Consider the following 72,089-nt stretch of genomic DNA (forward strand, 5'->3'; position numbering starts at 1 on the left):
CAATGTCTTAGTTTTAAATGTATAGGTTTTTCACCTCCTTTATTAAATTTATTGCTATTTTCTATTTTTCAGTGTTGTTGTAATTGGGATAGATTTCTTTTATCTCTTTCAAAGAGTTCATTATTAGTGTATAGAAACACAGCTGATTTTTGTTTTTTGATCTTGTATCCTGAAACTTTATACACACACACCCACACACCCCCCCCCCCCACACACACACATGACATATACTTGTTCCTTTCCTATTTGGATGCCTTTATTTCTTTTTCCTTTCTAATTGCTCTGGATAGGATTTCTAGTACTATATTGAACAGTAGTAATGATAGTAGGCACTCTTGTCTTGTTCTTGATCTTAAGAGAAGCTTTCAATCTTTCACCATTGAGTATGATGTTTGCTGTGGGTTTGTCATTTATGACCTTTATTAGATTGTGGTACATTAATTCCTTCTATACACAAATTGCTGAGATTTTAGCTTGAAAGGATGCTGTCTTTTGTCAAATGGTTTTTGAGATGGTCATATGACTTATCAGTCATTTTATTAATGTGTATCATATTTATTGAACGTGTATGTTGAACCACCCTTTCATCTCAGTGATAAATCCTTGATCTTGGTGTACAATCGCTTTTTTGTACTGTTGTATTTGGTGGGCTAGTGTTTTGTTAGAATTTTTGTACCTATATTCATCAGAGACATTGGCCAGTAGTTTTTGTTTTGTTTTATGTTCTTGTGGTGTACTTCTATGATTTTGGTATCAGGGTAATGCTGGTTTTGTAAAATGGATTTGGAATGTAACTTCCTCTTGAGATTTTTAGAAGAGTTTGAGAAGTGGTGTCAATTCTTTTTTATCTATTTGAATTCCAGTATAGTTAACATATCATGTTATATTAGTTTCAGGTGTACAGTATAGTGATTCAACAGTTCTGTCCATTTGATTACTCAGTGCTCATCATGATAAGTATATTCATAATTCCCTTCATTTATTTCATCCATCCCCCCACTCATCTCCCGTCTGTTAACCATTAGTTTGTTCCATATAGTTAAGAGTCTGTTTCTTTTTTTTTCACTTTTTTTTGTTCATTTGTTTTGTTTCTTAAATTCCACATAAGAATGGAATCATATGGTATTTGTATTTCTCTGACTTTTTTCACTTAGTGTTATACCCTGTAGGTACATTAATGTTGCAATGGCAAGATTTCATTATTTTTTATGACTGAGTAATATTGCATTAAAAAAAAATACCACATCTTCTTTATCCACCCAACTATGGACACAGATTACTACCATATCTTGGATATTATAAATAATGCTGCAATAACCATAATGGTGCATATATCTTTTTGAATTAATGTTTTTGTATTATTTGTGTAAATACTCATTAATGGAATTAATGAAATGCATTGTAGTTCTATTTTTAGTTTTTGAGGAACCTTTATACTGTTTTCCACAATGGTTGCACCAGTTTTCATTCCCACCCATAGTGCAAGATGGTTGTTTTTTCTCCACATCCTTGCCCACATTTGTTGTTCTTGTTTTTTTTAAGCTATTCTTAAGTGTGAGGGGATATCTCATTGCAATGCTGGTTTGCATTTTCCTGATGATGAGTGATTTTGAACATCTTTTCATTCGTCTGTTGCCCATCTGTATGTCTTCTTTGCAGAAATGTCTTTTCATATCTTGTGCCCATTTTTTAACTGGGCTATTTGTGGGGGTTTATGTACTGAGTAGGAGTTCTTTATATATTTTGATACTAACCCTTTATCAGATATGTCATTTGCAAATATCTTCTCCCATTCAATAGGTTTTCCTTCCCAGATCTTTTCTTTCTAGTTTCATAATGTTGTGTTCAGAAAAGATAAATGGCATAAATTCAGTCCTTTTTAATTTTTTAAGAATTTTTTTGTAGCCTAATTTGTATTCTATTCTGGAGAATGTTCCATGTACATTTGAAGAGAATATATACTCTGCTGTTTTAGGCTGGGATGCTCTGAATATATTTCTTAGATCCATTTGGTCCAATGTGTCATTAAAAGCTAATGTTTCCTTGTTGATTTTCTGCCTGGATGATTTATCCATTGATGTAAGTGGGCTATTAAAATCCCCTCCTATTATTGTGTTACTATCCACTACTTCATTTATGTGTGTTCCTAGCCTTAAGTATTTGCGTGCTTTCATGTTGGGTGCATGAATATTTACAATTGTTATATCTTCTTGTTGGATTGTTCCCCTTATGATTATTTAGTGTCCCTCTATGTCTCTTGTTACAGTCTTTGTTTTAAAGTCTATTTTGTCTGGTATAAGCATTGCTATCGCAGCTAGTCACTTCCATTTGTTTGACAAATGGTTTTCCATCCCTTCGCTTTCAATCTGCATGTATCCTTAGGTTTGAAATGAGTCTCTTAGGCAGCATATAGATGGGGTTGTTTTTTTATCCTTTCCACCACCCTATGTCTTTTAATTAGATCAGTTAGTCCATTTACATTTAACATGGTTATTGATAGATATGTACTTATTGCTATTTTGTTACTCATTTTATGATTGTTTTTGCAATTATTCTCTGTTCCTTTATTCTCTTGCTCTCTTACACTTCACTGGCTTTCTTTAGTGATATACTTGGATTCCTTTCTCTTTATTTTTTTGCATATCTATTATTGGTTTTTGATGTGTGGTTACCATTAGATTCATATATAACATCTTATGAGTATAGCAGTCTATATTAAGTTGATAATTGCTTAACTTTGTACACTTCTTTACTCCTTCTCTCCCACATTTGAAGTATTTGGTGTCATACTTTACATCCTTTGATTTTGTGAATCCCTTGGCTTATTTTTACAGATACACTTATTTTTACTGCTTTTGTACTTTCTACTTTTCCTACTCTTACTTATGGTCTTTGCACTCAAAGAGTCCTCTTTGATATTTCTTGTAGGGTTGGTTCAGTTGTGATTAATTCCCTTTAATTTTTGTTTGTCTGGGAAACTATTTCTCTTTCTATTCTAAATGATAGCTTTGCTGGACAAAGTATATTCTTGGTTGCATTTTTTTTCTTTCAGAACTTTGAAAATGCCATGAGACTCCTTTCTGACCTGCAAAATTTCTGCCAAAATCAACTAATAGCCTTATGGAATTTCCCTGTATGTAGCTTCTTTCTCTTGTTGCTTTTAAAATGATCTCTTTATCATCATATCTTGCCAGTTAATTACTGTGTGGCTTGGCATGGACCTCCTTGGGTTGATTTTGTTGGGGACTGTGGATGCTGGATCTGGATGTCTGTTTCTTTCACCAAATTTGGAAATTTTTCAGCTATTATTTCTTCAAATAAGTTTTCTGCCCCTTTCTCTCTCTTTTTCTAGGATCTCTACAATGTGAACATTATTATGCTTGATTGTGTCATTGAATTCCTTTAGTCTGTTTTCATTTATTATTATTATTTTTTCTCTCTCCTCTTCAGCTTGATTGCTTCCCATTACCTGTCCTCCAGGTAACTGATCCATTCTTCTGCTTCTTCTAGTCTACTACTTATTCCCCCTAGTATATTTTTAATTTCACTTATTGAGTTATCCATCTCTGATTTATTTTTTATGTTTTCTCTCTGTTTGTTGAGAGTCTCACAGGGGTCCTTCTCTCTTTCTTAAGTGCAGTGAGTATCTTTATGACCATTACTTTAAATTGTCTATCAGACATATTACTTATATCCATTTCACTTAGGACTCTTTCTGTGATTTTGTCTTGTTCTTTCATTTGGGAAATATTCCTCTGCCTCCTCATTTTGTCTAACTCTCTGTATCTGTTTCTATATGTTAGGAAAGACAGTTTCATCTCCTGCTGTTGAAAGTAGTGGCCTTATGAATAAGAGTTCCTGTTGTGGCCTGCAATGCATTGTCCCCTATTCACCAGAACCTGGTGCTTCTGGAGTGTTCCTATGTGAGTTGCATGTGACCTGCTATTGTGATTGTGTCACTTTTGCCTTCAGTCCAATTGTCTACTGTGATTCTTTTTGCCTGTTGTAGGCAGGGTTTGGTCCCTGTGCTGTTAGTGGGCTGCCTTGGGCTTCAATTGAGTCAGACTAGGCATTTGCCAGAGATGCAGTAACTTAGAACTGCAGTGCACTTCCCTTGTGTTGTCCCCCGAGAAGCTTTCATTAGTGCGTGAGGCCTAATGTCAGACCCTATATCTGCCTCGAGTCCAGTGCTGGGGCCACAGTTAGACTGGTGTGTGGTTATCTCTCTCTCTTTCTCTCCCTCCCTCCCTCTCCCCCCATCTTCCTGTCCATGGGGCAGGAGTCAGTTTGGAGTGGTCCTGGTGCCTGTCAAGGATACTTGCAAATTGCTGGGTTTGTGACACTGCTTTGAATGGGGTCTCGCCAAAGGCATATTGGAAGGGGCAGGTCCACAGGAGAATGCAGAGTGGGACACATGATGCCAGCAAGGTCCATACTGATTGGCTTTGTGAGGAGACATGCAGGCTTGGGAAAACTCCTACCAAGGCCAACAGGGTTGGAGGGGGCAGATCTGCAGAAGAGAGCTGGGCAGGGAGGGGCATGCTGTTAGCAAGCTAGGTGGAGAGTGTTGGCACTGTGCTGGTTCCTGCAAGTGTCCATGTATCTAGGCTAGGGGGTAGGGGAAGTAAATGGTGCCAGCCCACTCTTTGGTTCTTGAAGTCTCACAAAGATCCTTGCCCCTCCAATTCATGCTCTGAGATTAGTAAATAAATATTTCTATATACCCCAGGTGTTTTTCAAACCACTGCTTCTGTGCGATATCTCTGTGGGTCTGTTTGTTGTGCTGTCTCTTTAAGCATGGACCCCATCCTCCTGGCTGTCCTAGAGCAAGAGGGTCCAAGAAAACCTGGACTCTCTGGTTTTCAAAGTCATATGTTCTGGGGATTCATCTTCCCTGTGTGGGTCCTCTTTGCCTGGGGTTCCCAGTGTGGGAGTCTGGTCCTTTCCCCACTCTCCATGCCTGCCAGATGATCCCTCCTGCAGACAGTCCAATGGGTCATTTTGGTGCCCAGACTTACTGCTGCCCTTTCTACCCTCTTCTGTGAGGCCTCTTTTTCACATTTAGCTGTGGAGAGTCTATTCTGCCAATCTTCAGGTCATTTTACCCTTGGTTATTTTTACCCTGATGTGAGTGTTATCTAGTTGCATCCATAGGATGAGGTGAGCTTAATATCTTTCTACTCCACCATCTTCCCTAGAAGTCTATCAATTCCTCTTTAATATTTGGCACTATTTACCATTGAAACTATCTCGTCCTGGGCTTTTCTCTGTTGGAACTTGTTTGGTTGCTGATGTAGTCTCTTCATTTGTTATTGGTATATTCAGGTTTGCCATTTCTTCATGATTCAGTGTTGATAAGTTGTAGTTTTTCCAGGAATTTATCCATTTCTTCTAAGTTACCCAATTTGTTGGCATATAATTAATCATAGTAATCTCTTATGATTCTTTTATATTCCTGTTGTACCATTTATAATTTCTCCCCTTTTATTTTAGACTTTATTTATTTGAGTCTTCTCTCTCTTTTTCTTAGTCTAGCTAAGGATTTATCAATTTTCTTTATCTTTTTAAAAAACACCTTTTAGTTTTGTTGATCATTTCTATTGTGTTTCTGTTGTCTATTTCACTTGTATCTGCTTTGATTGTTATTTCCTCCTTCTGTTGAGCTTAGATTACTCTTTTTTCTAGTTCCTTGAAGTATAAAATTATGTTTATTTGAGATCTTCCTTTTTTTATTAAGATTCTTTAATGTTTATTTTTAAAAGAGAGAGAGAGAGAGACATGGTGTGAGCAGGGGAGGGGCAGAGAGAGAGGGAGACACGGAATCTGAAGCAGGCTCCAGACTCTGAGCTGTCAGCACAGAGCCCGACGCAGGCCTCAAACTCATGAACTGCAAGATCATGACCTGAGCTGAAGTCAGACGCTTAACTGATTAAGCCACCCAGGTACCCCTTTCTTCCTTCTTAATGAATGCCTTTATCACTATAAACTTACCTCTTAGAAGTGCTTTTGCTGCTTCCCATAAGTTTTAATATGTTGCATTAACATTTTTCACATGTTTTAAGATATTTTTATTTCCCATTGGTTTTTGACCCATTTGGTTTGACCCATTAGTTTTTCAGGAGTGTGTTATTTAATTTCCAGACATTTATGAATTTTCTTTGACCCATTGGTTTTTCAGGAGTGTGTTATTTAATTTCCAGACATTTATGAATTTTCCACTTTTCTTCCTGTTATTCATTTCTAGTTTCATGTCATTATGGTTGGAGAAGATGCTATTATTTCAATTTTCTTACATGTTTTAAGGCTTGTTTTGCGATTTAACGTGCTCTGGAGCATGTTCTGTGTGTGCTTGAGAAGAATTGTATTCTGCTAGTGTTGGGTGGAATAATCTTGTAAATATTTTCCATGATATTTGAAAGTATTCATCAATGGAACCATTTGGGCCTGGAATTTTTTAGATGGCTTTAAGCTAAAGATTCAATAGCATTAATATGCTTGACATTGTTAAAATTTACTGTATTTAATGGTTGTAGTTTGGGTGTACTCTGCACTTCAATTTTTTTTATTCATTGTCTGAAAGTTAAAATGTAATCAAGTGGTTCATAATATTCTCTTATTAATCATTTAATGTGTGTAGGATTTGTAGTTATACACTTTAAATTTTTCTATTATCCTTAATATCTGGGGTTTCCTTTTCTTTTTTAGTACTGTTAGAGTTTATCCATTTTGATTTTTTTTCCCCAAAGAACCAAACTGTTTTGCATGTCTGTCTGCTAATTTGTGTATTTGTGCTTTCATCCTAATTTTTATTCTTTAGTTTCTTAGGATTTAATAGTCTATGACTTTAAAGTTTAGATGCTTGACTTTCGACCTAACCTTTTTTATTATATGAATTTACAGTAAAATTCCCCTTAAAGCACTACTTCAGTTGCATTCCAGAAGGTTTGCTATACCATGCTTTTTATTAACATTCAGATGACAGTATTTTCTTCTATTAGGATTTTTCCCTTAGCCTATAAGATTTTTAAGTGCCAAATGTATATTCTACAAACGTTTGGATATATTCTGGTTAACTTTATGTTATTGATTTCCAACTTATTTTCACAGCGGTCTAAGAACATACAATCTATGGTTTTAATCCTTAAGACTTGTATTTTGGACCAGAATAGTGCCTATTTTGGTAAATGTGCTATGTGTTCTTGCAAAAGAATGTGCATTCCGGGGTTATTGCCCAAGTATGATTTTACTTTTTACGTATGTCAATTAAAGTTAGTTACTCATGCTAAGATCTCTAAAATCTTACTGATATTTTTTTTATCTGTCTTCTTGGTTACCTAGAGTTGTGTGTTAAAATCTGAAGTGATTATAACTTGTCTATCCTGCTAACTTTTATGTATTTTGAAATTATAGGCTGTATACAAATTTGGGATTATTTCTTGCTGATTAATTGACCCTTGTATCGTTAAGAAATATCTATTTATTTTTGCTAAGTCTTGTATTTTATTTCTTTTCCATCCTCTTATTTCAAGGGTGAAATTCTTGTGTTCAAGGATGTGTCCTTATGTTTAAAGTGTGTAACTTAAACAGCATTTGCCTTGTCTTTTTAAAAAAATGGAGTCTCGGGGCGCCTGGGTGGCTCAGTCGGTTAAGCGGCGACTTCGGCTCAGGTCATGATCTCACGGTCCGTGGGTTCGAGCCCCATGTCGGGCTCTGTGCTCACAGCTCAGAGCCTGGAGCCTGTTTCAGATTCTGTGTCTCCCTCTCTCTGACCCTCCCCTGTTCATGCTCTGTCTCTCCCTGTCTCAAAAATAAAAACGTTAAAAAAAATTAAAAAAAAATAAATAAAACAAAATGGAGTCTCAAAATGTTTACTTTTAATTGGACTATTTAATCTTTTTATATTTAATGTAATTACCAATTTAATTCAGTTTATCATTTTGCTGATTTTTATATTTCCATCTGTTCTTTATTCCTTTTTTTTTTTGCTTTTGCGTTAAGCAGCGATTTCTTAATATATATATTGAATATATTATACTTCATCTAAAATATTACTTAAGACTTCCTAAACAATGGAAAAAACAAGAACATTTTGATTTTATTTACTCACACATGCGTTTATTTTCTAATAGTTTACTTTTACATTTATTATAAGTCATACAATTGTTTTATGATTTTGAGCAGTCAACTTTCACCCAACATTTATATTTTCTTGTTCGCTTCAATTCTTCCTGATGTCCTGTGTTTCCTTCTGGGATAGTTTTCTTCAGCATAAAGAACTACTGTTATTATTTGTAGTGTGAGAATTATTATGGCAACAAATTCTTTCAGCTTTTTTTTCTGAAAAATCTTTATTTTTGCCTCCACTTATGAGGACCTTTTATTGTATACAAAGGTTTAGGTTGGTTAATTTTTCTTTTCTTTCTTCACTTTTTAAATATCTATTACTGGACTCAGTTATTTCAATTGAATAGTTGCTATAGCAGAGAGAGAGAGAGAGAGAGACAGAGGCAGGCGCAGAGAGGGAGGAGGGAGGGAAACAGAATCGTAAAAGCACACTCCAGGCTGTGAGCTGTAAGCACAGAGCCTGAAGCCAGGCTCAAACTCACAAACCATGAGATCCTTACCTGAGCCAAAGTCAATTGCTTAACTGACCAAGCCACCTAGGCACTCGGGCCTTATTCTTAAAAATCGTCTTTCTGATCACTGAAATGAAAGACAGTGTGTCTCCATTCAGGCTGGAAATACGGTGCTCCCTTTGATATGTCTGCCTATTCTTGAGCTTGCTAGCATTTATTTTCTACGAGACATTCTAGAATATTGCCCTATGTATCCATGGTTTATAAATCAATCAAGGACTTGATGTAAATTTTCCATAGATTTTTGAGCTTCTATTTTTCAGTTTCCTTCTTTTCAGAACTATTTTCCCCAAAATATGCTACTTTGACAACTTCAAACTCTAGCTGGCTCCTTGCCCAGAGACCTTCACTGTTTCCATGGATTTCTTTTCCTGTGACTTTTGTTAAGAAAAGGCCTCAAAGAATATGCTGGGAGTCAATTTGGAACTTGTAACCTTCCCTTTTGTCAAATATTATAGACTTTCCTTGAAAACTATCTAACTCAAGCAAATTTGTATATACTTGTTAAAAGTTTATAGTAATTTATGGTGGCAGTGAAAATCTGATGGTGGTTTCTGTTCCATGTGTACTACTCAAAAATTCCATCTTTGCCACTTAACACTTAGTGGCACTGTTTTACATTCAAACATTTAACTTGTATGAAGTCAATGAAAGTTAATTTGTTCTATTATAAATATGAGTTTTTTATACAAAAGCTCTTTCTTTTTTTATTTTTAATGTTTTTTTTTAATTTTTGTGAGAGAAAGAGCTCATAAGCAGGGGAGGGACAGAGAGAGAGGGAGACACAGAATCCAAAGCAGGCTCCAAGCTCTAGCCGTCAGCACCAGCTGTCAGCACAGAGCACAAGGTGGGCCTCAAACCCACATACCTTGAGATCATGCCCTGAGCTGAAGTCAGACACTTAACCAACCAACTGAGCTGCCCAGGTGCCCCTATACAATGTCTTTCTTATATACTACAATTATAAAAGTATGTATGTTTTCTGGTGTTTTGATCTACTTTTGAAGTCAATCACATTCATTGATCTAGGTTTTATCTATATGTAGTAAGATACGGAGTCAGAATTTAATTTTTCAACACTTTGTATTTAATCATTTATCTTTTCTCCACATTTTAATTGAATATAACCTTTATCAGAATCTGAACTCTCTGAAATTGAGTATTTATAGATAGTACTATATACTGTCTACTTGGTCAATTAATTGCAGCAGTTCCTATGACAGTTATAATTAATTTAGTTTAAATAGAATTTTAGTATATGATAGACCAAATTTTATCTCATTATTCTTTTTCAAAATACATGTCAAATCTTGAGAATTTATTTCAAACAAGATTTTAAAATATCTGTCAAGTTTCAAACACCTGTAACACCTATAACAATCCTCCCACAGTCTGACTGAGATTTGTCTAAATTGCACTGAATTTGTATATTGACTTGTAGTTAAATATTTACCCTTAGCACTAAGTAGTCAGTCCATTGAGGAACATGGTATGTCTCTCCTATTAATCAGGTTTTCTTTTATATACTAATGTAAAGATTTGTTATTTTTTTCATGATTCTCAGTTATCTTGCAAAGTTTATTTCTAGGTTATTTTGAATCTGTGTTGCTATTGAAAATGAAATAATTTCCCCACATTAATTTACAAATTATTGCATCCATAAAAGATAGACTGTATTTTCTACATATTTTATAACTAGCCAATTTATTGAATTGTCTTATATTTTAGTTAATTCTCTTGTTCATGGTATACATCATTTCTCCAGCCAGCAATTAAAATTTCTCTCTTGTAATATTCATACCATAAATTGTTTTTGTCTCATTTCATTTTTGTGGATTGGAAGTTATGACTATTGTATCAATTGCTTTTCCCAAATTATGTTGTCATAAAAATTACCTGTAAATATCAATGATTTATAACAACTTCCTTTTTCTTCCTTAATCATATTACTTGTTGACCCATGACTGGTTCTATATGTTACTTTCATTCTTGGATCTAGGACAAAAGAAAATAACTTTCTTCATTGCACAGGAAAAAGAGTTTTGGTGTATTTTCATAATTATTGTTAAAGTTTTCTTTAGAAATGGCACATTTAAATTTGCCTTACACTACATTGGGCAAATCAAGTCACATTGCCTAGTGTAACATCTGAAGACGTGGATATATAATCTTTTAGAGGAAGGCCATTGAATCACATGGAACAGTAACTCTGTTTACCATGGTGGCCATTCTTGTTTGTACTTGATTTTAATTAGAGTGCTTTTCATTTTACTATTGTATAATTTTTTAGCCAATTACTTCTGGTGGAGATTCTTTGCCAAGTAGAGAAATTTCCTTCTATTTCTGGCTTATTATAAATTTTATGAAGCGTGGACGCTCAATTTTATCTATTATTATTTCTGTATTTAGTTATATATTCCTGTATTTTTCTATCAATTAATGAATATAAAAAGTTATATATTCACATATGATACAGTATTGGATACCTCTTAAGGAAATAAACCCTACTTGATCATATTCTATTATTTGGAAATACTCTGCTTGAGATATGACTTAATATTAGATTTAAAATCTTTGGGGGGAAAATAAATAAAAATCTTTGCAGGCGCCTGGGCGGTTCATTTGGTTAAGCATCTGACCCTTGATTTTAGTTCAGGTCATTATCTCCTGGTTCGTGGGTTCAAGCCATGTATTGGGCTCTGCACTTATGGTGCGGAGCCTGCTTGGTATTCTCTCTCTTTCTCTGCCCTCTCCCCCTACCTTAAAAATAAATAAAAATTTTTAAAAATTAACAAAATAAAAATTTTGTCACTCAGGTTATTGTACCTGGGTCTCAAAACCTGGGGATCATTATTTACATTTTTGTTTATTCATAAAATGTTAATGCTATCATATGGAGCCATTAAAGAATATTATCAAAGCAGTTAACTGCATGAGGAATTTCTGTAAATGTCTTTCTTATTTAAAGAAATTTACTCATAGCTAAAGAATGCATATCTCAGTGTAGTGGTGAGCTTGGACTGGGGCAAACAAGTTAGAGTTAAGATGATGAAGAGTCTGAAACAAAAGAAGGGAGTCTTTAATATGGAGTCTTTAATATGTTTAAATACCTAGGCTCCTAACCTCTGTGTTGGTCTATATTCCTCAGACTTTTCTCTAAGCTTGGAACCAGGGCTCATTTACTGTCACAATTTTCCTTTATCGTCAGAGAGAATATTGCTTCTGATCACAGTTAAATAGCAAATTTATACCTGCCCAAATAATTTTGTTTCTATTTCTCTTGTTATTCCAAATGAAAATCCTTGAATTAAAGTAGGAAATGTATTAGAATTTGAAACAAATTCCAGCGTGCTAAGTAAGGAGGAGAATAGGAAATATGTTCAATGGGACTATTGTGTTATAAATTCCCTCTCTAGAGAGCCACTCCCCATAGATGATCTTCGCAGAAAGTAAAAAGGCTTAATATTTCGGATGTTCATTTAGTTCTGTGTAGATCATGAGACTATGATTCTCTTTTCAACTGTCAGGTTTCCTGTTGCTTTATTAGTTTATATAAATAACCAAGAGAACTGTAAGAGAGCAAGTCCAGAGAGATCCATGACTGATTTCATAATGTTCTTGCTCCTAAAACGGTCAGCAGTTCATAGGAATCACCACAATAATGCATGGAACACTGTTATATTTGGCTTTTCCAAGATCTGAGATTAGAGATTTCACTCTGATATAGAAGATGATGTTCATCCATATGGGTTTCTATGATACCCATCATGTGTCTTCAGGTAAGGTAAAGCTCATTATGGCTCCAATATTCTCTAGCTTTATATTATACCCCTTAATATATGAATTATGAACATAGTCCTTCTCCAGAATCAAAGCCAAGCATTCTTTTAGAGCTTATAAACAAATGTTACTTCAAAAATGCATTAGAACTTGTAAAGTAGTTTGCCAGTCTCCCTTTGCATAGCTCTATGTAGGAGCTGGGCCTATGTCAGGGAAAATTCCAGTAAGTGAATGTGAATACGTATTTCTTCAGTGAAACTTCAAGTGATATATTGCCTATCACCTGTTAATTTCTGTTATTTTTAGAGGATAGGAAATGAAATTTTATTCATACTTTGCAAAATTTGAGAAACAGCCTTTGTGAGCGCAGACATTTGACATGTGTTTATAAATGATACATACTTGACTTCAATGTCTATTAAGGTATCAACTGTAATCTTAATGAAGAACAGTATCACACAAGCACTGAGTGTGTTATAAAGGTCAATATTAGATTGATTTGAAGGGCAATATTATTAAGGAGCTTGGTTCCTTAATTTTCTTGGGAAAATATGGCACATTGTCAATGACTCTTTTGTATTCAGAGACAATATTAACATTACCCCCTTTTCTAACATGCTACTTGTCTTTTATTGATTTGTAGCATTTCTTTGTATAGTGGATGTTATTTATTTACTTGAAATTATTTTGGCATTTCTTTTTTCATTATTCATGGCATCCTTTGCTTTTCAGAACTTTTTTTTTTTTTTTTTTTTAGCCCACAGAACAGAACTTTTTAAAAATACCATTAAAATTATGTTAAGCCCTTCAAGATCTGTTTTTTCTAGCTTGGTTTAATGAAGTTTTCTAATTGGTAGCACAATATTCTATTAAACATTTCTATATTCTTTCTGTATTTTTAAGTACTGGCACTCACATTCCAGTCTTTAATTCATTCTGGAAAATATTTTTTTATATGTCAAAGATGAAGATTGTTTATGAGTAGCTTTTTATTTTAATTTAAATTCAAGTTAGATAACATATAGTGTAGTCTTGACTTCAGGAGTAGAACCCAGTGATTCATCTCTTACATATAACAGTGCTCATCCTGACAAGTGCCCTCCTTAATGCCCATCACCCATTGAACTCATCCCCCACCACCACCCCTCCAGCAACGCTCAGTTTGTTCTCTGTATTTAAGCATCCCGTATGGCTTGCCTCCCTCTCTGTTTTTACTTTTCCTTTCCTTCCCCTATGTTCATTTGTTGAGTTTCTCAAATTCCACATATGAGTGAAATCATATGATTATCTATGTTTCTCTAACTTATCTCACTTAGCATGATGCCCTCTAGTTCCAGATTGTTGCAAATGGCAAGATTTCATTCTTTTTCATTGCCAGGTAGTATTACACATATCACATCTTCTTTATCCATTCATCAGTTGATGGACATTTGGACTCTTTCCATAATTTGGCTATTGTCCTTAGCACTGCTATAACCATTGGGGTGCATGTGCCCATTCAAATCAGCATTTTTGTATCCTTTGGATAAATTCCTAGTAGTGCACTTGCTGGGTTATAGAGGAGTTCTATTTTTAATTTTTTGAGGAACCTCCATTCTGTTTTGCAGAGTGGTTGCACCAGTTTGCATTCCCACCAACAGTGCAAAAGGGATATGTGTATCATATACACATGCATACACATAATTGGTCCTATAGTTTACAGTTATTACTAAAATTTTCTCAGTCTAAAGTTATGTATGCTAAGTTTAGAAGACAACATTTAGGTGTTAATTCTTGTGTCAATATTAAAAACAGGGCAAGATACATTCTTAGGAAAGGTGATTCATTATTTATGATATTTGTATTTCCTCCTACTTCCTCACCAAATTTTAGTGAAAATACTCTTAATATTTAGATCCACATGGCTGCCATTAATTTTTTCCATTATATAGTCTAAGAATTGTTTTTGAAAAGAGCTCTATTTGGGATGAACCATGCTTTGCCTTTTCCTGATTTGCCATTTTTGCCCTCTCTAGGTTAGGGTGTAATGGCTAGGAACTGTCAGGTACTGATGCAGTTGCTGGAGTTCTTAGATTTGCGTCTACTCAATGTCTCAAGAATACTGTATCTCATATTCTCAACTAGAATTTTCATTATCCCACAAAGCCTATACTGAGTAACTCTCCCAGTATCCTACTTTTCCTTCTCTCAAGTTCTGGCAACACCATTTCTATGTATTTACCTATTCTGGACATCATATAAATGGGTGGCTCAGTGGGTTAAGCATCTGACTTTGGCTCACGTCATGATCTCACGGTTGGTGAGTTCAAGTCCCACATCAGGTGAGCTCGAGCCCCACATCACGTGAGTTCCAGCACTGCATCTAGTGAGCATGAGTCCTGCTTTGGGTGAGCATGAGCCCCGCTTCAGGCAAGCCCCCACTTCTTTCTTTGTCTCTCAAAAAATAAATTAATTTAATTTAAAAAAATCATACAATATGTCTGGCTCCTTTCACTTAGGATGATGTTTACAAGGTTCATTTATGTTATAGAGAATATCAGTACTTCATTCCTTTTTAGGGCTGAATAGCATTCCATCATTTGGATGTAAAACATTTGCTTTGTCCATTCAACAGTTGGACATTTAAATTGTTTCTGGTTTGTGGTATTGTTAGTAATGCTGCTGTAAGAGTCATCTTTTTTGAGAGAGAGACAGAGCGCGAGTGGGGAAAGGGCAGAGAGAGAGGGAGACACAGAATCAGAAGCAGGCTCCAGGCTCTGAGCTGTCAGCACAGAGCCTTGACGTGGGGCTCAAACCCACAAACCATGAGATCATGACCTGAGCCGAAGTCAGAGGCTTAACTGAGTGAGCCACCCAGGTGCCCCAACAGTCATGATCTTTATGTGAACCTGTTTTCACTTCCCTAGGGTATATCCCCATAGGTTGAATTGCTGGGTCATAAGTTAACTCTAAATTTAACATTTTGAGGAACTGTCAGACTATTTTCCAAAGAGGCTACATGTTGCGACCGGCAAAACAAACACCGAGATCAGGGTCCTGAGGGTAGGGGAATGTAAGAAAAAAAGAAGAGAAGCCAGTTTGGGAACAGGAGGGTCCCCTGGGCTGATGGCCCAAGTGACGGCTTTATTGTTGCTATACACAATCTTTTATATCAAGACTCTTATGGATCAGGTCATTCTAAGAATAAACAGGTTTCACATGATTGCTGCCAGCCAAAACATTTAGTTCTGTGTACCTTGTGAACTTTCTAAACGGCTCACAACAAGACCTTGTTGATAGATGGCTAGCAAAACACAGTTCCCATGTTTGTTTCTATTTGACCCCGGGGTAGAAAAAGGGGGGTAACATTACTGCCAACACCCACAGACCACAGGCTTCAGGAATTAGCTTTCTCAGCCTTGACAAGGCTTTCGTATGCCTTTGCAAGTGGGGGAATGGGAGGGGGAACCACCGGGTTGGCTGAGTCAACAGGGAGCCGTTGCTCGACCCGGTCTCAGCCTGGCACCGGGGTCCAGCCTCCCACAGCTACAACAGTTTTATATGACACTAGCAATGTGTGTAATGTAGATTTTAGCTTTCTATGTATTCTCACCAGTATTTGTTATTTTTACTTTTTTGACTTTAGTGATCCTGGTAGGTGTGAAGTGGTATGTACCTTTTTGTTTTAATTAGTGTTTTCCCTAATGATCTTGGTCATTTTTTATGTGCTTATTTTGGCCATCTGTTTGTCTTTAGAGAAATATATATTCAAATCCTCTGAACATTTTTAAATTGGGTTTTCTTTTTATTCTTGATTTGTAGAGGGTATTAATATATTTTGGATATAAGTCCCTATTCAGATATATAATTTAAAATTAATTTCTCCCAATCTGTAGGCTGTCTTTTTTACTTTTTTGAAAGTGTCTTTTGACGTTTTGACTTTTAAGTAAGTCCGGTTTATCTACTTTTTTCATCTGTCACTTGTGCTTTTGATATCAAACATAAGAAACCTTTGTCTAATCTATGGTCATAAAAATTACTCCTCTGGATATTTATAGTATTATTTTTCAATGCAGATTATTTTTATGACTTTTGAATTTATTTGGACATTTTAATAGGAAATTGTTAAGACTGAAATCATATGTGAGTCCTAAATAACTACTTTGAAGTAAAAGCTCCCCAGACACTTCTTGGCATGTTCAGGTGTGTTTCACAGTTTACATGGCCGTAGAAGTCACTGCATAATCATTTATTCCTTGTTTTGCAATCTTGGTATTCTTGAATAGATAATGTCATATCACACATTTTCAAGTGAAACCTGTTTGATTATATCTTTCAGTTTGTAAAATCTTGATATCTTTTAAAACTAAATTATTTTCATAATTTATTGTCAATACTTCTCAGAGACATATGAAGCATTGATTCAGGGTAAGAGTAAAGGATGAGAAATAAATTGCAGAAAAAAAGAAATGGAAAATAGGCCAATTCTGGAATACAGCATGATAGGAAAGATGGAATTGATAGAATTATTATAATAATTATAGTGAGATATACTAATAATTTTGTTCTTTAAATATAAAGAAAATAAGAGATGGGTTTTAAAAAGGCTTATTGTGTTTAAACTATTGGTAATGTTTTAAAAGTTTTCACTTTTTTGCTTCCATTGCTATATGATGAATAATTTTCACACTTTCAGATATAACTGTTTGAAAACCATGTTCTAATGATTTGATACAATTTGTCATCCTTTATTTTTTAGCATTAGTATTAGAAAGCTTTTTTAAAATTGTGATATATTGGTATAATTAAGTGTTGTAATAGGAGCATTTGATGGTGGCCATCTTGCAGAATATCACATGCTTATTACTGTTTGAAGAGAAGGAATTAAAGCAGCTATTCACTCAGACACCATTCCTTGGGATAAAGAGATAATGACTGCATAGACTTAGACTTTTTTTTTCTTTAATTTTAGAGAGAGTTCGTGAGAGGGGGAGAGGGGCAGAGTGGGAGAGAGAATCTTAAGCAGGGCCCACACTCAGCATGGAGTCCAACGCAGGACTTCAGCGCATGCCCCTCAAATCATGGCTTGAACCATAATCAAGAGTCAGACACTCAACCAACTGAGCCACCCGGGTGCTCCCCCCATCAACTTTTGTATGACAGCCATACCTCAATAAAACTGTTTTTGAAAAAAGAAGACAAAGGAAAATAAGATTGTGCACACATAGCATCCTGAAAAGGGTATGTCTAACATTTTTAGGCTGTGACATTATGCAAATTTCCTATTCCACATTACTTCATAGAATCTTTATTTTTTCCTGAAATATAATTGGTACACAGTATTACATTAGTTTCAGCTGTACAATAAGGTACTTGACTTTCTCCATCTAACTTATGTCATTCAGCATAACACCCTCTAGTCCATCCAGTTGCCACAAATGGTAAGATCCCATTATTTTTTATGGCTGTTTAATATTCCATTATACTGTTTTATATATATTACCACTGTATGTATGTGTTTGTACATGTGTATATCACCCTTTTTTATCCATCTATCCATGAACACTTAGGTTGCTTCCATATCTTGACTATTGTAAATAATGCTGCAATAAACATAGGGTTACACGTATCTTTTTCAATTAGTGTTTTCAGGGTTTTTTGCTGTGGCGGTAAGGGATGTGAATATCCAGTAATGGAATTACTGGATCCTATGATCCTATGGTATTTATTTTGTTAATTTCTGAGGATACTCCATACTTTTTCCACATTGACTACACCAACTTACATCCCTACCAGCAGTGCCCAAGGGTTCCTTTTTCTCTACAACCTCACCAACACTTGTTATTTTCTTTCTGATTCTAGCAGTTCTGGCAGTAATGTGATCTGAGGTGATATCTCGTTGTGGCTTTGATTTGCATTTCCCTGATGATTGGTGATGTGGGAATCTTTTCATGTTTCTGTTGACCATCTGTACATATTCTTTGGAAGAATATGTATTCTGGCCCTCCATTTTTAGTGGGATTATTTGGGGGTTTTTTGGGTGGTCAGTTGTATAAATTTTCATATACTTGGATATTAACTCCTTATCAGCTCTATCTATCATTTGCAAATGTCTTCTCCCATTTAGTAGGTTGCATTTTTGCATTGTTGATTGTTTCCTTTGCTGAGAAAAGCTTTTTTTTAGGTGTATTTTTTCTTTTGTTTCCTTTGCCTGAGGGTATCTATCTAGAAAAATACTGCTATGGCAAATGGGAGAGAGATTAGTGCCAGTGTTTTCTTCTAGGATTTTTATGGTTTTAGGTCTCATATGTAGGTCTTAAATCCATTTGAAGTTTATTTTTGTGTATAAGAAAGGCATCTAATTTCATTCTTTTGCAAGCAGCTGTCCAGTTTTCCCAGAACCATTTATTGAAGAGACTGTTTCTCCCCAGTATATTCTTGCCTCCTTGGTCATAGATTAATTTACTATACAAACATGGATTTATTTCTGAGCTCTCTACCCTGTTTCCTTGATCTATGTGCCGTGTGTGTGTGTGCGCGCACGCGTGTGTGCATGTGCCAATACCATACTGGTTTGATTAATACAGCTTTGTAGTATATCTTGAAATCTGGAGTTGTGATACCTCCAGCTTTTATCTTCTTTCTTGAAATTGCTTTGGCTATTCAAGGTCTTTTTTAGTTCCATGCAAACTTTAGTATTTTTCTATTTCTATGAAAAATGCTGATAGGGATTGCATTGAATCTGTAGATTGCTTTGGGTAGTATGGACATTTTAACAGAATTCTCCAAATCCATGAACATAGAATGTCTTTCCATTTGTTTGTGTCATCTTCAATTTATTTCATCAGTATTTTATAGTTTTTGGAGTACAGGTATTTCACTTCCTTGGTTAAGTTTATTTCTAGGTATTTTATTCTTTTTAATGCAGTTGTAAATGGAATTGTTTTCTTAATTTTCTGCTACTTTGTTACTACTGTATAGAAATGCAACCAATTTTGTGTATAATTTTGTATCCTGAAACTTTATTGAATTAAATACTTCTAATAGTTTTTTGGTGTAGTCTTTAGTGTTTTCTATGTATAACATCCTTTCATTTGCAGATAGTGACAGTTTAGCTTTCTTACCAATATGGTTGCCTCTTTTTTTTTCTTGTCTGTTTGCTGTGAAATAGGGCTTCCAGTACTATGATGAATAAAAGTGGTGAAAGAAAATGTCCTCGTCTTGTTCCTGATCTTAGAGGAAAACTCTCAGTTCAGTATTGAGTATGATAATAGCTATGGGTTTTTCATTATGGCCTTTATTATGTTGAGGTATATTCCCTCTAAATCCACTTTATTGAGTGTTTTTATCATGAATGGATGTTCTACTTAGTCATATGTTTTTTCTGCCTCGATTGAGATGATCCTATGATTCATATCCTTCCTTTTATGATACAGTGTATTACATTTATTTATAATACAATCCAAATTCTTCTTGCATCCCCAGAATAAATCCTGCCTGATAATGGTGAATTATTTTTTTAATGTATTGTTGGATTTGGTTTGCTAATATTTTGTTGAGGATTTTTGCATCTGTATTAATGAGGGTTTTGGCTTGTAGTTTTTGTTTTTTTGTGGTGTCTGTGTCTAGTTTGTCCTTGTAGGATGTGTTGTAATTGAAAGCTCCCCTCCTTATGTTTTTTTTGGAATAGTTTGAGGAGAATAGGTATTAACTCTTATTTTTTTATTATTATTTTTTAATTCCGGTATAATTAACTGTTATATTCATTTCAGGTCTACAATATAGTGATTCAACATTCTATACATTTCTGTGATTAGTGTACTCTTAATCTTCTTTACCTGTTTCACCAATTACCGCCCCCTCCCCCCACCTATCCTCTGGTAATCATTGGTTTGTTTTCTATATTTAAGAGTCTGGGGTTTTTTTTGTCTCTTTTTTTTCTTTGATCATTTGTTTCCTAAATTCCACATATGAGTGAAATCATATGGTATTTGTCTTTCTTTGGCTGACTTATTTCACTTAATATATACACTGTAGATCCATCTATGTTGCTGCAAATGACAAGATTTCATTTTTTATAGCTGAATAATATTCCATTGTGTATACGTACCACATCTTCTTTATCCATTTATCGATAGATGGACACTTGGGTTGGTTCTATAATTTGTCTATTGTAAATAATGCTGCAGTAAAGGTGGGGGTGCATATGTCCTTTTGAATTAGTGTTTTTATTTTCTTTGGATAAATACCCAGTAGTAGAATTACTGGATCATATGGTAATTCTATTTTTAATTTTTTGAGAAACCTGCATATTATTGTTTACAGTTCCTGCACCAATTTGCATTCCCAGCAACAGTACATGTGGGTACCTTTTTCTGCTACTTCATTATTAGTGTATAGAAATGCAATGGATTTCTGCATATTGGTTTTGTATCCTGCAACCTTACTGAGTTCATTTATCAGTTCTAGTAGAATTCTGGTGGAGTCTTTAGGTTTGTTATAGATAGTGTCATGTCATCTCAAGTAGTGACAGTTTACCTTCTTCCTTGCCTCTTTGGGTGCCTTTTCTTTCTTTTTCTTGTCTGATTGCTGTGGCCAGGACTTTCAGTAATGTGTTGAATAAAAGTGGTGAAAGCAAGCATTCTTGTCTTGTTCCTGATCTTAGAGGAAGGGCTCTCAGTTTTTCACCATTGAGTATGATGTTTTTCATATATGGTCTGTGGGTTTTTCATATATGGTCTTTATTATGTTGAAGTATGTTCCCACTAACCCTACTTTGTTGAGGGTTTTTTTCTATCATGAATGGATGTTGTACTTATCCATTGCTTTTTCTGCATCTCTTGAAATGATCATATGGTTTTAATTCTTTTTCTTGTTGATATGACACATTATGTATTAACTATTCTGTGAATATTTGATAGAATTTACCTGTGAATCCATCCAGTCCTGGGCTTTTATTTGTTGGTAATCTTTTGATTGTGGATTTCATTTTGTAGTAGTAATTGGTATGTTCAGGTTTTCAATTTCTTCCTGACTCGGTTTTGGAAGATGTTTTTAAGATGTTGGATTATGTTTTTAGGAATGTATCCATTCATTCTAGCTTGTCCAATTCATTGGCATATGATTTTTGATAGTATTATCATATAATCCTTTGATTTGTATAGTATCAGTTGATACTGCTCTTTATTTCTGATTTTATTTATATGTGTCCTGTGTTTTTTCCTGATGAGTCTGGCTATACAGTTAGCAATTTTGTTTATCTTTTCAAAGAACTAACTCTTAGTTTCATTGAAATTTTCTAATATTTTTTAGTCTCTTTCATTTATTTCCATTCTAGTCTTTCTTATTTCCTTTATTCTGCTAACTTTGGTCTTTTTTTTTTTTAATTTTTTTAATGTTTGTTTATTTTTGAGACAGAGACAGAGTGTGAGTGGGGGAGGGGCAGAGAGAGAGGGAGACATAGAATTTGAAGCAAGCTCCAGGCTCTGAGCTGCCAACACAGAGCCCAATGCGGGGCTCGAATCTACAAACTGTGAAATCATGACCTGAGCTGAAGTCAGACGCTTAACTGACTGAGCCACCCAGGCATCCCTAACTTTGGTTTTTGTTTGTTGTTTTTCTCTTCTCTTAGGTGTAAAGTTAGATTATTTGGCACTTTTCTTATTTCTAGATATAACCCTGTATCTCTGTAAATATCCCTTTTAGAATTGCTTTTGCCTTTATGTCCACAATAAATTGATACCCTCTGACTCAAAAGTTAGAACTTATTGTTTTCTCTCAGTAATAGCAATTATAAAATCCCTTTAGGAGATTGTAAGGATTGGGATCTAGAAAACAGGTAACATTATAGCAGATTGTGAGAACACAGTAGAAAAAATAGGAAAAACCTCAATGCAATAAGAGTAAAAGCCTAAAATAACCTATAATGAGCAATCATAGAAAATCTTATTTTCATAAGTGGTCATGGAAGAATAAGTTCATGGCTACCCTGAAGTTCCTGAAATAGGGTTCTGTCATTTTCTGGACCTGAATTACACAATATAAAAATAAAATTTTAATTAAGTCCACATAGAAAAATGATTATTCCTACCAGCTCTTAATATATAAAACTACTTTATCTGAGAAGAAAAGAATCATGAAGTTTCAGGCTCCCATCATCATGATGACAAGTGGTAGAGAATTTTAACTCATCTCTGATATTTTATCACTATTAAACAGAAATTAACATAATACAAAACACTCTCATGAATAAATTTATTCAGCGAGTTGCTTTCTATGAATAATATATATTAAACAGCACCATTGAAGAAAGATTTGTGAAAGTGTTGACTATAAATGCCTTTGCTGGATAGCCTTGCTATTTTACATGTTACTGTTCCATTAACACCAATCATAGAATTGTCTTCCTGTGCTGTTACTTACATAGTACTGTGTGAAATGCATTCTTATCTAGGTTTATTCATAAATAAATAAATAAATAAATAAATAAATAAATAAATAAATAAATCTATTATCTCTGTTGTACAGAGGTATATATCTAGTATAACTCCAAAATTGGCATCTGAGCAGTACTGTTTTGAGAGGGAGTACAGCTTATTTATTCTATATGAGTAAATGCCATTTCTCAATGTATTCGAAGGCTATATATTAAATTAAAAAGTTTTAATTAAAAACTAGGAAATAGAAACAAAAAATCACACAATAAAGGAAGAGAATTTAAATATCAGTAAGGTCCTTTATCTGGCTTTTTGTTCTTATCATTATTCTTTCATTCAAGTTAACCCTTCCCCTGGTCAAAATGATCTGCTTGAACATCATAGGGATTCCGTTTGTAATTGCTGAGAGAGGAGGCTACAGTAGATACAGTTGTGAAGTTTACTTTGTTTCCAGAAAAAGAACATTTCTTATGGCTGCAGAAACCTGGCCAAACTTCAGATACCGACTCTTCAGTTTTAACATAGCTGCCTTCATTTCTTTGTTCCTTAGAGTGTAGATAATTGGGTTTAAAATAGGAGTAAAGATTGTGTAGAACACAGCAAGGACTTTGTCAACAGAATAACTGCTGAAGGGCCACACATAGATGAAGATGCATGGTCCAAAGAATAGGGTGACCACAGTGACATGGGCAGTCAACGTGGAACGGGCCTTTGCCATGCTAGCAGAGGAGCGTTTCCTGACTGTGATAAGTATCACAGTGTAGGAGACAACCAAGAGGAGAAAGGAACTCATAGAAAGAAAGCCACTATCTGCAACTATAAGTAGGCTGACAACGTAAGTGTCAATGCATGCCAGCTTGGTCACTAAAGGGAGGTCACAGAAAAAACTATCTACCTGATTAGGGCCACAAAAAGGCAAGTTAATTGTAAATGCCAACTGGCTAGTAGTATGGATAAAACCCACAAGCCAGGAGATGAGAACAAGAATAATACACACACGGTGACTCATGATTGTCATGTAGTGGAGAGGTTTGCATATAGCAACATAACGGTCATAAGCCATGGATACAAGGAGCACCATTTCACTGCCAGTGAAAAGGTGAACAAAGAAAATCTGGGCCAAACAGGCATCAAAAGAAATAGTCTTCTGCTCAACCAGAAAGTCTGCAATCATTTTGGGTGTAGCAAAAGAGGCAACACATATATCTACAAAAGAGAGGTTTGCAAGCAGGAAGTACATGGGGGTGTGAAGGTGAGAATCTGTGGTTACAGTGAGGATGATAAGAAAGTTTCCCAGCAGTATTGCTAGGTAAAGTAGTGAAAATATGACAAACAAGAAAGGTTGGAGCTCCTGGGAATTAGAGAGTCCCAGCAACACAAACTCTGTCACCCGGGAATGATTTGTCTCATTCATTGACTTGGTAGGAACTTGTCTTGCTACCTGAATAGAAGAGAGACAGAGATCAATCAGTGGGTTTCATTTCCCAGTTCTGCTCCCTTCCTTATGGATTCAAATTTCTACTTATGTTTATATATCTGAATTTTCATATATCATTTCATAATTAAAAATTATATAGATAGCATAACAGCAATACTAAAGAGGGATGGAGGAGAGAGTCATTGAGGGGATATTTGACATTGGTATATTCAGTTACATGAATTTGAGGAATGTAGTTTACTTTACAAATGAAATTGGAAATCTGAAATGTTTTTCTTGATATTATAGAAATCCAGTCTAAGAAACTACAGAAACAAAATCTGAATCTTTTTTTCTACAATAAATGATATAACCATTTTTTAAATGACTGACACAGAGGAAGATAATTTCACAATGTTGACCCCAAAAGTTAGACACAAAGCCCGTGTACTGTATGAACCTATTTAAATAAAGTTAAAAAATAGGCTAAACTTATCTATGGTATTAAAAAAGCTCCTGTGGTCATTATCCTAGAAGGGAATAGGGACAGGAAGATGATGGGAAGGGCTTCTGAAGTGCTGGTAATGTTGTCTTGAGGTGAAAATGTTTGCTTTGTGAAAACTTACAAGATATGAAATTCTCTTTGGTGTACTTTTGTGCTTATTTTATTAATAAAAAATAAACCAGGAGATAAAGAGACACCATTACATTTGTGTAAGAGCTCAATAGGCAGACCCATTGCCTTGAGTGACTAGATCTTACTCCCTCCTCTATTCATTTACAAATTACATGACAGTACAAAACCTAGTTAAAAACCAAATGTCTAGAGCTGTGACTTAGCTCTTCCTGGAGTTCTCTTATATGAAGGAAACTAGTGCATTTGTTCTCAATTATTCCCTGATATTATTTCACTAATCTCAGATATTGCTGTTAATGACTATAGGCATATTTTTGAATTATGGTTGACATTTCATTTGATTTGGTGGGGCTTTAAAAAATTAGTTATATTGCATAATAGTATTCATAGTAAGAAATTCAGACCATGAAAAAAAAGTTTCTTCTTTTCCACTCAGTTAATCTACTTTGTTTTATCAGCACTTTTCCCTATTGCTTTTTTTTTTACTTTTTATTTTTGCTTTTATAAGAAAAGCAAACTTGGAACTACCTACCTGAAAGCAAACTACCTAGAACTTGGAAACATTATATAGTGAATAAGAAAAATAAAAGGTGAAATTTAAAGAAGTATCTCCCTCTACATCTAAATCAGGCGTTTGGAAGAAAGTGTCTTTTATTGATTTCTAATTATCTGTATTTTTGATATTAATATCTTCTTAGACCTAATTTGCAAATTGCCTAGTGTTTCCTTGAGTTTCATGGAGGATTTACACATAAGGACAGAGCCTGTGATGAATAATTTTAACTCCCAAAAACCACATTCAGGGACTCACTCCTATATTTCAAATCTCCAGTTTTCTAGAAAATTCCCCCCAAGTAATTAAGTCACGTATCATCACTGATTATATAAGACTACAACTTTAAGAATTTCAGAAGAGATTAACAGCAGTCTGAAGTCAGAGCAAGCTGGAAGTAAAATTATACAATGGAATAAGTTTGTCTTTGAGAAGCCACTACATTCTCCTCAGTACATTTCTCCCTTCCTCATCATTTCTTGGTAGCCTGTTTTTAACTTAACTTCAGGCACACACCATGGCTTGTTGTCCCTGGAAAACAGCCTGACCCACAGATTTCTTGACCCAAATACTGTATTGAATGCCTAGAAGAAGGAAAGGAAATGATATCCAACAAGACCAACTAATTAGGGGTTCATATGTGTCCTGTCAGGAGCAACAAAGCCTCAAATTAAGCACAGGAAATGATTCTCCCAGGGAGGTGTTCTAGAGATACAGCAGAAACAGGTAGCAGAGAAGACTTCTAGTTCCTTAGGAATAAAACCCATAATCCATTTATGTGAGAAAATCACAGGAATCATACCGATAAATCTTCAGCAAAGCACTGTTGTTTCATCAGCAATGGCTTCTTAGGGGCCCAGAAAAAGAAAAGACCCTGTTTTCCATGGAGGAAAATACTAGGCAAATTGATTCAGTCAAGAACTGGGTTTCTTAACATAAAAAAACCAAAATGATGAGCAACAGAAACTCTAAATAAATGCACTTTCAACATAAATTCTTCTGCTATAAATGCATTCTAGGGGCACCTGGGTGCTCAGTTAAGTGTCTGACTCTTGGTTTCAACTCAGGTCTTGATCTCATGATTTCGTAAGTTCCAGCCCTACTTTGGGCTCTGTGCTGACAGTGCAGAGCCTGCTTGGGATTCTCTCTCTCTCCCTCTCTCTCTGCCCCTCCCCTGCTGCCTCTCTCTCTCTCTCAAAATAAACTTTAACAAAATACAAAGAAAATGAATTCTTTTTTAGTTCATTTGCTATGTAAGTGTGTAAATGCCCCTTTGCTCAGGGCACTGTGCTTTGCACTAGTGATAGAGCAGTTAGGTTTGTAAGGTGCCTCTTCTGAGATCATTTACCAATATTTATCTCTTGTTTATTTAGAGAAGTTGGTGAGTCCTCATTTTCCTTCACTCACTATACATTTCTTTTTAGATGAAATGGACTGTCTTTTACACCAAATAAAATGGCTGTAATGTGGTGAAAATGTAAAGCTATTAAAAAAAAACTGTTAAATTTAAAGCTGTATAACTGAGCAGATTATTTAGCCTTTCAGGGCTCATTATCCTCAAATATTAAATATGGGAACATTATTATTCTAAAGAGACACTGAAAATGTTTCTTAATTACACAAATGATAAATCTTTTTTTTCTTTTTTTTCTCTTTCCCCCAACTTAAAAATATATAATTAATTGCTCCTCACAATCACCATGAAGCTCTTTCTGCCCACTGGTCCTGTCTCTGTCCTTTAATGAAAACACCTTTTACACCAAAAAAGTCTAAAGAATTCTTTCTTGAGCATTTGCTACATGGCCCCACATCATGTATGCACCATGCAGTGTTTAAGCATTAAAATATATTGACATGCACGGCAAACATTTCTGATTCCATAGAGTTGATATTGTAGTGGAAGGGAGCAGAAAATCCAGCTGGGAGAAAAGCAGGTAGGTACACCTTACACCAGCAAAGACATTTTATAAAGCAATAAATATGCTCTTAAAAATGGATCGACTTGGTTTAAGTGCACAAGGTGATAACCAAGGGCATTATGTGAAAAGTTTTTTAACTTTCAAATAGTTGCTTAAAATATGAAGTAGGACTTTTTCCTACTGAAATAGAAACTTACGAGCAAGAATTAACATCAAACTAAGTTTTTTGAGAAAGGTGCCTATTTCTTCCTCAAAAGTTATCACAACGCTTGCCATATATTTTGTGTTCAATAAATATTCACAGTAAAGTAATCAATGGACTGTGTCATAAATACCAATTATATATGTGCATGAGTGTGTAAGTTTTTTTATCAGTTGCAGATATGGTTGACAACATCTAATTGAGCTTTTCCATTTTATTGGATGGCTCTTCTGAGAAAGTTCAACAATCTTGAGAAATTACAACTTCATGTGGCTATCAAATGTTTGCAAAAGTAGTTTTTATCAATTTCTCCATTTGAAAATACTCTGAACAAGTGTATGGAGAAATCTTTAATCAATTGTAATGACTAAAAATACATAAATGTTCTTAATAATGTATTGTTTCAGATCAGACTAAGTATTTTCTGATAATTTTACATACTCAAAGATAGCATTCATCCAAGATTGATTCATCCAAGATTGAGTTTCTAATTAGTAGATGTGTTACTATAAAGACCAATCTTTCATTTCTTGTACTATTTGAAAGTAAATTAATACATGCATACAGAGTTGTACTAGGTGTGCTAGGTTGTACTGGGTGACCCTCAGGTCCCTCCTTTCTGAAATTCTGTCAAATAAATCTTTTCCTACTACTTCCATCTTGGATAATATGACTGGTGGATTAAGTGAAGTAAGTAGGAGTATTGTTTACAGAGGCCAGCAAGTTTTCTCAGATAAAAATACATCTTTCACAAGCTTTCCAGCATTACTACTCCCTTTCCCCTCCCTCTCTAAATCCAGATCAGAGATATAACAGTCACTGTGGAGACAAATGCTGGTGCGTGGTGTTTGTAAAGATACTGACAAAGTGCTTTCACTTACCTAAGATGAAATGGGAAGTGTGGATATATCCTGTAATTTATAGTCAGTAATGCTTAGTAAGAATTTAATTGTTACTTCCACATATCCTAAGAAAGTACACCTGGCTCTTAAAAATGAATCATAAAGTTTCATTTTAAATAAGAAGGAAATAGACTCAGGATGTCCATAGCCAGGATAGACTGTCTTCATAGATGTGAGAGAGGGCAAGATGCAGTAGTATTTGAATTTATGTCCAAAGTAGCTGGAAGAGTACTTGGAGCAGTCAGGAATCTAAGAGGCAAAGAAGTAGACAAAAAGGAAGAAAGGCTAAAACAAAATCTTCTGGTTCACAGTTTTGCAAATAATTTAACCTAACTTTAGCTATCTTGCTTATATTTTCAGTACAGTACACTAGATGATTACAAATAGAGACCTGTAGAAATCAATACCAATTATATGTAACTAAAAATCACATGAAAAGTATTATTTCTTAGTCTCCATTGCACTTCAAGTATAGAATATTTACCCACATATATTAGGAAAATGCTTTTTTTTTTCAACTTAAGCTCATCAGGTCCATAAGTATGGATGAAATTCTTCAGAGATTTAAACATTGTTCATAAATGGAAGTTTCAACAACTTAATCTACAACATTTCATTTAAGTTTTCTTTTAAATATCAGCAAGAATATTTTTACAAAGTATCACTTATAATACAGTATTTATTATATGATTTGGGGTCTGTAAACAGAGGTAGTGGAAATATTGCATCATTTTATCAAAACCATGTTTAGGGAATATTTAGGCTTTTTCTTCCCTTTGTCTTAATTCTCCTTCATTCAAAGTGTAGATAAGTTTTTTCCCTGTTTCTCAGGGATGTGTTATAAATGATCATGAAGTAATTGAATCAAACATTTTGTATAATAGCAATATAATGGATTTACCATAGTATTAATAATGTTTTAAAAGACAGTAATCACGTATGGGCTCTCCTCCTTTTTTTTCACAAGTAGGATATATATCAAGCAGGATATTTTAATTTTCATGTTACTTATATTTATATGTTCTAGTCATGAATTAACAAAGAACATACTAAATTATAATATTTCAAATAGCCTAAAGTCCAAATTAATAGATTATGTCCAAAGATACTGTAGACTATAAGAGAAATATTAACCTGAGTTATAGAAAGTGTTCAAATTTTAACTCTCAATGAGTAACTTCACGATTTGAGGCAAATCACCTACCCTTCACCGTGCTCCATTTCTCTTCAAAAAAGGAGGGAAAAAATCTCCCTCATAATTCTAATATTCTCTAATTCTCTGGGTTTTGAAAGCATGGCACCCCTCCAAAAGCTAATTCAATGATAAAATTACAAAAGGTTGTGTTGAAATAAAAGTATGTTAAATTAAAAGGGTAAACCCATTCTGGTTTCAGGAAAGTGATATGGCCATCAGTCACTACTCAGAGTTAGGATATGTGGACAGTTAATAGGCAAAGTGGACATAGAATATTCAAAGATTAATTGAAAGGGTGAGGGCTAGTTTTCTCTGTTCTCTGTTGTGACTGGAATTAGGAGGCTACCGAACAACAGTGCTCTTCTTATCCTTATATTGCACCAACTGGGAAAACAACATTCTTCAGGATCCACTGGATGGGGTGTGAATGTAAGGAACCCATGTCTTTCCATACTTTAATCTCTATCATTTATACTTTGAAGTATCCTCAGCACATAGATACAAGAAAAGCCATCAAAATAGTTAGAAGCTAACTACCAATTTAATGTCACTGGATTGCAGTGATCAAGAGACCCAGAAGAGAGTTGTAATAATAGAAATCACCTTCATTAGGACTAATTACATAAGAGAGTTTGTTTGCACACAAGAGTTACACTGCATCACCTTGAGAATTTTGCAAATGGAGAAATGGAGAAAGTTGCAGGACTGCTGGAAATACTTTGTCCTGTTGGAGAAAATGTAACATGGTGGAAAGAAAAGCAATGAATAATTTTATTGGTTATTCCTTTCTGCTTCAGGAGAACTTTAGAACAAGGGCTTCCAGGAGTCTCAAAAATTGATGAAAAGATATTTGTGCCTTTGCATGGTACATAGCAGTGCAAGGTCTTGGTATTTTAATAGTTCTAGAAGAGCCACATGCTTGGTTTCCAGAGCAAGCATTCTAGGGTAGAGCACCGAGAGCTGTTTTACAGTATAAACACTACATCCTACAGATTAGGAAGAAGTAAGTGAAGGGACTTAAAGCCCCTTGTGAGATTAAAGTAATCTCACAAAAATTTGAATTTTTTTAGTTGAAATTTTTAGAAAAAAAATGCTGTTGAGTTAAGCTCTGATTTTCTCTTTCCATGAGGTTAGTTTATATTCAAGGACAATATAAAAGAATAAAGAAAGAGTTTTCTTCGTACTCTCACATAGAATCTTGATGCTAACGTGAACACTAGAAATGAGCTAGATGGGTTGAATGAATTCTTGAGGAGTTAGTTATTTGACTGAGATTGTACTGCCCAGTTTGGAGACATATCTTCTAATCCTTTGTCTAATACCTTTCCTGCTCTACCTTGATTCATTTTCCACAGGTTGGAACATTTTGAATTTATGATTAGAGCCAAGCTGAAGTTTCATCTCTTCCCATATACGTGAATTTAGAGTACTCCTAAATGTCTCTTTGACCAGTACTTCCAGTACCCTTCCTGGATACCTGTTCTTTCCAGTACTCTTTTCATGTATATAATCTCTAAAAATCTGTTTTTTGGATTTTCTTTTCTCCTTAGGGTGTCCTGCTGGGAGATTTAATAGATTGAAATAACTTTACATATTTATAAGAAAAAGCCTAAGAGTAAACCACCTCTAATTCTAAGATTTAGAGTATGTACCACAAATTTAATATCTGCAAAATTAACTTGTTTTCTTTCACAGTAAATTCCAACTCTGCTTATGTGATCATTATATTCTGAAACATCCAGGCTTAAATCATCAATATGATAGATGATGTCTACTTCTTTCATATCCCTATATTTAGTTCCAAAATTTATTGTATATGGGATCATACTGTTTATATAGTTTTTTTTAATGCTTATTTTCTCTGAACATGAATCATGAACATTTTAGCTGGTTGTTACATATAACTGGTAAACTTGATTTTAAATGGTTGCATTATGTTCCAATTTATAAATAAAATAATTATTCCTACATTGTAGAAAATATAAAGTATTTTTTCCCAGTTGACAATAAGTGTGATTGATTGATTCATGGATTTAAAGTTTATTCATTTTGTGAGAGAGAGAAACAGAGCACATACAGGCAGAGAGGGGCCGAAAGAGAGGGAATGAGAGAGAATCTCAAGCAGGCTCTACACTGCTGGTGCAGAGCCCAACACAGGACTTGAACTCATGAACTACAAGATCATGACTTGAGCTGAAACCAAGAGTTGAACACTCAACCGACTAAGCCACCCAGATGACCCAAATGTAAGTGTGATTTAATATAACTAATATAAAAGTCATCTTGAAAAATCCTAATTGCCTTTCAGGACAAGTTTTTGAAGGTAAAAATACTGGAATCAAGACTTTGAACACTTACGAGTCTCAATTAATACCCAAAACTCCAGATGAACTATACAGTTCATCACCACAAGAAGTTCCCCTGGTATTTGATCACATACCCCTTCCAAAAACCCCTAGCAACCATTAACGTGTTCTCTGGGTCTATAAATGTTCCTTTTCCAAAGCATCATATGTTTAGTGTATACAGTATGTAGCCTTTTCAACTATCTTCTTTCATTTAGTGATATGCATTTAAGATTTGTCTATTTTGTTGAATGCATTAGAAAATCATTCTTTTATATTATGGTATAGTATTCCATTGTATGTATGTACCTCAGCTCATTTTTCCATTTATCTATTAGAGGGCATCTTACTTGCTTCTTTTTTGTGTGTTTTGGTGATGATGAATAATATTTACATTTCTGGAAACATTCATGTGCAGGTTTATGTGTGTGTATATAGTTTTTCAATCAGTTGGGAAATCTAACTTGGTAACAAGAAATGTTTACCTCCGTTAATTATAAGGCTCGGATATTGGCACAAATAGATTAGGATTGTTACATCTTCTTGATGTATTGAGCTCTTTAACATTAGGACATATCTATCTGTAGTCTTGGTAATATTCATTGACCCAAAGTCTTCAGAATCAAATATTGATGTAATAACTGCCTCAGTTCCCTTATTAATTACTGTTTGCATTATCTTTCATCCATTTGTTTACTTTGAAGCTATGTCTTTAAAGTTGATTCCTTGTAGACAGCAAAAAGTTGGGTCTTCCTCCTGCTTCATTCTGCCAATATCAGACTTTTAGTAGAGTCCTTAGATCACTTACAGGTAATTTAATAATTTAAATTGTTCTACATCTACCATCTTGCTATTTTTTTTCTATTTTACCTATTTTTGCTCCTTTTCCCACTTTTCCTGCTCTCTGTTGGGTTTTTTCCCACAGTATCTCATTTCATTTCCATTCTTCATTTTATTTTATTTTTTAAAATTCTTTAACCTTTATTTTCCATTTTATTAATCTATATTGTAGCATTTTACAATATAAATAGTATTCCTTTTTATATTTAAACTTTTTATTCAAAATATTTGTTAAATGTTGTATCATTTTTTAGAAAATAACTAAAATAAATTTTCTTAACCAAATATACTTTTGGGGTTAAGATGACAGAGTAGTAAGGGACCCTGGGCTTGTTTCATCCCTCAAACACAACTAGATCTATATCAAACCATTTTGAACACCTAAGAAATTGATCTGAGTGAGGATTAACAGAACAATCTGCATAATTTGAGGGAGAGAACATGGCAGACACACAGTGAAAAGAGGTGAATTGGGGACAGAAGAGCCGTGGTGCCAGCGAGGGATAGGAGCCCTTTTCATGGAGAGGAGAAAGAGAGCAGGGACATTGAGCAGTGCCTTGTGTTCACACAAGAAAAGCATTCCCACTGAAAATGAGAGGAGAAAAAAAAAAAAAAAGAAAAGTGAAAGCACACTCAGGGAATTGCACAAGAAAACTATTCTCCGAAACCATTGATGGCAAAAAAGTAGAGGGTTTCAATATCAACAGTCTAAAGTTTCCAAGCACAGTCTAAAGTTTCCAAGCTCAGTGCCTGTCAGTGCTCTGGGAAGGAAAAAGGTCAGAGCCCTAGGAGTGGGCAGCGTGGTCTGAGGATCCCCTGGATCTCCTGAGAAGAAGCAGTTCCCCTGCTTAGAGTACATTCAGTGGAGGTGATTTGGCCTCTCCTTAGGCAAAAGACTGGCAGACACCATATAGCTGCTCCAGTCACTGGTTTAGGAACAAAGATGCTGACTGAAGGCAGCAAATGCTGATGCCAGCTATGTATTGCAATTTACCATAAACTGAGGTGCTGCCACTGTGCAATTGTGCAAACGTTTACTGGGACAAGCCAGTACTGGCCACAATGCAGGGAGACCCTCCTCCAGAGGATCAACGTAGATCTGAGCCATGGGAGGTCTCTGAAGTATTGGGTTTTGAAACATAGCCATGCCTGAGATAACACCCTAGCAGACAGACAGCTCAGGCACATATGAGGCGGGGCAGGGGGAGGTGGTGGGTGAGGGGGTGGTGGCTGACATAAGCCAGAGATTCAGGAAGTGTATGTGCATCTGTGAGGGCAAGAACTTCCTGCATTAGAGACTAGAGAGGAAGGTGAAGCCATTTTAACCATTAAGCCATCAACACTGATGACCCCAGTGAGCTAAACAGTACCACCAAGTGAAGAACTGAGACATTAAAACAAGCCCAGCCCCCTGTGCCCTTCAGTCACATCTCCACTAGGGCAAGTAAGCCTGAGAATCAGAGCTGAATGCTCCTCCCCCAAAAGACCATCAAAAATTCCCTCCATGCACTAAGGCAACTGATCATAGAATGCTGCAAAACTCCAGGTCTAGGGGAAATAGAATCTAGCTTCATTTGGGTTTTTACTTTCTTTCTTCATTTGTTTGTTTGTTGCTGCTATTTTGCTCTTTTGTTGGAGTTTTGTGGATACAGAGCAAAATTTTTTCTATTTTTAAAATTTTTAAAAAGTTTATTTTGAGACACTAAGAGAGTGCAAGTGGGGGAGGGGCAGCGATACAGTGAGAGAGAATCCCAAGCAGGCTCCATGTTATTGGAGCAGAGCCTGACACAGAGCTTGATCCCACGAACTGTGAGATCATGACCTGAGCCAAGATCAAGACTCAGACACTTAATCAGCTGAGCTGCCCGGCACCCCTATTTTTTTTTTTTATTAAGTTTCTTTTCTCTTTTATTTCTCTTAACAAGCAGACCAAAACACAACTAGGATCCAGCTTCCTTATTTGATTTTTTAAATTTTTATTTTGTTATTTTCTCCTCCAAAATGACAAAAATGAGGAATTCATCCCAAAGGAAGGAAGAGAAAGGAGAAAAAAAAATGAAGGCCAGGGATTTAATCAATACATTTATAAATAAGATGTCTGAACCAGATTTTAAAATAGCAATTATAAGAATTCTATCTGGGCTTTAAAAAACAAAAACAAAAAAGAAGACACTAGAGAATCCCTTATTGCAGAGATAAAAGACCTAAAATCTAGTCAGGCTGAAATTAAAAATGTTGTAACCAAGATGCAAACCCAAATGGATGCCGTTAAAAAAAAAAAAAAGGAATGATGAAGCAGAGGAGAAAAATCAGTGACCTAGAAGATAAAATTATTGAAAATAAGCTGAAAAGAAGATAAAGATAACTGAAAATTAAGGTAGATTTAAGGAACTCAGCAACATATGAAAAAAAAATAACATTCTTATAGGAATACCAGAAGATGAAGAGAGAGAAGGGGCAGGTTTATGTGAACAAACTATAGTTAAAAATTCCCTTAATCTGAGGAAGGACATAGACATCAAAATCCCACAAGCACATAGAACTCCCATTAAATTCAACAAAAGCTGGCCATCATCAACACATATCATAGTCAAATTCTCAAAATACACAGACAAGGAACTAATCCTGAAAGCAGCAAAGGAAAAAAGTCCTTAACATACACAGGAAGACAGATCAGGTTCACAGCAGATCTGTCCACAGAAACTTGGCAGGCCAGTAGTGGCAAGATATATTCAACATGCTGAATGGGAAGAATATGCAGCCAAGAATTCTTTATGCAGCAAGGTTGTCATTCAGAATAGAAGGAGAGATAAAGAGTTTCCAAGACAGACAAAAACTAAAAGAGTTCATGACCACTAAACCAGCCCTGCAAGAAATATTAAGGGGGACTCTTTGAGTGGTGAGGGAAAAAAAAGACCCAAAGCAGCAAAGACTAGAAAGGACTAGAGAACATCACCAGACACACCAACTCTACAGGTAACACAATGGCACTAATATATTTTCCAGTAATCACCCTGAATGCAAATGGACTAAACCATCTAATCAAAAGACAATGGGTATCAGAATGGATAAAAAAAACCAAGACCCATCTATATGATGCCTACAGGAGACTCACTTTAAACCTAAATACATCCGCATATAGTAAGTGACAGGATAGAGAAACTCTGTCATGCTAATGGACTTCAAAAGAAAGGCAGAGTAGGGGCGCCTGGGTGGCTCAGTCGGTTAAATGTCTGACTTTGGCTCAGGTCATGATCTCATGGTTTGTGGGTTCGAGCCCCATGTCGGGCTCTGTGTTGACAGCTTGGAGCCTGGAGCCTACTTTGGATTCTGTGCCTCCCTCTCTCTGCTCCCTTCCCACTCCTACTCTGTCTCTTTCTCTCAAAAATAAATAAATGTTGAAAAAAATTAGAAAAGAAAGGCAGAGTAGCCATGCCATTTCTTCCAGGTTGTCCAATTTGTTGGCATATAGCTTTCCATCATATTTTCTTATAGTTGTTTGTATTTCTGTGGTGTTGGTTGTGATTTCTCATCTTTCATTTGTGATTTTATTGATTTGGGTCCTTTCTCTTTTTGACAAATCTGACTAGGTGTTTATCACTTTTAATAATTTCTTTTCAAAGAACCATCTCCTGATTTCATTGGTCTGAATTTTTTTTTTAGTTTCTATGTAATTTATTTCTGCTGTCACCCTTATTATTTCCCTCCTTCTGCTAGCTTTAGGCTTCATTTCTTCTATTTCTACCTCTTTTAAGTGTAAGATTAGGTTGTTTTTTGGAATTTTCTTGCTTTCTGAGGTAGGTTTGTATTGTTAAATAATTCCTTCTTAGGACCCCTTTTGCTGCATCCTAAAGGTTTTGGACTATTGTGTTTTCATTTTCAGTTGTGTTCGTGTTTGTTTTTTTAATTTCTTTGATTTCCTTGTTGAACCATTCACTGTTCAGTAACATATTTTTAACCCCCATGTATTTGTGGTCTTTCCAATTTTTTTCTTATGGTTGAATTCAAGTTTCATAGCATTATGGACTGAAAATATGCATGGTATGATCTCAGGCTTTTTGTACTAATTCAGATTTGATTTGTGAACTAGTATTTGTACTATGGTGGAGAGTGTCCCATATGCACTTAAAAGAATGTGTATTCTGTTGCTTTAGGATAGAATCTTCTGAATAAATCCATTAAGTCCATCTGGCCCAGTGAGTCATTCAAATCCATTGTTTCCTTGTTGATTATCTGCTTACCTGATCTTTCAATTGATGGAAGTGTGATGTTAAAATTCCCTACTATTATTGTATTATTATTAATGAGTTCCTTTATGTTTGTTATTGTTTTATATATTTGGGTGTTTCAGTCAGTTAAAAGTATGACTCTTGAACTTAGCTCAAGTCATGTTATTATGGTTTGTGGGATCAAACCCCATATCGGGAACTGTGCTAACAGCACAGATCCTGCTTGGGATTCTCTCTCTCCATCTCTGCCCCTCCCACACTTGTGTGCTGTCTCTGTCTCTCTCTCTCTCTCTCTCTCTCTCTCTCTCTCTCTCTCTCTTTCTCTCTCTCAAAATAAATAAATAAACTTAAAAAAAATCTAGGGGTACCTGGGTGGTTCAGTTGGTTAAGTGTCCAACTTTGGCTCAGGTCATAATTTCAAGGTTTGTGAGTTTAAGCCCTGCCTCAGGCTCTGTGCTGAGAGCCCCAAACCTGGAGCCCACTTTGGATTCTGTGTCTCCCTTTCTCTCTGCTCCCCCCCTGCTCATGTTCTGTCTTTCTCTCTCTCTCCTTCAAAAATAAATAAACATTCAAAAAAAAATCAAAAAACTTTAAAGAAGTCTAGTTTCTTTGATATAAGTATTGTTTCTCTGGCTTTATTTTGCATGATAAATGTTTCTCCATCCCCTCACTTTCAATCTTCAGGTATCTTTAGGTCTAAAATGAGGCTTTTATAGGCAGCATATAGATGGGTGTTGTTTTTATATCCACTCTGATGCCTTGTGTATTTTCTTGAAATAATTTAGTCCATTTATATTCAGAGAAATTATTGAAAGATATGTATTTAGTGCCATTTTATTACCTGTTCTGTCATTGTTTCTGAAGATGTTCTCTGTTTTTTGTTTTGTTGTGTTTGTTTGTTTTCTGGTCTTTGCCACTTTTGGTCTCTTCCACTCAGAGAGTTGCCTTTAATATTTCTTGTAGGGCTGGTTTAGTGGTCATGAACTCCTTTAGTTTTTGTTTGGGAAACTATCTCTCATTTTATCTGAATGATAACCTTGTTAGATAGATTATTCTTGGCTGCAGATTTTTCTCATTCACTACTTTGAATATCTCATGCCACTCCCTCTGGCTTGCCAAGTTTCTGTTGAAAAATCTCTAGCCTTATGGGTCTTCCCTTGTGACTTAGGGCCTTCTTTTTTCTTGCTGCTTTTCAGATTTTTTTGTTATCACTATATTTTGCAAATTTAATTACAGTATGTCTTGGTGTTGACCTGCTTTAGTTGATTTTTAATAGGAGTTCTCTGTGCCTTCTGGAATTGGATGTCTGTTTCCTTCCCCAGATTAGGGAAGCTTTCAAGTATTATTTCCTCAATAAATTTTCTTCCCCCTTTTCTCTCTTTTTTTTTACTCTGGGACTCCTATAATATGAATGCTATTTTGTTTCATGGAGTCACTGAATTCCCTAAGTCTATTTTCAAGTTCCATAATTCTTCTTTATTTTGTTTAGCTTCATTGCTTTCCGTTGTTTTATCTTCTATAGAAATACCATTTATTTGTTCCTCTGCTTCTTCCAGGCTTGTGTTGATTGCATTGTCTGTTTCCAGTCTCATTTATTGCATTTTTCGTTTCTGACTGGTTGGTTTTTAACTCTTTTATCTCTGCAGTAAGACCTTCCCTGAAGTCTTCCATCCTTTTCTCAATCCCAGTGAGTATCCTTAGGATTATTGCTTTAAATTCTCCATCAGGCATGTTACTTGTATCTGTTTCACCTAGGTTTCTGGCTGTCACCTTATCTTGTTTTTACATCTGGGATGAATTCCTCCAACTTGGCATTTTGTTCAAGTCTCTGACTTCTTCTCTGTGTTAGACAAGCCCATTATATTTCCTGCTCCTGAGAGTAATGGCCTTATCAAGAAGAGGTCATATAGTGTCCAGGTCCTGGTGCTTTAGTGAGTGTCTCTATCTTGGCTTCTCTGTCCTTCAGGACAGTAGTCTGCAGAGGCATTCCTTACCTGCTGTGAACAATGTTTGTTTTTTTTTCAGAATGTGTCGAGTTTTAGGTAGGTGTGCTCTGGTCTGCTCTGGCCTGATGCTACTTCCACTAGAACTGAAGCCCTGCAGAACTCTCTAGCCAGGAGACATGGTATGGGCAGAGGTTTCTGCTCGTCCTATGGGGAAGGGACCTGCTGCACTGACACTGAGGCAAGCTTGACCAAGAAGGGCAGTACTGCTAGAGTGCAAGGGTGTGGGACCTGAAGTACACAGGTTAGGAGACCAGTATGGGCTTTGTGCTGCTTACTGCAGCTGGCTCTGTGTTTATGCCGAGAGGCAGAGGAGGGGAAATGACACTGGGCAGTTCCTTTGTTCCCAGACAGGTGTCTCCTGTAAATGCTGCCTTTCAGGGACACTCTCTGATAAGAGCAAATAATCTCCTTTCTATGTGCCTGAGGTGCTCTTCATTTTGTGGTTTCCACACTGTTGGCCCCTAGATTGTTTTCCTGTTTTCTCTCCAGGAGCAACACATGCCCTCTGGACTCTATCACAGCCCAGCCTGCTGACTTAAAATTCCAGTCTTTAGAGACATGTGATTGGGCAGGGGCCTGTGCTGTTCTGGCAGAGGGCCCTGCCACACTGGGAATTAAATAAACTTCACTGAAAAGAGAATTTTTGACAGAGTGCAGGGGCATAAGACTTGGTGCAAGCAGGCTAGGCAGTCAGTTATGGGCCTGAGCTGCCCTTTGCAAGTGGCTCTGCTGTTTCAGCTGAGGGGCAGGGGAGGAAAATGGTGCCTGCAAGCTCCTTTGGCCCCAGAGAGGTGTCTCCATGCATGCTGCCTCTCAGGGATGTACTCCAAGAAGAGCGAATAATCTCTCCCTGTGTGCCCCAGGTGTTCTTCAGATCCCCTTTTTCACACCATTTGCCCCTGGGTCATTTCCCTGCCTTCTGTCCAGGATTAGGGAAGTACCTTCAGGGCTCTTCCCAACCAAGCCCACAGACCTTTAAAACTCCAGTCCTCAAGCCCTGCTGGTTGCAAGAGCTCACTAAATTTCAGCCCCTCTCATTTTACAGCCAAAGGCTTTGGAAAAATGTTCTCCTTGTACTTTCCTCTCTGTACTCCTTTCTCACCTTTCTCAGCAACCAGGGCTCCCCTCCACAGCACCTGCGACCCATTTCTTCCCCAAACCAAGCGTCTACACTCCCTATCTTTTCTTTCATGTGGCTTCTCCTTTTAGTTGTAGAGTTTGTTCTGTCAGTCTTCGGGTTGATTTGTGATGTATTTAGAATGATTTGATAGTCATCTGATTGTGTTCATAGGCCACGCTGAGCCTAGGGTCTTCACCATCTTCTCTGCCTCCAAGTTCTTTATATCTTCAATATCAACCCCTTATCAGATATATCATTTGCGAATATCTTCTGTTCAGTATTTTTGTATATGGTTTAAGAAAGTGGTCCAGCTTCATTCTTTTGCTTGTAGCTGTTCAGTTTTCCCCAATATTATTTATTGAAGAGCCTGTCTTTTTCGCATTGCACCTTCTTCTCCTTTGTCAAAGATTAATTGACCTTATAAGTGTGAGTTTATTTCCAGGCCCTATATTTTGTTATATTGGTGTGTGTGTCTCTCTCTCTCTCTCTCTCTCTCTCTCTCTCTCTCTGTCTCTCTCTCTCCCTGTCTCTCTTTTTGCCAGTTCCGTATTGTTTTGATTACTACAGCTTTGTAATATATCTTGAAATCTGGGCTCGTGAGACTGCCAGTTTCATTCTTCTTTTTCAAGATTGCTTTGGCTATTTGGGGTTGTTTGTGGCTCCATAGAAATTTTAGGATTGTTTGTTCTAGCTCTGAAAAATGCTGGTGATATTTTGATAGGAATTACATTAAGTGTGTAAATTGCTTTGGGTATTATAGACATTTTAACAATATTTGTTCTTCTAATCCATGAGCACAGAATGTCTTTCTATTTCTTTGTGTTGTCTTCAATTTTTTTCATCACTGTTTTATAGCTTTCAGAGTACATGTCTTTCACCTCTTTGGTTAAGTTTATTCCTAGATATTTTATTGGTTTTGGTGTACTTGTAAATGGGGTTGTTTTCTTAATTTCACTTTCTGTTGTTTCATTATTAGTATATAGGAATGCAACAAATTTCCATACATTGATTTTGTATCCTTGAACATTACTGAATTTATTTCTCAGTTTTAGTAGTTTCTTGGTAGAGTCGTTCATGTTTTCTTTATATAATTATCAGTTTGTCTGCAAATAGTGAAAGTTTTACTCCATCCTTGCCAATTTGGGTGCCTTATATTTCTTTTTCTTGTCTGCTTACTGTGGCTAGGACTTTCTGTAACATGTTGAATAAAAGCAGTGATAGTGGACATCCCTGTCTTGTTCCTGACTACAGAAGAAAAGCTCTCAGTTTTTCCCCATTAAGGATGATATTAGCTTTGTTTTGTTTTGTTTTTGTTTTTGTTTTTGTTTGTATATGGCCTTTATGATGTCGAGGTATGTTTCCTCTAACACTACTTTGTTGAGTGTTTTTATAATGAATGGATGTTGCACTTTGTCAAATGCTTTTTTTCCTGCATCTGTTGAAAGGATCATACAGTTTTTATCCTTTTGTTGATTGATTTATGAATATTGAACCACCCTTGTGTCCCAGGAATAAACCCCATTTGATTGTGTTGAATGATTTTTTTAATATATCATTGCATTTGGTTTGTTAATATTTTATGGAGAATTTCTGCATATAAGTTCATAAAAGATACAGGTCTTTAGTTGTTTTTCTGGTGGGAGGTCTTTATCTGATTTGGTTACCAGGGTAATTCTGACCTCATAGAATGAATTTGGAAGGTTTCCTTTCTCTTCTATTTTTTGGAATATCTTGAGAGTAGGTATTAACTTCTCTTTAAATATTTGGTAGAATTCACCTCTGTATTCCTCTGGTTCTGGACTTTTGATTGTTGGTAGTTTTTTATTTACTGATTCAATTTCATTGTTAGTAATTGCTGTGTTCAAAATTTGTATTTCTTCCTGACTCAGTTTTGAGAGGTTATATGTTTCTAGGAATTTACTTGTTTTTTCTGGATTGTACCAGTTTGTTGTCATGTAATTTTTTCATAATATTCTTTTATAATCCTTTATATGTGTGGTGTTGAATATTATTTCTCCTCTGTCCCTTCTGATTTTATTTATGTAGGTTCTCCCTCTTTCTCCCTCCCTCTCTCTCTGCTTCTGTCTTTCTTCAGAATAAGTCTGGCTAACAATTTGCCAATTTTGTTTATCTCTTTAGAGAACCAACTCTTAGTTTCATTGAGCAGTTCTGATGTTGCTATTGTTTTTAGTATCTATTTCATTTATTTCTGCTTTAATCTTTATTACTTGCTTCCTCCTACTGTCTTTGGGCTTTTTTCTTCTTTTTCTAACTCCTCTAGATGTATGGTTAAGTTGTTTATTTGAGATTTTTTCTTCTTGATGTAGGCTTTTATTGCTCTAATCTTCCCTTTTAGAACAGCTTTTACTGCAGTCCAAAGATTTTGGACCATTGTGCTTTAATTTTGATTTGTCTCTATGTATTTTTTGATATCCTCTTTGATTTTTTGGTTGACTGTTCATTGTTTAGTATCATGTTATTTAACCTTTGTGTATTTGTATTCTTTCCAGATTTTTTCTTGTGGTTGATTTCTAGTTTCAAAGGTTGTGGTCAGAAAACATGCATATGATTTCAGTCGTTTTGCATTTTTTGAGACTTGTTTTGTGACCTGCTATGTGATCTGTTCTGGAGAATGTATTATGTGCATCTGAAAAGAATATGTGTTTCACTCTTCTTGGATGGAATGTTCTGAATATATCTATTAGATCCATTTGGTCCAATGTGTCATTCAAAGCCCACTGCTTCCTTATTGATTTTCTGCCTGGATGATCTATCCATAGATGTAAGTGGGGTGTTAAAGTGCCCTGCTATTATTGTATTACTATTGATTTCCTCCTTAAAATTTGTTAGTTGTTGCCTTTTGTATTTGGGTGTCTCCATGTTCAGTGCATAAATATTTACAATTATGTCTTCTTGTTGGATTGTTCCCTTTATGATTATGTAGTGTTCTTCTTTGTCTCTTTTTACAGTGTTTGTTTTAGTATACTTTGTTCAGTATAAGTTTTGCTATCCCATTTTTTTGGCTCCATTTGCCTAAGTGTTTTTCCATCCCTTCACTTTCTTTGTGTATATGTCTTTAAGTTGGATATGAATCTTTTGTAGGCAGCATATATATATAGATTTTGCTTTTTTAGCTCTTCAGTTGCCTTTTCATTGGAGCATTTATTCCATTACATTCCAAGTTACTGTTGATAGGTATGTACCTTTTATACCTCTTCGGCTGCAACCTCTGTACTAGTTTTTAGTAATTAATCTACCACTTTTATTTTGTTTATACCTGTGAAATTATTTTCTTTTCCTCATATTCTTACTCAAATTAATGACCTTTCCTTGCCTCTCATAGAATTCCATTTAATGTTTCTCATAAGGCTGCTGAACTCCTTTAACTTATGTTTGTCTGGGAAACTCCATCTCTCCTATTCTGAGTGATAGCCTTGCTGGATAGAATATTCTTGGTTGCAGGTTTTTTCTTTACAGATCTTTGAATCTTCAAGGTTTCTGCTGAAAAATAAGCTGATAGCTTTATGGGATTTCCCTTATATATAACTGTTTTCTTTTATTTTGCTGCTTTTAAACTTCTCTCTTTATCAGTACTTCTTGCTGTTTTAAGTATTATGTGTCTTGGTGTGGACCTCTTTAGGTTGATTTTGTTGGGGGGTTCTCTGTACCTCTTTGGTGGATGTCTGTTTTCCTTCTCCAGATTAAGGAAGTTTTCAGCTATTATTTCTTCAAATAAATTTTATGCCCCCTGTGTCTCTCATCTCCTTCTGGGATCTCTATAATGTGAAGGTTATTATGCTTGATGACATCACTGAGTTTTCCTAACATCATTTTTTTTTTTACTAGTTTCCTTTTTCTGTTCAGCTTGGTTGCTTGCCATTACTCTGTCCTCTAGCTCACTGATCCATTCTTCTACTTCCTCTAGTTTACTGTTTATTCCCTCTAGTGGCTTTTTAATTTCAGTTATTAAGTTCTTTATCTCTGGCTGGTTCTTTTATATGTATGTGTATATATACATAAACATACATATATACACATTTATATATGTGTTGAAGGTCTCACTGAGATCCTCTACTTTTTTTCCCAAGTCTAATAAGTATCTTTATGATCATTATTTGAATTTCCTATCAGGCATATTGTTTATCTCTGTTTCACTTAGCTCTATTGCTGTAATTTTGTCTTTGTCTTTCATTTTGGACGTCTTCCTCTGTCTTCTCACTTCTCATTTTGTCTCACTCTCTGTGTCTGTTTCAATGTATTAGGGAAATCAGCTACATCTCCTAATTTTTAACATAGTGGCCTTGTGTAGAAGTCCAATGGTTCCCTCTAGTACAGTGCCCTGTGTATCAGATAACCTGGTGTTTCATATTTGTCTCCTGTGTATGTTGTGTGTGCCTTACTGTTGTGGTTGAGCCTCAGTCCTATTGGCTGCAGTGACCCAGTTTGCCTCTTGTGGCCTAGGTTTCATTCCTGTACTATCAAGGGGCCAGTCTGAGGCTGTGTTGGGCTTGTAGTTGTGTCACACCAAGTGATTTATCTCAGCCCATTTGCTGGAACTGTGGCAGCACTGAACTGCAGGGCACTCTACCTATGTTACCTCTGAGAGGCTTTCATTGGTAGATGGGGCCTGCAGTCAGGACAGATGTCTACCCCCATTCTGTCTGTTGAGGTTTCAGTGACCCTAACTATAGAGCTATCTCCTTATGCTGCTTCCTGAGAGGTTTTTGTTGGTGGATGACGCTGGCAGTCATATTAGATATCTGCTCCCAGCCCACTGTTGGGGCTATAGTCAAACTGACGTATGTGGTTATCTTTGCCTCTTCCCAGAGCATGAGTCACTTTGGAGTGGTATTGGCCGGTCAAAGAGCCATAAGTTTCCACTTTAGATGGATTCCTGCTTAGTGGGGCAGATTTGAAGGTTCTCTTATAGGAGACAATGAGGGTTTAGTGCTCATTGTTAGCAGTGTATGTGCCAATGCTTAAAGTATGAGGACTGGCCTGAGTCACTTTGCAGGGGCTCCTTTGGGTGGGTTGGATGACGTGAATCAGCAAAAGAACAAGGGCAAGGAACATGGTGGCAAGCTTCATGGGGAGTGTTTTTTCTGGTCTCAGAGGGTGTCTGGGTATCTAGGCTTGGGGGAAGGGGGAGATAAATGGCACCCTTTAGTTCTTTTGTTCTTGGAGAAGTCTTCTAATGATCCCTACCCCTCCAGCACATTTTCTGAGATTAGTAAATAAATCACCTTCCCCTATATCCCAGGTGCTTTTCAAACTGCTGCTTCTATGCTGTATCTTGGAGGGGTTGTTTGTTATACTGGCTCTTTAAGGACAAGCACTCAGTTTCCTATCACCCTCTGTCTCTCTCAGAACAGGGCCCACTGATTTTTAAAGTTTCTGGTGTTAAGCCCCTACTAATTGTAATAACTTGCAGAATTTGGCCTCTGGTTTTCAAAGCCAAATGTAGGGGGACTAGTCTTCCCAGTGCAGGTCCCCCATGTCTGGAGTGTTTGGTATTGGGTCTGTTCCTCTCCCTTATCCATGCTTATGGTGTCCCTCCCTCTTGTGGTTAGTCTCACTGGTTAATTTGGTTCCTAACCAGGGCTCTTCCCTTCCTTCCATTTTTAGATGTGACTTCCTATCTGTGATTAACTGTGGAGTGTCTGTTCTAGCAGTCTTCAGTTCATTTACTGGGTTAGTTACATAGATGTGGCTGTTACCTAAGTGTATCTGTGGCCTGGAGGAAGTGAGCGTAGGATCTTCTTACTCCACCATCTCCCCACATTCCTCCTTATAACTTTGTTTTTTGAGTGATATTGGACTAAAAACTTTCCTTATTATATGATATGATACTTGTAAAATTGGAATCCAGGTTATTGTGGCTTCATTAAATGAGTGGAGGAATGTTCTCCCAATAAATAGTACAAGTAGCAGTCTCTATTTTCAGAGAGCACTCTTTTGCATAAAAAAAGTTACAGATTATCTTCTTTATTTATGACTTGCTTTAACCAGTTCTTAATGGGGACTATACTTCCTAGAGTCCATGCTGCCCAACATTATGCATATCTAATTTTGTGCTTCAGAACAGGGAGATACAGTACTCAAGAGAGAAGATCCCCAGAAATAAAATTACTGGGTCATGAATGCAAACACATTTTGATAAATACACTAAATTGCTTTCTAAAAACTGTTTAGTAAATTTTGACCAAATAGAACTTCCACAGTTCCAAATTTTCAGTCCTATTCAGTATTATTCTTTTGTTTTATCCTTTATCAATCTAATAGGGGGCATGACACATCTCTCTTGTTTTAATTAACATTTCATTACCTGTTAAATTGAATATTTTTCTATTTTTACTATTTGTATATTTTTTCTTTAGATTTGCTGCTTATTATATTTGACTCATAACTTTTATAAATAATTAAATAAGGTTGCCATTTGAAAGCTGATTTCTATAAGCACATGTTATGGATAGGAGAGTATATGCCAACTCTTGGTTGAATAATTCCTCGACCAGTGTGTCTTAATTTTAAACTGGTGAGAAGCATTAACACACCTACAGAAGGATTTTATATAGCCCTGAATGTATGGATAGATTGGAAGAGGAGTCACTGAGACAAAGCAAACAGTACCCATCCCAGCATTGTTCAAGTGGGTATTTCCCTGCCAGGCTACCAGAGCCTGATCATCTTCCATATGTCAGTCAAGTAACCAAAGCTAAATTTTAGCATAGATTCACCAATACCACTTACTAATAATTTGGTTTCTATTTCAATCATAATGTTCTATTTGATTTGACAATTTTCAATACCATTTGAGGGACACCTGGGTGGATCACGTGGTTAACATCTGACTTCAACTCAGGTCATGATATCTCAGTCCATGAGTTTGAGCCCCGCATTGGGCTCCATGCTGTCACGACAGCTCAGAACTTGGAGCCTGCTTCAGATTCTTTCTCCCTCGCTCTCTGCCCTTCCCCCATGTGCTCGCTGTCTCTCTCTCTCTCAAAATAAACATTAAAAAATTTAAAAAATACTATTTGACAAATTTATCCAATTTTCTTACAATTATTAAGTTATAATTTGTGGGTCTGTAAGTGTGTAGGCCAAAAATTGAACTGGGATGATTCATTAAGTTAATGCCAACTCTAAGGTGTTTTGGTGGCTGGCCCAGCTAAATGCCCTTTCTAGCTGTACCATTCTGCCATCCTTGTACAGAATAAGCCTTTTTTCATTTAAAACTTTAATGATTATCTGCTTCATTTGTATTCAGTCATTTCCATGAGACCTGATATGTTCATTAATCTTATTTATTTATCCGCAATACCTGGCATAAATTAATGTAAAAAATTGCATGAGGTTTCTTCAAGTTAAACAAAACTGAACATTACCACATTGAGATTATTAACTCTGTATCTGTTGTCTATTATCTATTATATCCTACTTGTCATTATTACCTAACCAATAATGAACATTTTTATAGCTATCTTGATTGGTTTGAAAGCCTTCGTTGAACATGGGATTATGACTTTTGCCTCTTTTGTAATACCTGTGATCGCTCATTTTAATATTATTCATACAGCCTGTTTTTAATCAGTGTTAGTTTATTCATGTAACATCCAATGAAGTAATCTCAAACATGAAAAACCAAATATGAAAACAAGATCAGAGTGCTACAGAATACAAGGACTCATATAAAAATCTGACACTTAGGTATGGACAATTTATGGAAATCAATGCTCTGGGTACTTGCATTCTCCTTATGACACTTGATGTATGTGCTTGCATGTTAAACTTCTAGCAGACTGACACATTTGGTAAGAAACAGAAAATGATTGTCTTAGGGACTCACAAACTATCCTAAGTAGTAAAAACAACACAGCCATATCTTCAGTTCAGAAACCACAAATCTGAACTTAAAGCTGGCATAAATGGAATAAACTCCTCTTGGCATGGATTTGGTGATGGATTGATGATTCTGTGACTAATAAGGGACTGAATCCATCATGTTCACATTCCTTCTCCTATTCTTTCCATGATTTATTAGTATTCTTCTTAAGTTTCACTTAAAATTTGAGAAAAATAAGTATGGGATATATTTTCTAATCAATAATATACATACTTACTGTTACTGCTTTGAAATATTCACTCTGAATTAATATTAATGAACAAACTCACTATTCAAATACCCTGTAGTCTTTTTCAGCTGATGGTAGGTTTATTACCAGTGGTATGATAGTCTGTATATTTAAGTGCTAGAACATTTCTCCCAGAAGGTGTAAGAGTACTCCTATAATTTGAACTATGAACTTGGTGATATTTATTGATGTGCTGTTTGTTTCAAAGCCAAAGTAGCAAAACTCAGTACTATAATTGACACTGTAGTATTTTAGGTATTTAAAATTTAGCAAAATGGTAATTATTATAAAAACATGATTTATAATTGTCAGTGGCTTCTTTGTGAATGTGGGATATTTGCAGCTATTTATAGGGGCCAAGTTAATAGGTGAAATATTGATAAAATATACTGATAAAAGTAGAGGAGACTTTTTGTTTTTGAAATTTATTGTCAAATTGGTTTCCATACAACACCCAGTGCTCATCCCAAAAGGTGCCCTCGGAGTCTTAATATAGCCTGTCATGTCAAAGCATATTCTGTTTTTAACTCAAAGAATGCTACCCCAATCAAGTCAGATGTGTTAACAAATCTGCTTTAATATGGAGGTGATTTCAAAATGCTACAGGATGCTTTTTTAAACAATGCCTATATAAGGAGGAAAAAACTACTTAGGAATTTTAATATATGTTGTTGATTGTTTCAGGGAAGATGAGATGAGCCACAGAATATTGAAACTGGTATAATATGAGATTCTGCACTTCATTTACAACTTCAGATAACTAGAGATAGGTTCTATAATAGTGAAAGACTAATTGTGATAGAAACACAACAATAAAATCACCTATGTGCATTACAAAGGACAATAATTAAGGATTTGTGTTACTATCTCACAATTGTCTAAAAGACTTGCTTAGAACCCACATGTCGGTTCCGTAGCTTTTTCATGGCTTCCTTTACATCTTTATTCCTCAATGTGTAGATCATGGGGTTAAGGACAGGAGTGAAGACAGTAAAAAACACAGAAATAAATTTATCAATTGGGAAGCTTTCAAAAGGCCAAATATAAATGAAGATTAATGGGCCAAAGAACAAAACCACAACAGTGATGTGGGCAGACAGGGTGGAAAGTGCCTTGGATGTCCCACCAGAGGCTTGCTGATGGACAGTAGCAAGGATGATAGTATAAGAAATGAGCAAAAGGAGGAAGCAGATAAGAGAGAGCAGGCCACTGTTGGTTAGCACAAGGATCTCTAAAACATATGTTTCTAAGCAGGCAAGCTTGATCACAAGGGGAAGGTCACAAAAGAAATTGTCTACCTTATTGGGTCCACAGAAAGGAAGATTGACTGTGAATGCCAGGTGGCTGGCTGAATGCAGAATACCAATGGTCCAGGAGACTCCCACCAGAATAGTGCACACCCTTCGGCTCATGACGGTAATGTAGTGCAGAGGTTTGCAAATAGCAATATATCTATCATAGGCCATGGCAACAAGAAGCACCATCTCACTACCCCCAAAAACATGCAAGAAAAAGATTTGTGACATGCATCCCTGGAAGGTGATGGTCTTGTGTTCATTGAGGAAGTCTGCAATCATCTTGGGAGTGGCAAATGTAGCCTGACACACATCAATAAAGGAGAGATTGCTAAGAAGAAAATACATTGGGGAATGTAAGCGAGAGTCTGTAATTACTGTGAGGATGATAAGGATGTTTCCCAAAACCGCAGCTCCATAAAACACAGAGAAGAAAAAGAAGAGGAAGAGTTGAATATCTTGAGAGCTAGACAGGCCCAACAAAATGAATTCAGTAACCACTGATTTATTGCTCCATCCATTAACTGACTCTGGGCTGCTGAAGTTATCTATAGGAAAGAAAAATAATTAAAAATGGATAATAAGCCCTTTACCATATTGCAAATCAAGTAGATGTTTCAGTTCTAATAATTATAAAAATAATATGGTGAGGCTATAGGAAAATAATTATTCACATTACTGTTAGGAATTGATATTTTCCCTGTGATTATTTACATAATTATATGAATTGTACTTCACTTTTTGCATGTATGGGTTGGCACGAGAGGGAAAGAGAGAGGGAGAGAAGGAGAAAAAGAAAGATAGTTATTTATCTAACATGAAGTCAGTGTGGAAGGACGGAAGGTGTTGAGTATTTGCCTCTGGATTCTGACGTGTGTTTGAGGAAGAGTTCAAGGTCCCTATAATACTTTTAAAGATACATATGCTATACTTACACATTCAGATTTTGAATAGCAGAAAATGAGCCTGATGCCTTTTACAGAATCTTGAAGGGAGAGAAAATTTAGGCCAAATGTAAAGAGATGGAAATCAGCCCAGTTAATGTGGTAAATGATATCAGAGAAATGGAGTGAGATGTGGCCATGTATTTGAAATATCTGCGGTTAAAGAGAGAGTTAGAGAAATTGTGACAAACTAAATTAGTGTGAGCAACAGATTGCATTCACTTTTCTATATTAAAACAATTAAGTTTTATAGCAGTTAATTATACTATTAAGCAGTGAAAATGTATCTTCCCAGAACCTGAGAAGCACACATTTTTTAAATGAAAAATTATTCTTTTAGAAAAATGGGAAATGGATACAAGCAAGCATCACAGAGTACAACAAATAGCCGATGGCCGTTTTAAGAGATGTGCAATCTCACTGGGAACTAAAGAAATAAGATTTCAATTAAAAAATATATCCATCAGTAGAAGAATTGATAAAGATTATATGCATACATACACATATACACACAGTGACTATTATTTAGCCATAAGAAGTACAAGATGTGGACATTTGCAACAACATGGATGTACCTAAAGGGTATAATTCTAAGTAAAATAAGTCAATAGGATTTGAAAGGTAAATGCCATATGATTTCACTTATATGTAGAACTGAAAAAAGAAACATAAATGAATGTATAAGGAAGGTATACATATATATATTAAACACACACACACCTAATGGAATATCACTCAGCCATAAAATAGGATGACATCTTGCCATTTGTGGCAACATGCATGGACCCAGAGGGTATTATGCTATGTGAAATAAGTCCAACTGAGAAAAACAAAACAAATGAATAAACAAGCAAAAAAAATAGTCTTCTAATATAACAATTACACTATTTATTTTTTTCAATGATTTCCCTTTTATAACAATTGAATGTAATACTAATTTAGTCTGCTCATCAAAGATGAGACTGAATGTAATTTTAATTAGCATAATGTTTCTCTCATGAACTTATCGCAATAACAAAAGTATTTTCCAAAGCCTACTGAATATCATAATTGGTGTAATTAATTCATTCAACAAATATTCTAGATTACTGCTCTATAACGTACACTTTTATAGATTCTGGAGACAAAGCAATGAAAGAAAAAGAAAACAGAAGTGTTTGACCTGCATGTAGCCTACATTCTAAAGGTGGTGGCTGGGCTGGCAGAGGTGATTAAAAATAAATAAAATATATATTTATGTCAGTTTGTGACTAGGTTTATGGGAAAAAATCAGAGCAAAGGCATATGGACTGACCAGGTGATCAGAGAAAGCCATCACTAGGAGGGTTACATTTTCTCCTACACTGGGAAATTAAGAGCAAGCCTTGACACAAAGGGCATAATAGCAAGCTTGGGCAATAACTTATTCATGTGAAATAAGCTTTCTCTTGGGAAACATAAGTATAATTTTGGCATATCTGTTAGAAATTAAATGAATGAGAATTTGACTTTTACCTTATTATGGAATTAACATGCATAATTATCTTTTCTGAATAGTATTCTACCTCATAGGCTTAAATATGTCCACAGTTTTCAGGAACTATAAATTCAGTCTTTTCAATAAGGACCTGTATTTAAAACTATCCCTTTTATTTTCTAGAATGAAATATGTACATAATAAAAATTTATTTCCAAGTTTTCATTTCCATATATATACACCTATAAACAGATTTGAACGGCGATTTATTTTCATTCAAATGTGCCAGTTTTTTCATTCAAAATTAAAATGAAATAATTTGTGATTTCCAGAAGGAATCCTTTGAAATGAAGGTCATGGTCAGATCTCAGAAGCTGGGAAGAGTTCCCTGTGTGTCTATATTAACACTCAGTGACAACTAGTTGAGATGATTTATTTATTCATGACATGACTTTCAAGCATTGAGGCAATTTAAAAATATAAAAATTACTAATTATTTTTTTAATAATACCTCATAGAATCTTATGCCTTTTGAAACCTCTTTTTGTATTATAGCTCTGTATGTACAAGGCCTGAAGAGAGTTTGCCAAGTGATAAATCTATTAACCAAAGTTTTCTGATCTTAAACCATTCCTCTTTGTCTACAGTTAGTTTTACTGAAGTGACTTCATTTAGTTCTAGAATTACAGGCAGAATTTCTCTAAAACCATTCTAAAATGATTTTTTTCCATATTGAGATAATCATATTCTTATTCACACTTGTGTAATCAGTCAGTCTTCATAGAAAGGCAGATAGTGAAAATTTCCACAGTATGCCATAATATAAATAGCACAAGTTTGAGATCAGAAAATCTGAGTTCAATTCCTGGCTTCACTACTAACTCTTTTTATTAGTGTTTATCCATTAGTTCCAGCTTATTGATCACCTACTATGATTATATGCCAAGCACTCTGTAGGCCTGCAGATATAATGATAATCAAAACAGAGAGGATACTTATCTTCATGTAATCACTGCAATTCTCTGAACTTTGTGTTTGTTACAGCATACATTTGAAAGAGGTGTGCAAACTATGAAGTGATAAATATTAGTTGAGTGAGCATACTATTGTGTTTAAAAATCAGATAATAAAATTTTACCTCTACTCAGGTAAAGTCAATCTGAATGTGAAAATATCTGCTTCTGAGAAGATTAACAATCTATGAGATTTTAAAAAATGAAAAATAAGATTAAAATAAAAGAAAGAAATAATTTTTCATTAATAAATTTATATAATTTATTATAACAATGAAATGAAAGTTTGACAAAAAGGAGATACTTAAAAAGAGCCAGGTAGTGTTCTTTACAGATGTCTGTATTCATTTGTAGTTACTTCTACTCTTTAGAGTTCTTTTTTTTCTTAACTTTTTTTATGTTTATTTTTGAGACAGAGAGACCGAGAAAGAGACAGAGTGTGAGTGGGGGAAGGGCAGAGAGAGAGGGAGACACAGAATCTGAAGCAGGCTCCAGGCTCCTGGCTGTCAGCCCAGAACCTGATGCAGGGCTCAAACTCAGGAACTGCGAGATCATGCATGACCTGAGCCAATGTCAGATGCTTAGCCAACTGAGCCACCCAGACACCACTGGTCTTTAGAGTTATTAAGCTCTAACCTATAAATGAAAATAGGGTAAACCAAGCTAGCTATCCTTGTGAAAAAGAGAAAGGAATTTTTTAATGTTTCATTATGATATTTATTTCATATTTAGAATACAGAGTTAAATAGTGCCCTGTCTTGAACATCAGGCTATCCTAGAAATAATCTTTCTTGGTTCCTGACTTTGGAAACTAACCAATTGGAAATTTCTACCTAAGATGAAAATACACTGAAAGCAAAACCAGACTTCCATTTAAAAAGAAATGTGAAATTTATATGTGGTAATTTTTGGACTCAGAAATTTATTTTTCTGAGCCAGAAGTTTAAAAGTATTCCAGTTAAACAGAAAAACAGAAGTTTACAAACAGGAGGTCAAATTGTTGAAGTTTCTTTGGGTGAAGCTCTAGGTTTTTTGGCTCAGATTCATAAACACAATAATGTTTTTTGTTATGGTTCTAGAGAGGAAAGAGTCAATGAAAAGAGTCAATGGAAGACATGGAAGAGAAAGAAGATAGCCTCACAGGAAAGAACTATATTTATATAAGGAAATTTGCTTCTTGCCCCTGTGTATATAGTTAAATTGGAGAAAGGCTTTTGGATATGAAGGACTCAATTTAGTTGCCTTACACTGATATATGACTAATAATTACATAAATATGTATGATACAAGAGACTGCAAAAGAATAGAATTTGGAAAAGGTCCTTAATAAGAAAGAAAGATCAAATTATAGTATTCTATATTGGTAAAACGCTGGAAAGAAAGAGCTTCTGCTAATCATAACAGCCAGAATTTTCTTAGTCAACTTCATACAAAGCACTGTGCTAAACACTTCATCCATTATCTCATTTATTCTTACAACAATGGCACAAAAGAAGTACTATTATAATCCTAACTATACAGCTAAATCTTAGCAGTACAATTAGTGTCATCAGGGCATAGTGCTAGTCAGTAGGAATTCTGTACCCAAAAAACACATATTTAACCACTACATATATTACTATATTACTAATATATTACTTACTTAATTATATATATTACCTGATAACTAAGAATCTATCAGGGGAAGTCTACCTGGTTATTAAAATGACAGTTTTGTGCCCCATTCTATTCTCTATCATTATCTCTGTACTTTGAAAATTATATACCAATATGCTTACTTCTTCCTGGGTGTCTCAGTCTGTCACCTGTGTTAGCAGTGACAATAACCAGACATAGTCTGATATTTTGTTTCAGATTTTAGAATCTCATCAACAAGCTCCAAATTCTCATGCTCAAGAAATCCAAGTCATCTTAATTCTAGTAATAAGTTTAACCTAGAAACCCTTTAACTCTCCAAATGATAACCTTTATATTTAATTTTTTGCCTGATGTGATTAATTTCCACATACCAATTTTGAGAAAAATCCCAGGAGAGTAATAACAGGTTGAAAAAGATAAATCTCCAAACTTTTCTTTTTAAAGACTGAGTCACAAAAGCCCATAAAACAAGTATTAAAATACCATAGTACATGCTATATATCTTAGATAACCAGTACCATGGATTGCAGTAGCCAATTAACGAACTTCCTTTATGAAGTGAAGTCATCTTGCTGTGGGAGTTATTAACACAATTTCAGTTGGTTTACCCAAAAACTAGATGGTAAGAATTTTTAAATTGTCTATAATTACAAATGTGGCATATATCACAAGGGGGAAATTTAGTGACCCAGAAGCTTACAACAGCTACATTTACTCTCATTTAATAATCAGTTTCCCTTCATGTGATTTCTTTTCCATTGTTTAGAGTGACTGTGCCCATAAGCACTAGGTCTTATGCTCAGAACCTGAAGGAAATCTAATCAGAAAAAATGAAATCTGACAGTGGGGCTAAGAGAATTGGAATTTTGTTTTTTCTAATTCTTCACTTCTTTCTTTTCATGGAAATATTTATGATTAAGTTTTTAAACTCCATACTACACAATATGCTACCAAAAAAACCCTCTAACTTTTTCAGTTGTCATTGCTCAACACCTGGCAATACATTAGAATCAAAAAGAAAGCTTATTTGGGCATACATGGATTGAACTGCTTATGTACACATAGCTTGTTTTTTAACATTGTGGAAAGATATTTCAGAGCAATAGAGGGGCTAAAAGGGTCTACAGAGAAGAGCAGGTTACAGAGAGAACATACTTAATGTTGAGACACAGAGGAACTGCCCCGAAAATTTGGCAAGTCTAATGGAGGAGCCCCGACTTCTCTTAGTTCTTAGCTAATAGACCACATACCTTCTTGGCATATTCCCCTTAATATTTCACAGATACTTCAGTTCTTCTGTTTCCAAACCTGTTTGTCCTTTACTCTGCCCCATCCCAGCTAATGGCATTTCTCTTTCCTGTGATTATTGTCAGAAACTTAGCACCTCCTTTTCTTCAGTTCCTTTTCAACCCTGCTTTGCCTTCCCCCCAAATATTCCTGATTTATCTACTTACTTCCCTCTTAACTCCATGGCTAAACCTTTGTTACCTTTCCCGTTAAGTGTCTCAAAGGCCTTCTAATGGTTTCTACCTTGTACCATTGATGTTTTCCAATCAGGCTTGTAATGCAATATACTTCCCTCTGCGGACTGCCTTTGCTGCATTCCAAAAGTTTTGGACAGTCATGTTTTCATTTTAATTTGCTTCCATGTATTTTTTTTGTTTCTTCTTTAATTTCCTGGTTAACCCATTCATTCTTTAGTAGGACGTTTAGTAGGATGTTAAGCTTTGTATATTTGAGGGCTTTCCAAATTTTTCCTTGTGGTTGACTTCAGGTTTCATAACATTGTGGTCTGAAAATATGCATGGTATGATCCTGATCTTTTTGTTCTTGTTGAGGGCTGATTTGTGACACAGTATGTTATCTATTCAGAAGAAGGTTCCATGTGCACTTGCAAAGAATGTGTATTCTGCTGATTTAGGATGAGATGGTCTCAATTTATCTGTTAAGTGTGTCATTCAAAGCCATTGTTTCCTTATTGATTTTCTGTTTAGCTGATCTGTCCATTGCTGTAAGAGGGATGTTAAAGTCCCCTACTATTATTGCCTAGGTTTCTTTATGTTTATTATTAACTGATTTATATATTTGGGTTCCTCCAATTTGGGGGCATAGGTATTTATAATTGTTAGCTTTTCTTGATGGATAGACCCCTTAATTATAGTATGATGCCATTCGTAATCTCTTATTATAGTCTTTGGTTTAAAATTTAGTTTGTCTGTTGTGAGTATAGCTACTCCAGCTTTCTGTTGGCATCCATGAGCATAATAGGTATTTTTATGTCCCTTTACTTTCAATCTGCAGGTGTCTTTAGGTCTAAAATTAGTCTCTTATAGGCAGCATATAGATGGATCTTGTTTTTTATCCATTCTGATAACCTATGTCTTTTGATTGGAGAATTTAGTCTATTTACATTCACAGCAATTATTGAAAGTTATGAGTTTAGTGCCGCTGTGTCACCTGTAGAGTTGGTGTGTCTGGTGATGTTCTCTCCTCCATTCTGTCTGTTGCTCTTAGTCTTTTATTTCTCCACTCAAAGAGTCTCCTTAAAATTTCTTGCAGGGATGGTTTAGTGGTCACAAACTCCCTTAGTTTTTGTTTGGGAAAATCTTCCTCTCTCCTTCTATTCTGAACGACAGCCTTGCTGCATAACGAATTCTTGGCTGCATATTTTTCCGATTCAGCACATTGAATATATCCTGCCATCCATTTCTGACCTGCCAAGTTTCTGTGCACAGATCTGCTGCAAACCTAACCTGTCTTCCCTTTTAGGTTAAGGATTTTTTTCCCTTGCTGCCTTCAGGATTCTTTCCTTGTCTGTGTATTTTATAAATTTGACTATGATATGCCTTAGTGATGGTCAACTTTGTTGAATCTAATGGGAGTTCTCTGTGCTACTTGGATTTTAATGTCTGCGTTCTTCCCCAGGTTAGGGAAGTTTTCAGCTGTAATTTGTTTAAGTAAACTTTCTGCCCCTTTTTCTCTCTCTTCATCTTCTGGGATTCCTATGATACAAATTTTATTACGTCTTAATAAGTCGCTGAGATCCCTAAGTCTACCTTTGTAATCCTTTACCTTTCTTTCCTTTTTCTTTTCAGATTCCTTATTTTCCATAGTTTTCTTTTTTTAAGATTATTTATTTTTAAGAGAGAGAACAAGTGGGGAGAGGCAGAGAAAGAGGGAGAAAGAGATCCCAAGCAGGCTTCATGCTGCCAACACGGACCCTGACATGGAGCTTGATCTCACTACCCATGAGATGAAATCAAGAGTCAGATGATCAGTCTACTGAGCCACCCGGGTACTCAGCCATAATGTTATTTTCTGTATCATTCTTTCCTTTGCTTTGTCAATCCTCATTTTTATGGCATCCACTGGGTTTGCATCTTGGTTATAGCAATTTTGATTTCAGCTTCACTAGATTTTAGTTCTTTTGTCAGTCTCTTCAACAAATGGTGTTGGGAAAGCTGGACAGCAACATGCAGGAGAGTAATATTGAACCATTTTCTTATACCACTCAAAAATAAATCCAAAATGGATGAAAGACCTAAATGTGAAATAAGAAACATCAAAGTCCTAGAGAAGAACACAGGCAGCAACTTCTTTGACCTCAGCCATAGCAACTTCTTACTAGACAAATCACTGGAAGCAAGGGAAACAAAAGCAAAAATGAACTAATGGGACTTCATCAAGATAAAAACTTCTGCACTGCAAAAGAAACAAGCAACAAAACTAAAAGCAGTCAATGGAATTGGAGACAATGTTTAGAAATGACATATCCTATAAAGGGTTAGTATCCAAAGTCTATATAGAACTCATCAATCTCAACACCCACCCCTGCAAAAAAAAAAAAAAAAAAAAAAAGAAGAAGAAGAAGAAATGGGCAGAAGACATGAAATTTTGCTTTTCCAAAGAAGACATCCAGATGGCTAACAGATACATGAAAAATGTTCAGCATCACTCATCATCAAGGAAATACAAATCAAAACCCCTATGAGAAACCATCTCACACCTGCCGAATGGCAAAAATTAACAACATAAGAAGCAACAGGTATTGGTGAGAATGTGGAGAAAGGGGGAACCCTTTTGCATTGTTGGTGGGAATGCAAACTGGTGCACCCACTCTGGAGAACAGTATGGAGGTCCCTCAAATAAACTACAAATAGAACTACCCTGTGATTCAGCAATTGCACTAGTAGGTATTTACCCAAAGGATACAAAAATACAGATTCAAAAGGATACATGCACCCCAATGTTTATAGCAGCATTATCAAAAATATCCAATCTATGGAAAGATCCCAAATATGCATGGATTAATGAATGGATAAAGAAGGAGTGGGGCATATATATGTTGGAATATTAATCACCCATCAAAAAGGATGAAATCTTGCCATTTGCAAGGACGTGGATGGAGGTAGAATGCATTATGCTAAAAGAAATAAGTCAATCAGAGAAAGACACCATGATTTCACTCATTTGGAATTTAAGAAACCAAACAGATGAACATATGGGAAGGATGGAAAAAAAGAGAGGGAAATAAATCACAAGAGACTCTTAATGTTAGAGAACAAACTGAGGGTTGATGGAGGGAGGTGGTGGGGGATGGGCTAGACTGGTGATGGGTATTAAAGAGAGTACTTGTTGTGATGAGCACTGCAAGTTATATGTGATGAATCACTGAATTCTCCTGAAACCAGTATTGTACTCTATGTCGATTAATTAATATTTAAATAAAAATTGAAAGGGAGAGGAGAGGAGAAGGGAGGAGAGGAAGATCATTTCACTGAACAGTTTTATCTGCACACCCTTCTCTCTGTCATACTCCCAATTTTTAATTTTTTTATCTCATATTATTTGCTCCCTTCATAACACTCATGACAATTTATTTTATTTACATTTGTTTACATGTTGGTGTTGTTTTTCCGTCTCACCTCTATACCCCAAGACTGTTGGCTTACATCTGAGTCTCTCAGTTAAGTATTATACCTGGCACAGAACTGAGCAATGGTATATGCTGAAATGATAGTATTGATTCAGTGACTAATTGAATGTGTAGTTGGCCTTGAAATGGTTACTTATTTTTATGAAATGCTACAAAGCTTTGTTGTTTTGAGAATGTCACATGAATGGGATCATATGTTTCCTCTTCATACTGGATTTTTTTTTTACCTGACATAATGCCTTTGAGATTCATTTATAAATCAATAGTTGCTTCCTTTTTTTGCTGAGTACTATTATATTCCATCTCTGGACTCGGTCGTATGTCTAGTTCTGTCCAAAAGGATAATAGAAAGCACAAAAGTATTTTGCATTGCAGCTGCCCTTTCTTGTCTCCATTAAAATCTTGAGGCCACGATGTGAATAAGTGCAAGCTGGTCTTCTAAGGCATAAGAAGCAATAGTGTGCTGGCAAATATTTAAGAATTGGTTCTAGGTGCAGCTGGGTTAGGGCACAGGAGGGCCCTGACTTGTAGTGTTTCCTTGTGTCTGTGATCTAAATACTCATACCATGGTCGATTTCAAGCCACCAACAGGTTATCCCCCACCTTAATAATCAGCTCTCAAGGACTGATTTAAGCAGCTTCAGCTAACCACAAATGAGAGGCCATATGGAGAAAATTGAGGTGCCTTGGCTAATAGCAAGCTCCAATGGCCAACTTGCCAGCCACCAACTATGTGAGTGAGGTCATTGTTAATCTTCCAGTTTCCAGACTCACCAGGCAGTATAGCAGAGATCAGACTTGCTGGCCCAGACCAGAAAAAGAACCCAATGGGTTTGTGATTAAATATAAAATGCATGTTGTTTTATTTATTTATTAAGTACTTGTGTTTGTTTTATGAGCCAATAATTTTAATATACTATAATCAGGTATACATAAGGTTCAGCAGAGACACAATAATACTTATACTAAAAAAGAATTTTTTTTCTTTCAAGTTTTTATTTAAATTCCAGTCACTTAACATACAGTATAATATAGTTTCTGTTGTAGGATTTAGTGATTCATCCTTATATACAACACCTAGTGCTCATCAAAACAAATGCTCTCATTTTTTTTAATATGAAATTTATTGCCAAATTGGTTTCCATACAACACCCAGTGCTCATTCCAACTGGTGCCCTCCTCAATGCCCATCACCCACTTTCCCCTCTCTCCCACGCCCATCAACCCTCAGTTTATTCTCAGTGTCCAAGAGTCTCTTATGGTTTGCCTCCTTCCCTCTCTGTAATTTTCCCCCCCTCCCCTCCCCCATGGTCTTCTGTTAAGTTTCTCAGGATCCACATAAGAGTGAAAACATATGGTATCTGTCTTTCTCTGTATGATTTATTTCACTTAGCATAACACTCTCCAGTGCCATCGACGTTGCTACAAAAGGACAGATTTCATTCTTTCTCATTGCCAAGTAGTATTCCATTGTGTATATAAACCACAATTTCTTTATCCATTCATCAGTTAATGGACATTTAGGCTCTTTCCATAATTTGGCTATTGTTGAAAGTGCTGCTATAAACATTGGAGTACAAGTGCCCCTATGCTACAGCACTCCTGTATCTCTTGGGTAATTCCTAGCAGTCCTACTGCTGGGTCATAGGGTAGATCTATTTTTAATTTTTGAGGAACCTCCACACTGTTTTCCAGAGCAGCTGCACTAGTTTGCATTCCCACCAACAGTGCAAGAAAGTTCGCTTTTCTCCACATCCTCTCCAGCATCTATAGTCTCCTGATTTGTTCATTTTAGCCACTCTGACTGGCATGAGGTGGTATCTCAGTGTGGTTTTGATTTGTATTTCCCTGATGAGGAGTGACGTTGAGCATCTTTTCATGTGCCTGTTGGCCATCTGGATGTCTTCTTCAGAGAAGTATCTATTCATGTCTTCTGCCCCTTTCTTCACTGGATTATTTGGGTTTTTTTGGGTGTGGAGTTTGGTGAGTTCTTTATAGATTTTGGATACAAGCCCTTTGTTCAATATGTCATTTGCAAATATCTTTTCCCATTCAGTGAGTTGCTTTTTAGTTTTGTTGATTGTTTCCTTTTCAGTGCAGAAACATTTTATCTTCATGAGGTCCCAATAGTTCATTTTTGCTTTTAATTCCCTTGCCTTTGGAGCCGTGTCAAGTAAGAAATTGCTACAGCTGAGGTCAGAGAGGTTTTTTCCTGCTTTCTCCTCTAGGGTTTTGATGGTTTCCTGTCTCACATTCAGGTCCTTTATCCATTTTGAGTTTATTTTTGTGTTTGGTGTCAGAAAGTGGTCTAGTTTCAACCTTCTGCATGTTGCTGTCCAGTTCTCCCAGCACCATTTGTTAAAGAGACTGTCTTGTTTCCATTGGATATTCTTTCCTGCTTTGTCAAAGATTAGTTGGCCATACGTTTGTGGGTCCAATTCTGGAGTCTCTACTCTATTTCATTGGTCTATGTGTCTGTGTTTGTGCCAATACCATGCTGTCTTGATGATTACAGCTTTGTAGTAGAGGCTAAAGTCTGGGATTGTGATGCCTCCTGCTTTGGTCTTCTTCTTCAATATTACTTTGGCTATTTGGGGTCTTTTGTGGTTCCATACAAATTTTAGGATTGCTTGTTCTAGCATCGAGAAGAATGCTGGTGGAATTTTAATTGAGATTGCATTGAATGTGGAGATTGCAATTAATTACAAATATAAGCAACATTATTGCTAAGAATGTGGTAATTGCAGGGGACTTTAATACTCCACTTACAACAATGGATAGATAATCTAGACACAGAATCAATAAGGACACAAGGGCCTTGAATGATACATTGGATCAGATGGACTTGAGAGATATATTTAGAATTCTCCATCCCAAAGCAACAGAATATACTTTCTTCTCGAGTGCACATGGAACATTCTCCAAGGTAGATCACATACTGGGTCACAAAACAGCCCTTCATAAGTATACAAGAATTGAGATCATACCATGCACACTTTCAGACCAATGTATGAAACTTGAAATGAACCACAGGAAAAAAGTCTGGAAGACCTCCAAAAACATGGAGGTTAAAGAACACCCTACTAAAGAATCAATTGGTCAACCAAGCAATTAGAGAAGAAATTTAAAAGTACAGAGAAACAAATGAAAATGAAAATACAACAATCCAAACGCTTTGGGATGCAGCGAAGGCAGTCCTGAGAGGAAAATACATTGCAATCCAGGCCTATCTCAAGAAACAAGAAAAATCCCAAATACAAAATCTAACAGCACACCTAAAGGAAATAGAAGCAGAACAGCAAAGACACCCCAAACACAGCCGAAGAAAAATAATAAAGATCAGAACAGAAATAAACAATATAAAATCTAAAAAAACAGTAGAGCATATCAATGAAACCAAGAGTTGTTTTTTTGAAAAAACAAACAAAATTGATAAACCTCTAGCCAGGCTTCTCAAAAAGAAAAGTGAGATGACCCAAATAGATAAAATCATGAATGAAAATGGAATTATTACAACCAATCCCTCAGAGATACAAGCAATTATCAGGGAATACTATGAAAAATTATATGCCACCACACTGGACAATCTGGAAGAAATGGACAAATTCCTAAGCATCCACACACTTCCAAAACTCAAACAGAAAGAAATAGAAAACCTGAACAGACACATAACCAGCAAAGAAATTGAATCAGTTATCAAAAATCTCCCAACAAATAAAAGTCCAGGACCAGATGGCTTCCCTGGGGAATTCTACCAGACATTTAAAGCAGAGATAATACCAATCCTTTTCAAGCTGTTCCAAAAAATAGAAAGGGAAGGAAACTTCCAGACTCATTCTATGAAGCCAGCATTACTTTGATTCCTAAACCAGACAGAGACCCAGTAAAAAAAGAGAACTACAGGCCAATATCCCTGATGAATATGGATGCAAAAATTCTCAAGAAGATACTAGCAAATGGAATTCAACAGCATATAAAGAGAATTATTCACCATGATCAAGTGGGATTCATTCCTGGCCTGCAGAGCTGGTCAGTATTCACAAATCAATCAATGTGATCCATCACATTAATAAAAGATAAGAACCATATGATCCTGTCAATCGATGCAGAAAAAGCCTTTGACAAAATTCACCCTTTCTTAATAAAAACCCTCGAGAAAGTCAGGATAGAAGGAACATACTTAACATCATAAAAGCCATTTATGAAAAGCCCACAGCTCATATCATCCTCAATGGGGAAAAACTGAGAGCTTTCCCCCTGAGATCAGGAACACGACAGGGATGTCCACTCTCACCACTGTTGTTTAACGTAGTGTTGGATCCTAGCATTAGCAATCAAACAACAAAAGGAAATCAAAGGCATCAAAATTGGCAAAGATGAAGTCAAGCTTTCACTTTTTGCAGATGACATGATATGATACATCGAAAACCCGATAGACTCCACCAAAAGTCTGCTAGAACTGATATATGAACTCAGCAAAGTCGCAGGATACAAAATCAATGTACAGAAATCAGTTGCATTCTTATACACTAATAATGAAGCAACAGAAAGACAAAATGATCCCATTCACAATTGCACCAAGAAGCATAAAATACCTAGGAATAAACCTAACCAAAGATCTAAAAGATCTGTATGCTAAAAACTATACAAAGCTTATGAAGGAAATTGAAGATACAAAGAAATTGGAAAACATTCTGTGTTCATGGATTGGAAGAATAAATATTGCTAAAATGTCAAATTTTCTCCTTAATACTCATGACCCATTTAAATTATCCCACCATGCGGCTCCCCTCCTGTAACCCTCAGTTTGTTCTCTACAGTTAAGAGTCCCTTTTATGGTTTGCCTCTCTCCTTTTTCCCCCTGTCTATATTCATTTGTTTTGTTTCTTACATTCCACATGAGTGAAATCCTATGGTACTGTCCAGTTTTTCCAGCATCATTTGTTGAAGGGACTGTCTTTTTTTCCATTGGATATTCTTTCCTGCTTTGTCAGAGATAAGTTGACCAAAACATTCTACACATTTAATGCAATCTCTCTCAAAATACCAACAGAATTTTTCACAGAGTTTAAACAATCCTAAAATTTGTGTGGAACCACAAAAGACCCCAAATAGCCAAAGCAATCTTGAGAAAGAAAAGCAAAGCTGGAGGCCTCACAATTCCAGATTTCAAGTTATATTTCAAAGCTAAAGTGATCAAGACAATGTGGTACTGGCTCAAAAACAGACAGGTAGATCAATGGAACAGAATGGACTTACAACTAAATTCTTGTTGTTTTAAATTAATAAATTTGGGGATGGTTTGATACCACTTCTACTTCTCTGCCACATCACTAAAATTCTGGCAGGAGTTACATCTTTTACTCCTCTAATCCTGTGGTACCCTTTATGCCTTCAACTCTTACTGGTTTCCATTCCCTTGTCTTGTCCTTCAGGATAAGGGTGGCAAAAGTTCCTGCTGATGGTCCCCCTATATGTCATTTAATTCTGCCAGGACTTGTAGGAATAGTTGTTCCTTATATTCAAAATATCTGCCAAATGTGTTTTCTGTTTCCTTCTGAGACCTTAGTTAGTATACTTCCATTTTCATCAACAAGGCAGAGTTAAAAGGAAAAAAAAATGCTATCAACAATGTAATTACTGCATTAATATTTATTGCATATTTTAAAAGTTTTTGGCAATGTATAAAAATATATAAAAAGTAGTGAAGCTTAAAAGATCATTATCATGTTTGACATTGGACAAATGAACCAGTAAGTCTGAAGTTCTAAGAAACCTTAGCTAATAAATATTAATATGGTTCTAAAAGGTTATGTGTCTATATCTAAAAAACAGCTTGTACTAGGATTTAGCATGCAGAGTTAATTTCTATGCATATAGCCACTAACTTTAATGTCTTATAATTAAAATACTGAATCCAGAATGATGACAGTTGCAAGCCTTCTGTTTTCTGTAAAATGGCTGTTTTTTTCTTCATTGTTAGAATACATTTAATCTTTCTGTTACAAGGCCTTTTTCATAATGCAAATCACAGGGAGAGGTATATAAGAAAATATTTGGCTAGCAAATGAAACAATAATAATAGATTTTTTTAACTTTACTATATGATGAGCATGAATCTCACGTTTCCATTTCTGCTTTCTAAGAAATAGGAAAAGATAGATTTCAGAGTTGGTCATCAAATAATTTTGTCACTTTGTGCATTGGCATATTTTAAGTACATATGGAACTTCTAAACCTTTTCTGTGAATAATGAAGAATTCATTATAATCAATTTATTCTACTTAAAAATAAGTAAACTTGGAAAATGAATATACAGACAGTCCCCAACTTATGATGATTTGACCTATCAATTTTTTTTTACTTTACAATGATGTGAAAGCAATAAGCATTCAACAGAAACTGTACTTTGAATTTTGAATTTTGATCATGTCCTGGTATGATACTTTCTCATGATCCTGGCATCCACAGCTCCTAGTCAGCCACATGATCATGACGGTAAACAAACAATATACTTACCACCATTTTGTACCCATACAAGCATTCTGTTTGTCACTTTTGGTACAGTATTTGAGAAATTATATGAAATATTGAATATTTTATTAATGAAATAAACTTTGTATTAGATGATTTTGCCCAGTTGTAGGCTTATGTAAGTGTTCTAAGCACATTTAAGGTAGCCTAAGCTAAGTTATGATGTTCAACGAGTTGGGTGTATTAAATGCATTTTCGGCTTACAATGGGTTTGTCAGGATGTAACTCTATTATACTTAGAGGAAGGTCTGCATATGCTACTGATATACTAAATATCTAGAAAAAGGTTTGTAATGAGTATAAATGCATATTAAATAATCTAAAGGAAAATAGAAAAATTTTACTGTAACCTATTACTAGATAGGGAAAATTATAAATAACCAAATACAGTTGATCCTTGAGCAATGGGGGTATTATGAGGCACCAACCCCATGCATAGTTGAAAATCCAGGTATAACTTTTGACTCCCTCAAAACTGAACTCCTAAGTTTGATTGGAAGACTTACCTGTAACAGGAACAGTCAATTAGCACGTATTTTACATGTTATACATATTATGTGCTGTATTCTTACAATAAAGTAAGTTTAAGAAAAGAGTTATTAAGAAAATAATAAAAAATAAATTTACAGTATTATACTGTATTTATTTTTAAAAATTAACATATGATTGGGCCCATACACTTCAAACCCATGTTGTTCAGGAATCAACTGTCTATACAACCAAATTATGAATGACCAAAATAGTCAGTATGGAAAGAAAATATAAACTAACAAACATACATTAATGAGGTTAAATCTGTGTTGTAAAACACATTTCTTTCTACTATGTCAATATATGGAAAAATGCTATTAATAAGTTGAAGGTATCAGAAGCTCAGTTTGCTTATATATTTTGTTTGCAAGCTATAAAAATGTCATGTGTTCGGGTTGAAGAGAATCATAAGTTTAGTAACATGAGTAGCATTTTATGTAGATTAGAGTCTCTAAGTTTATAAATATTTAAAAGGATTACCAAATATTTTCAAGATAATTTATACTTTAGAATCATAAGCAATGGCAAATGGGTTAAAATTATATTCAGTATTAAACCAGGAACTGATTTTATGCAATACCCTTGCACTTAGTACAAAACTCCAATTCCATAATTCAGTAACCCATATCATTAGCAAAGATAATTGGCATGATGCTGTGATCCAGTAGAGTCTCTTCATTCCCATTCAGGATTATGTTCCTTCATGGTCATCCCTAGTTTTTCCAGGAATTCACATGACGGTTTCTCAGCTTTCGCATGGCTGATTTAACATCTTCATTCCTTAAAGAGTAGATGATGGGATTCAACAGGGGCGTACAAACAGTGTAGAACACAGAAAGGAACTTATCCACAGAAAGTCTGCTAAAAGGCCATATATAGAAGTAAATGCAAGGCCCAAAGAAAAGAATCACCACTGTGATGTGAGCAGTTAATGTAGAAAGTGCCTTGGATGACCCACTGGAGGACCGGCGACGAACAGTGATCAAAATGATGGTGTAGGAAATAATTAAAGCCAGAAAACAGCCCAATGATATCAGGCCACTGTTAGTTAGGGTCATAATTTCCATTTCATAAGTATCCATACAAGCCAGCTCTATCACTAGGGGAAGGTCACAAAAGAAGCTATCTACCTCATTGGGGCCACAGAATGGCAAATCCACTGTAAAAGCCAAGTGACTCACAGAATGAAGAATGCCCACAGCCCAGGAAATAAATACGAAAATTATACATAGTCTCCGATTCATAATTGTGCTATAATGTAGGGGCCTACAGATGGCTATAAATCTGTCATATGCCATAGCTACAAGCAACATCATCTCACTCCCAACAAAACTGTGAAGAAGGAATATCTGGGCCATGCAGCCCTCAAAGGAGATAGTCTTATGCTCAACAAAGAAGTCCGCAAGCATCTTGGGGGTGGCAAAATTAGATTGGCAGATATCAATAAAAGAAAGGTTACTGAGTAGGAAGTACATAGGAGAGTTCAAATGTGAGTCAGAGGAAATTATGACAATAATCATGATGTTGCCCAGCACTGATGTCACATACACTAAAGAGAAGATGGCAAAAAAGAAAAGCTGAAGTTCCCAAGAGTTAGACAGTCCCAGAAGCACAAACTCAGATACCACTGATTCATTTGTGTGAGCCATATAGCCACTCTCCTGTTACCTAAGTAAAAGAAAATCAGAAAAATATAACAGTTGTTGCATTATATCTAGTATATAGACAAAAAAAATATAAGATTTCAATTAAACATCAATTTAATGAAACTATTAATAATCAGTTGACTAATATTTAACATCTGTGATGGCTATGGAAAGTAAAGTATGAAAAAAAAGGTACGTTGTGGATCCTATTATGATTTGGTAGATAAGATACACATATTAAAAAATAAAAATATTAAGTCTAAAACAAACAAATGCAAATGATACATTAATATAACAAATATTAGAGTAAGATGAAAGAAATTATGCCAGAATGGTGAGATAAGGTGTCATGAAATAGATAAAATTTAAGCTAAAACCTCTTAAAAATTTGGAATTTGGCAGTGAAAACTGAAGGAGAAGTCTGTTTCATACAAAAGGAATAACAGGAAGAAAGATTTAAAGGTAAAAGTATGAAAGACATATTCATGAAGCCATCTGTTGAATGGCCTGGCTGGGGGAGGGTATGCTAAGGAACAATAAAAATTAAGGTGGGAATGGTACCTCAGGAGCAAAGCATGGATGCAATTAGCCCTGAAAGAAAGGCTAAGTGGACTAGATTAATATGCTTGAAATTGAGAGTCATAAACATCAAAACATTGCTTGACAGTGTTTTCAGAAGCTTAATGGAAGCAGTTTGCCATATTATTTATGGAAAGAAGAGGCACTGTTTATACTCTGAAAGTTTCTGTAAAGATTAAAAATGTTTCTTTCATCCTTTTAACAGTAGTTTATCAAAGTCTACCTTCTGTCACATACAGATCGATTTTGCATGAACCACCAGTATGTTTTCAATTTATTCTGACCCCGCTTTTTGTCTTTTCCTAAACACATCTTACATACCTGGATTCAGCAAAATCTGTGACACCTTTCAGAAACCATCCTTTTTCAAATATTCCATATAACTATACATGGTGCATTTTGAGTGCATTAAATCTATATAATATATATATATATATACATATATATATATATATCTATATATATATATATATATACATATATATATATATATATAGATATATATATATATATATATATATTATATATAGATATATATATATATATATTCTATATATATATATCTATATATATATATATATTAATATAATATATAGATATATATATATTATATATATACATATATATATATATATATATACATATATATATATATATATATATATGTATATATATATATATATATATATATATATACATATAATATATATATATATATATATGTATATATATATATATATATATATATATATATATATATATATATCTAATATAATAAATATTTAAAACTTTAAAAGCAAAATTATACAGGTAAACATATCAATTTAAAAATGTTTAAACTGTTACAAGTTTTCATTACGGTTGCTGAAGCACTAAATCCTACCCTTTCGCAGGTTTCCATCTTTGCAGTTGAATTACGATATCTAGTTTTAAGAATGCCAAAACTTAAATTACTCAAGAATATAAACAGACGAATAAGGCATGAACTGACCTTCATATGAACTTCTATTATGGGACTTTTATCTCCATGTGGAAAGATGGAGACAGTGCTCACATGTCTGATCATATATTTACAATGTAAAGTGTAGAGTAGGAGGAAAATAAACATTAGAAAGGAAAAAGACCTAAAGACCTAAGACCTAAAATCCCAAAGAACTACAGTTAATAATTTTTAAAAAATGTAAGATTAAAATGTTTAAGGTGATGCCATGAGGAACTTCTTACAGTGTTTGAGTCATTGTGTAAAGCCTGCCAAATATTATGTTAATTTAGTAAGATAACAATAAAAAGTGAAAGGAAGGAGGAGGAGGTGGTGGAGGAGGAAGAGATGGGGAGAGCTTCATGTTAACACATGTTAGATGAAGTTAGTGGTATTAATACAAATTTTAAAGATCATTTTATCTTTGAAAAAAGATTTTCTGAAAATGAAATTTTCTGTAAATTCCATGTTTCTAATATCTAATGAATGATAAGATTTGTCATTTTCCAAAATACAGGAACCAACTAGAAAATCCTTTCTACTCTAATTTACTGATTTTCTTAATCCAAGTGGAGTAAACCAGGTTCAGTGTTATACCTCATTTTCTTCTTAATACTTAAGGTAGATCCTCATTACAAAAGATAAATAATAGGGCACCTGAGTGGCTCAGTTCATGATCTTACAGTTTGTGGGTTCGAGCCACACATCAGGCTCTATGCTGACAGTGTGGAGCCTGTTTGTAATTCTCTCTCTCCCTCTCTGTCTGCCTCCCCCTGCTTGTGCTCTCTCTTTCTCTCTCTCAAAATAAAACATAAAAAAATATTTTAAAAAAGAAAAGGTAAATAATATACACCACTTACTAGTTGTGTGACTGACCTTAGAAGATAGAACTAGACTATTTCCAAGGCTTTTTTCATCTATAAAAGCCTTTTTTTTTAAAATTTTTTTAAGGTTTTTTATTTACTTTTCAGAGACAGAGACAGAGCGTGAGTGGGGGAGGGGCAGAGAGAGAGAGGGACACACAGAATCTCAAGCAGGCTCCAGGCTCTGAGCTGTCAGCACAGAGCCCGATGTGGGGCCCGAACTTACAGACGGTGAGATCATGACCTGACCAAAGTCAGACACCCAACCGACTGAGCCACCCAAGCGCTCCCATCTATAAAATTCTTAAGTGCAGAGTTATAATATGGAAATGTGAAGTTTATACAAGTCACCCAGAATTCCTTGTACTATGCACAGAACACCCAGAATCTTCTCCATTAATGAGTCATTCACTTTTTCATTGCTAGTATACTTCAGAGATAAAATGTTTTCAGATCACAAAATAAACAGAGAATTCCCCATTCCTGATGTAATATAAAGTTTGATATATAGAAAATGATATTACATCAGGGGCACCTGGGTGGCTCAGTCGATTGAGTGTGCCACTTCAGCTTAGGTCATGACCCTGCAGTTCCTGAGTTCAAGCCCTGCATTGGGGTCTGTGCTGACAGCTCAGAGTCTGGAGGCTGCTTCAGATTCTGTGTCTCCCTCTCTCTTTGCCCTTACCTCATTAGCACCCTATTTCCCTAAAAAATTAACAAACATTAAAAAAAAATTAGAAAATGATGTTGCATCAGTACTCATCTAAAAGCATCTCAGTAGAACTATAAAACTTTTAAACATGCATAATTTTTCTTTTCATTATTTTGTCTTATAATAGTTGATTACCTGTAAGCCTAGCAGCAAAAAGCAATAAGGGTTAACCCTTACTTACCTACTTTGTATATCTATTCCTTTGGTCAATAAATAATTGCTTAACAAATGGCTAAATATACTCTGAATAGAAAGCATGAGAGGAGCAGAGAAAGGACAGATAATGGTTATGGCATACTTCCCTTTGTTTATCAGATGCTGACCCTGTTAATCAGAGCTACCTTAAGCCAATGCAGAGGGAAATTAACAAAGAAGTGGAGAGCAGGCAATTCCCTCTTCTAGGTAGAGTTTCCAGTTTGAGACCACAATAACCTTTCCTTTGCTATCTTCCAGTTGTTGATTTTGCATCTAGAAGACAATTTACAAATCAGTTAGTCTAAACACAATGATCAAATGCATGTGATTTACACTTTAATGATTTCTCCCAGTCCTTTAGTTCTTCCTTATTTTCTCCAAATTTTGTGTCCCACAGTTAGTTTCTTAGCTTCCCACTTTCTTCTGAGTCTTCATAC

General features: G+C 35.4%; 3 protein-coding genes across 3 annotated transcripts; all 3 read right to left on the reverse strand.

The window, feature by feature from the left end:
• Positions 1 to 23,270: 23,270 nt before the first annotated feature.
• Positions 23,271 to 24,290, reverse strand: LOC109255710 (olfactory receptor 4K15). The gene has a single exon (XM_019430496.1). The coding sequence runs from the start codon at positions 24,243 to 24,245 to the stop codon at positions 23,271 to 23,273; it is 975 nt and encodes a 324-aa protein (XP_019286041.1). The 5' UTR covers positions 24,246 to 24,290.
• A 24,919-nt stretch (positions 24,291 to 49,209) lies between these two features.
• On the reverse strand, positions 49,210 to 54,498 carry LOC109255628 (olfactory receptor 4K1-like). The gene is made up of 2 exons (XM_053888709.1): positions 54,488 to 54,498; positions 49,210 to 50,137 (listed from the first exon to the last, which is right to left on the reverse strand). The coding sequence occupies exons 1-2, from the start codon at positions 54,496 to 54,498 to the stop codon at positions 49,210 to 49,212; spliced, it is 939 nt and encodes a 312-aa protein (XP_053744684.1).
• A 12,893-nt stretch (positions 54,499 to 67,391) lies between these two features.
• LOC109255718 (olfactory receptor 4K1) lies at positions 67,392 to 68,327 on the reverse strand. The gene has a single exon (XM_019430504.1). The coding sequence runs from the start codon at positions 68,325 to 68,327 to the stop codon at positions 67,392 to 67,394; it is 936 nt and encodes a 311-aa protein (XP_019286049.1).
• Between the last annotated feature and the right edge of the window lie 3,762 nt (positions 68,328 to 72,089).

Source organism: Panthera pardus, unplaced genomic scaffold (genome assembly GCF_024362965.1).
Source record: "Panthera pardus isolate Hobbes unplaced genomic scaffold, ASM2436296v1 HiC_scaffold_24, whole genome shotgun sequence".
NCBI lineage: Eukaryota > Metazoa > Chordata > Mammalia > Carnivora > Felidae > Panthera > Panthera pardus.

What these genes read in the sequence shown, in the direction of transcription:
- LOC109255718 (XM_019430504.1), bottom strand. Translation starts at nt 68,327, where the DNA reads ATGGCTCACACAAATGAATCAGTGGTATCTGAGTTTGTGCTTCTGGGA.
- LOC109255710 (XM_019430496.1), bottom strand. Translation starts at nt 24,245, where the DNA reads ATGAATGAGACAAATCATTCCCGGGTGACAGAGTTTGTGTTGCTGGGA.